The following is a 72,089-nucleotide window of genomic DNA, read 5'->3' on the forward strand; positions in this document are numbered from 1 at the left end:
ATTTTGAAAAGAATGATTAGCCACTACATGTAGACATATGAGAAGAAGGGGCTAAATTTTCTCTTAAATTATTTAATCTTTGATGTAGTAATTGTTTAGTATTAAAAAAGTAGGGTTTGTTTTACTATACCCATGCATTCGAAAAAGTTGTCAAAAAGAAATATATAACAAATAAATGTTATCAAAGACAAGGTAAGTTATTTTTCTACCTAACTGGATAAGTTTTTAATGTTTTTATTTAATGTAAAATGTTTATTCGATTCGAAAATCATACAGTGTTTATCGATATATTTGAAAAAGAAAAATTGCGTCAAGGTCTCCGTTGAATGTTAAGTTTGGGAAAATGAGCTCAAACTAAAAAATTATACAAAATACTGTTAGAAACCCACCCAATATATGTTAACGTGACATAGACTGACATATATTGAGTATTTTGTATAATTTTTTAGTTTGAATTCATTTTCCCAAACTTAACGTATTCAGCAGAGACCTTGCCGCCATTTGTCCTTTTCAAATATACCAAAAAACACTGTATGATTTTCGAACCGAATAAACATTTTACATTAAATAACACTAAAAACTTATCCAGTTAGGTAGAAAAGTAACTAATCTTGCCTTTGATAAAATGTATTTGTTAGATATTTGTTTTTTTTGACAACTTTTTCAAATCTATGTTTATAGTAAAACAAACCCCAAAAGTATACTGCTGGTTTTGTTGACATATCTGCATTGCTTGGCTTTGTATGCGAATATGTAAAATAAAAAAGATGTTTTCACGATTAAAATAATAAACAAACTTTAGTCTTCACACGTAAATGAGAACACAATATTTATTTACTTTTACCGAAGGAACAACAGAACTCTTCTTCTTCTTAAATTAATTTTTGTGTTTCTTTTTTAAATAAACATTGAATAAATTTTAGTTTCAGTATAAATGTTTGAAAGTTTTCTAATGCTTTTTATTTTTAAAGCTCTCATTCATTACCGACAGTCTATTCGACAGATCTGGTTTACCTTACCACGTGCATGACGTCATTTGTCAGTGCATAGGCCTGTTTTACGGAGGTCGTGAGTAAGCGATTAAATAGGATCTTGTAAATGTAAATCATGAATTAAAAAAAAAAATAATTGCATTTGCGCTTTTTTATTTATTCATTTTTTTAAATATTAATAAAATTTAATTTAATGAATAAATTATTTCATTTTTTCTTGTTTGTATGTTTAATATACCGGCGGAAGTTTACGTTGACTGTGGTCCTGATATCGCCACAATTTTCAAACTAAACCGGGATATCGAAAATGGCAGATGACCCAGAACAGGTGAGATTTATGCTCTTTTCACAATAAAAACTCGTATTTTAACATGATTTACAGCATTTAAAACTACTTTATAACATAGTTTATTGTTATACTATGAGCAATTGTCTTTAGTTTTTGTTAAATACGGTGTAAAAGTTGACTTTAAAATGGTCTTTACTACGGAGAAGAAAGCTAGCCAGAACACGTGTTTTACATAAGCTTTGCCGCTTTTTTGTTGTTTTCGTTTAAAAACTATTAAAATCTCTGATTTTTCAAATTAACGTTTATTCATTTCTCGATTTACGAAATTGTTTATATTTTCCGCTTGATATTTTTTCCTTCGTAAAGCTATCATTTTTTCCCGGTCTACTTCTTTGTTATTAGATTTTTGGGGTTTGTATTACTGTACACATAGATTCGAAAACGTTGTCATAAACAAATATATAACAAATAAATGTTATCAAAGGCAAGATAAGTTGCTTTTTTTTTTTTTTTTTTTACCTAACTGGATATGTTTTTAGTGTTTTTATTTAATGTAACATGTTTATTCAGCTCGAAAAACCGTATTTATCGATGTATTGGAAAATTTTAAATGGCGCCCGACTCTCTCTTTGACACAGTAAGTTTGGGAAAACGAGTTATAAATAAATAAATAATAATAATAATAATAATAATAATAATAAAAAACTAGACAAAATACGATTAGAAACTCGCTCAATATATGTTACCGTGACATAGGTTGACATATATTCGGTGGTTTTTTAACAGTATTTTGCATATTTTTTTTTATTTCTAACTCCTTTTCCCAAACTTACCGTGTCAAAGAGAGAGTCGGCCGCAATTTTAAATTTTCCAATACATCGGTAAACGCTATGTTTTTCGAGCTGAATAAACATGTTACATTAAATAAAAACACTAAAAACATATCCAGTTAGGTAGAAAAGTAACTTATCTTGCCTTTGATAACATTTATTTGTTTTTTGACAACTTTTTTGAATCTGTGTACAGTAATACAAACCCGGTTTTTAATATCTGTATTTTTTTTCACTAATTAGATATTTTCTCTAAATGAATTAGAAACTAAAGTCTAAGATTGATGTCAACAACCACAGCAAAGAACATTAAATCGTTCTTGAATACAACAGAGGCACATTACATAATGTTTTTCGATCATCTTTAACAAAGCAAAAAGGGGTGAAAAAAAATATAACAAGCAAATGTTTGAAAAAGTTGTCAAAAAACAAATATATAACAAATAAATGTTATCAAAGACAAGTTACTTTTCTACCTAACTGGATACTTTTTTAGTGTTTTTAATGTAACATGTTTATTCAGTTCGAAAAACATAGTGTTTACTGATGTATCGGAAAATTTAAAATGGCACCCAACTCTCTGTTGAACACGGTAAGTTTGGGAAATGAGTTAAAAATAAAAACTATACACAATACGGTAAAGTTTTAGTTTACCGACCCCTTGGCATTCACCTTTAATTTGTTGACTTTTGCAGATTTTCGGGTATGCTGAGAACGAATATCGCATTTATTTTTTGCACAAACCTGCAGTTATCTGTATTTGAAACATTCAGTATTTAACGTAATCCCTATCATTTTTAATGGCATCCATCTTGTTTTCCAATAACGAAAAAACGGCAAAAAACGCTAAATATACCACATGTAACTGAAATCCACCACCACCGGCATTGGCACAAAAGGGGTAAATTCCAAGAAATCTTGAGCGAAAGGAAAGGCCGTAAGGACAAGAAAAATTAAAAATAGTATTTAGAGTAATAGTGTTTGTATTACTGTACACAAGTTCGAAAAAGTTGTCCAAAAAAAAAAAAACCCCAAAAAAACAACAAACAAACAAATATATAACAAATGTTATCAAAGATAAGTTACTTTTCTACCTAACTGGATACGTTTTTAGTGTTTTTATTTAATGTAACATGTTTATTCAGCTCGAAAAACGTACAGTGTTTACCGATACATTGGAGAATTTAAAATGGCACCCGACTCTCTCTTTGACATGGTATGAGAAATTCCATTTACATTCGCCATCTTTTTTGTTTAGGCCACCCACGCAGTTTGGTGGTCGGCCGTGATTGGTTAATTTTGAATGAGTCAAGTGAATTGCTTGGCGCCTTTTTGTATCATGCTTTTATTTTTCAGTCCAAGCAGGAACTCGGCAAGGGATGGACTCCAATTCAGCAGCTCCCACACGTAAAGGGAGCTATGTCAATTTCTTCAAGTTGTATCACCAAACTGTTGGTGAACAAAGGATCACATCTCTACAAGCAGAAACAATTTTATATTGTTGAAAATATCCTAATTACAGAATAACGTTCATGAACATTTTTTCATGTTTTATTTGCCAAATATTGGATCTTATCTCAATTCAACTAGAGTCCCAAGTGACTCACATTATGCCTAATTATTAGCGCCAACATTCCCACCGAGTCCACCATGAATATACATGGATCCTTTCGAGGAACAAAGAACTAACACTCCGACAATAGGAGTTCATACTACTGGCTCCATGCTATAGAGACAAAACTGGCCACTGTTTTTCAAAAGGACTATATCAGAACCAATAAACTTTCATTGCTGTTACTTGTGAATAAATTTTGAGTTTGGAATGTATGGCTTTTGTATTTGTGGATTCTTTTGCCTCTGCAGGGAGTAAATTGGGATGCAAGAAATAACTCCTTACAACGGTAAGTTTTGGAAAAGGAGTTAAAAATAATAAAAAAAAACAGACAAAATACTGTTAGAAACTCGCTCAATATGTGTTACCATGACATAGGCTGACATATATTCGGTGGGTTTTTAACAGTATTTTGTATATTTTTTTAATTTTTAACTCTTTTTCCCAAACCTACTGTGTCAAATAGAGAGTTGGCCGCAATTTTTTATTTTCTAATATCTCGGTAAACACTGTATGTTTTTCGAGCTGAATAAACATGTTACATTAAATAAAAACACTAGAAACATATCCAGTTAGGTAGAGAAGTAACTTATTTTGCCTTTGATAACATTTATTTATGTGTTTTTTGACAACTTCTTCGAATCTGTGTACAGTAATACAAACCCGAGTAATATTTATTAAAATAAATTCAAAGACACATCCTCCCCTGCCCCTCTACCGCGTTTCGTTTTGGCCCTTTTGGCTCTGTTTAGCTCTTTTTGCCGTTTTTTTCCTAAATGGGAAATAATAGTGATTACGTTGGATACTGAATGTCTTCAAGTACAGATAACTGCAGGTTTGCGTAAAAAATAAATGCGATATTCGTTCTCAGTGTACTCGAAAACCTTTAAAAGTCAACAAATTAAAGGTGAATTCCGAGGGGTCAGTAAACTAAAAAAAATACCGAAAAAACTGTTAGAAACTCGCTCAATATATGTTACCGTGACATAGGCTGACATGTATTCGGTGAGTTTCTAACAGTATTTTATAGAGTTTTTATTTTTAATTCGAGCATGGACGAATGATGTCTTTGTAGAGATATAGGATACACTATATAGTGTGAGTAATTTTCTAGCATGGTAAAGAGAGCCCACCTTTGCAGCAGCCTTGTCAATGTCCTCAATGTATTTGTTCCAATTTATGTTGGCTTTGAATGTTAGGTTGAGGTGTTTGAACGATGAGACCTTGGGTAAGGGTGTTATTAGTCATGACAATCAGTGGTTAAGAAGGTTTTTTTGTTTTTTTTTTGTAGTTAGTGGCAAGAAGCTTAATCTTAGTAGCTTAATCTTAGTTACCATCCATTTGCGGTTCCATTTCACTACAGACTGAAGACCAACAATTTTTTACTACAACTGATTTAGAGTATTTTTGCACTGCTTAATTAGGAAATGGCATCTGTTTCTTTCCATCAGGTCAGTTTTTTTGTGCTTTGTTGATTTGAAAAAAAAAAATCAGATCTTGTGACAAAATTGATTACATTTTTGTGGCATTATCAGCTGAGTTTTGTCAACAAATATAATTCAAAATATGTTTTTAAAAGAAAAAAATGTTTTGTCAACAACATATATAGATTGCCCAATAGAAACATCGATTATTGTAAACTGAATGGTGGGCTTTGATAAAGTTAAGTACATGTAAATTGCATGTTGCTTCACCGTTTTTCAAACTTCAGGGGTTGAACTTCCATTTCTTTGAATCTTGGAATGCTTAGCGGCAGTAGTCGACCATCATTCATGACTGTGTCCCAGCGGTCCTGATACCTGCTCCCCATCTCTTTCAGATCCTGATGAAATAAATTTCTTTCCCTGCTCGTCACTCATCGAATCCACGTTCTCATGAAACCAGTCCATACGTGAAAATAGGTTGTGCATCTAGACGCTCATGTTGCAGCCCAGATTTCTGAAAGCAGTTCTGTGTTGTTTCTGACCTTATTGTTGCCAAGAAAGTTATTCACTGTCAAAACAAATGCCTTCCACGCTTCCAGTTCCACTTTTCAAACTCTGTATCTCTGATGAGCTGCCGGATCTGAGGACTGTCAAAGATGCCAGCTTTCAACTTCTCCATGGTCAATCCTGGAAAAGTCTGGTACTAGTAAGTGAAGCAGTTACCATCCTTGTCCAGAGCCTTGGTGAGCTGCTTGATGTGCAGCAGTGGGAAGAGTATTCTGTCTCTATTCACCAGAGAGTCATCGATGATGACCCTTTCTTTGAAAGGCATAAATTCCTCCTGCACAGGCCAGCCCTTCTTTGTGTATGCTGAGCACCAATTTCTGGAGGATTTCGAGGTTTTATGACTTCAAACTGATCCCTTTTTGACATAGTCACCTAGAACTATCGGACCTGAATACTTCTTGTCATGAAAATAATCATTTCCAATCAAAACAATTATTCAACATGGCATTTTACCCCCACCAACTTCTAAAATGCTTCACACATGTGTACATGTGAACAAAAACATGTGGCTATAGCTCAAAAATTTGACCTGATTGAGCAAAACCAATGTGATTTTTGGATTCAGTGCATCAGATTCGTCCTAAATCGGCTGAAAAAAACGCAGACAACAAATTTGTAATCAATCATCATCTCAAAAATTCAGAACCAAAAAATATAGATATGTATATATATATTAATTTTTGATATTGGTTTTTATTTTGTATTGATAGCCGCCTACACAGACGGTTGAGGAACCTTTAGATTTAATACGACTCAGTTTAGATGAACGGATTTATGTCAAAATGAGAAACGACAGAGAACTTCGTGGACGTCTGCATGTAAGTACTGTCTAATTTGTATAGTTTTGTAGATAAACCTCAGTTTAGCAGTCTGAAAAGAATGCAGTTAAAACTTGTGTGCAGATGATAAAAATAGTCTTTTTTTTTTTTTTTTTTTTTAAGATTATGGCATGAACAATTTTGGAGTTATGAAATCTGAAAAAAAAAAAAGGTTTTTAAATGAGTAAATTTATTAGTACAAGTGTCATTCTAAAAGTAAAGCCTCCTACTTTTTAACTCAAAAAGTTAAAGAGCTACAAAGATGGGAGTGATCCCATTAAAACCTTTTGTGTTCCAGAATTTATTTTTTCTACATAGTCACCACCATTCTCAATGCACCTTTGCCAGTGATAAACGATGGCTGTGCGTGGGCACCAGGAGTGCATTTTGTCATACAAGGTTTGTTCCAAAAGTAAATCCTCCTATTTTTTCCTAACTCAAAAAAGTTGAAGAACTACAAAGACAGGAGTAGTACCATTAAAACAAGCAACCTTTTGTGTTCAAGAATTTATTTTATTATATAATCACCATCATTCTCAGTGCACGTTTACCAGGAATTCAATGACACATCTCTGCTTCTGACGTACGTCTATGACAGGGCTTGCTTTCTTAGAGTATCACACTATTAATATCTGCAATGGAAGAATGCATAAGTTCAGTCATCATAACAATGCAATTTTATATAATATCTGCAGCTCATGAATGCATAAGTTCAGTCATCATAACAATGCAATTTTAAACCCTCTTTGATACATTTGAGCAAAATAAAAAAAAAAATAGGAAGCATTACTTTTAAAACGCCCTTTGTATAATCGATAGATTTCCAAGATGGATGATATGCCGCCATCTTGAAAATCCTAACATAGTTACTCATTTAAAAAGAGTTTTAACTCCAAAATGTTTGTCATAATCTTAAAAAAAAAATTTAACTATTTTATCACCTGTATGCAAATTTTCATTGTAATCTGTTCAAGCCACTAAACTGCAGTTTTACCAATTTTGTGATGCTGTCACTATTATTCTAGTTTATTTGTTTCGGTAATGGTGTAGATTGGCCTTCCTTTGTTTACAAAGCCATTTGACGGAAGTGACGTCAGACATATTTTTATCTACGGATGGCCAAAACCGTATAGAATGAACTGTTTTTTTTTTTTTTTTATAAGTTTTATTCAAACAGTCTTTATTTGAACTTAATGGACTGGTTTTTTTTTTTTTTTTTTTGTATTTATTAACTGTTTTATTCTTTTTATCAAACAAAAATAGAACTTTTATAATGAAATATATATTATGGACTGTTTTTCAAACATCAAAATTTTAAAATTAAAGTTTTATTTAAAAAAAAAAAAAGACGAGGTGTTTTTTCTTTTCGAGATTTTTTTTTTTTCACCATTTATCACTTTGAAATTTTATTCAACAATGAAATGATAAAAAAAACAACTTTTCGTTAAATATATTTTTTAAAAAATTATAAAACATCTATAAAAGTCTATTTTTTGTTTGTAAAAGTTTGTTGAAAAGTTCAAATAAAGTTTATAATTTAACTGAAAAAAAAACCTCGTCTTTTTTTTTTTTTTTTTTTTTTTTTTTTTTTTTTTTTTTAAATAAAACTAACTTTAATTAAAAAATTTCCATGTTTGAAAAACAGTCCATAATATATATGTCATTATAAAAGTTCTATTTTTGGTTGATAAAAAGAATAAAACAGTTAATAAATACAAAACAAAACAAAAAACCAGTCCATTAAGTTCAAATAAAGACTGTTTGAATAAAACTTATAAAAAAAAAAGGTTCATTCTATACGGTTTTGGTCATCCGTAGATAAAAATATGTCGGATGTCAATTCCGTCAAATGACTTTGTAAACAAAGGAAGGCCAATCTACACCATTGCCTTTGTTTCAATATACGTCACTGATATTCTTTTTCCATGGTTTCAATTTTTTTTTAGTAATTGTCTTTTCACATATTCATCTTTTATTTATCTCTAAGCTTACTTAAAAGATTTCTTTTTTTTTTTTTTTCTTTTTAATATTTTAGATTGTTATAATGTTAGATAATTATGTCTAAAATTTTTTGCATATTCTAAAATTTTTTCATTTTAAAAAATTCATATTTGTTACAAACTCAATTCTTATGATTATTTTTTGTTGTAATAGAAAAACAGTTTAGTTGATGACGGTTTCCAGTTTGGAAATTGGAAATAGGTGGTGTTTATAAAGAAAAACAATTACCTATTATATTTTTGGCTGGCTGTTTTTTTTTTGGGGGGGGGGTATAATTAATAATTTATATTCATCATTTTTTAAAATTAACACATAAGGAAATACAAATTAGTTTTATAAAAGGAAATTTTAAATTTTTTTATTGCAATTAAATCAAATTTTTGGAGAGGTTTGAAAATATTTTTTAAAGTAGTTTGTCTATTTTTATAATAGGAATTTTTTTTGTTTGAAAGTACTTTTTAAATTTGTGTATTGAAAATATTTTTACATACTTTATTTTTTTAATGTTTGAATATGTTTTTGTAACTAAAAATTTAACAAAATTTAAATATCTTGAAAATCAAAGTAATAATATTCCTGAAGAAAGTGTCTTTTATTCAATAGCACCAGAGAAATTCTTGTAGATGACTGGAATTTTTCTGGGCGAAAATGAACAATTTTTTTATAAATAGCACTTATCTATATCCAATTATAAAGTCGGAAGCCATTACCAAGTAGACTGTTTCTCTTTTACCTATTTTTTTTTTAAAACTCATTTTGTTTTTGTTTTTTTATTTATTTATTTATTTTTTTTAAACTTACTGATTACAATAACAGACTGAGGAAAGCCGAAGTGCACAATGACCAAAATGTGTATACAGGATATTTGAAATTGATGGCGTAACTTCAGGAAAATGTTAAAAAAAAAACTCTTTTTGTGAGAGTTGCTTTTGTGATAGCATTTGGATTCTTAGTCTAATTTCTTTTGTGGTCCATTTCTTCCTCTGCACAGTCATTGGTTTGTATTGATCATAATCATTTATGTAGCGAAAATTGAAATGATTGTGAAAATGACGTCAGAAGCATGCACAACTCTGTGCGTTTTGTATAGTCCAGTTACATAGCAATAAAAAAAAAATGGCGATATGCAGCTGATTTTATGCTCAATGGTCATACAAAAGTAACATGAATTCTTGCCGTTTGTATGCAAAAATGTAATATAGGACGGAATTGGTAATTGAATTGGAATCAGGGGAGGAGTAGGTATCCCAAACTAGCCTAGTTTAGGATGCGAAAACTGGTAAATAAAGTTAAATTTCCTTTAACTTCAACTTGCGATATCTCGTTTATTTTTTGGGTTATTTTGATAAAGTTTTGATTTAAATAAAAGTTAATCTTTTGCATTATAGACATATAATTCTTTTTCTTGTGTCTTTAATAGTTTTTTTTCCAGGTTACTTCAAGTTATGTCACTAATTTTGGTGAATGCCGCTTTATTTTTTACACAAAAGTGTTAGTGTTTTTCAAATTTGGTGCGTGCGATATTGTGAGTCTCTAGGTATAAAAAAATAGTACCATTTTAAAGAAAAAAAGTCACTTATCAATATGGTGAGCTTAAAAAAGGGGTTAAGTTGTTTTTCACGAAAAAAAATCCAACTTGAAAACTTCAGTGAAAGAAATATGAAAGAAATTCAATTGAAAAAGTTCCGAAAATGGCACCTTTTTTGTAGAGAAATATCTTCTCTTTAATAATCTGTTGGTGTCATATTACTACGCTCATAAAATCAAGGAGTGCCACTAATAAAAGTGACTGTACCTACACATCGAAATTTACAACTTAATCCCAAGTGACTGAAGTACAAGTATCATCATGAAAATCAACTGTCAGTATGAACGACCCACACGACCCAAATGAAAATGTAAACAAACAACTTGTTTCACTATAGTTCTTAGGTGAGTTTGTTTTTGTTCATTTAAAAGTTATAGAAAATTATTGTTTAAAATAATATTTTTAGTGCAACAAGCGCATCAAAAAAGAAATGAAAATTTACAATTTAAAAAATGTCAGTTGTTTATTTGCTATATCTTCAAACCCGCTGGGTAGGCCACGTGTATCGGATGACAGACTCGCGCATACCAAAACAACTGCTCTATGGTGAACTCCGGGGCGGAATGAGACGAGCTGGTGGACAGCGCAAACGGTTCAAAGACACTCTGATGTCCTATATGAAAGACTTCAACATTGACGTGAACTCATGAGAAAGCAGTGCTTCCGACAGGCCAACCTGGCGCCGCTTGGTACATGAGGGCTCTCTGCTCGCGGAGGCAAGACGAACTGAATCTGCAAAAGAGAAGCGTGCTACGTGAAAAGCCCGAGATGCTGAAGTGGCCATCTTCAGCCATTGGTGTCCAACATGTGGCAGGGGCTTCCGCACCCGGATTGGACTGATCAGCCACCTGCGGACACACAACTAGTTGTCTATGGTCATAATCGACTCCGATTGACGAACACATATCTTCTTTCAAACTTTCATGTGTTCTTTGCTTTATCTTCTTTCGATTGGATAAATTTCAGAATTGTTAAATTATCTTTTAAAAATTAAACTGGGTACTTTTTTGATAAATTTGAAGATTTTAAATTATTTTTTAATTACACTGTACATTACTTAAAAAAATAAGAACTGAAAATATAATTATGTGCACGCGGCGCGTAAATGAAAAAATTAATTTCACTGTAAAAATCATTTTCTTCTTTTCTTTTTTTTTTTTTTTTATTTAATAATTCCCGAGATGGTACTTCTGCAGTTTATCACCGAAAATGGAGACACCATATTTTTTTTTTTCCCCCGCACCTGTCGTTAAAATCCGAGCGAGAAATCAGTATTTTAAACTATGACCGAAGTTAGAAATAAATAACAAAAGAATTAAATTAGATATTAATTACTTCCGGAAAGAACTATGAAAATAAAGTAAATAAAGTGAAAGAGAACAATATATCCGTAATTAATTGAAAATGTTTTGATTTAATTAATGAAAGCGGGAATGTTTTTCATGAAACATATATATATTTTTATTATTAAAAACAGAAAATAAAAAAAATGATTAAAAACAGAAAATGAAAAGGACATATTCATAATTGTCTAAACTGGGTGACCGCCATTAGAAAACCAAAACATTTACTGTATAAAAATTTATCAAAATATAATTGTAAAAACATTTATTGAAAAGTTTGCGTAAGAAAATATAATTTTAATAAAACAATTTTGTAATGAAAGCAACATTGGATTTTTATAAAATAGTTTTTTTTTTTTCGTTTTTTTTTTTTACAAATTAATAATTTTAATGAAATATTTTTTGAATTAAAGCAACTTTAAAGGGTCAACAATAAATTAATTTAAATGAAACCAAAAAATCATTATCTAGTTCAATTTTTTTGTTATTTATTTCATGTTTCGGTCATAGTTTAAAATATTTCTTCCTCAGATTTTAACAAGAAGTGAATGAAAAGAATGGCATCTCCATTTTTGGCGATAAACTGTAGAAGTACCCCCAAGACCTATATGTTCGATCAGGTGTTTTTGATAAACTTGAACAGAGATATCTGAAGGTTGTGTTGGGTGTCAAAATCAACACCAGTGGAAATAAAGTTCAACTGCAAGCTGCTTTCTCTGACTACTTGAAGAAATTCATTTCCACCTCCAAAGCAACAAAAAAAGTCCCTTAGTGAATCTGCTGAATATTCAGATAACTCCTACAGTTGTGATGAAGAACCATCTCAGGATATCTTCAGTTATGAGCATCAAGGACAATAGATTGCTGTCTACTATGACACCAACTTTTACATTGGCCAAGTCATTGAGGTTATATCTGCATCCAGTGCTGTAATAAAATTTTTTATTGGAAACCAAAGGTAGGAAAGATTTTTTTCGATGGCCTTTGTCAGATGACATTACAAGGTAGAGTCAACATTTATATAAAATAAAATGCGTATTATATACGTTTGAAGCCAAAACAACGCATGATTACAAAATAAACAGACATTTATTTTGTTTGAAATTTATATTTCAATATGAATTTCAAACAAAATAAATGTCTGTTTATTTTTTAATAATGCGTTGTTTTGGCTTCAAACCTATATAATATGTATTTTATTTTATTCAAACTCAACCAGCGCCTCTAAGGAACAAAAATCTTAATGAGAGTTAGCATTTGTTTACAGATGGGATTTTGAGGTAATGCCAGTTTCAAGTGATGGTAGGATTTGGAGCGTTCTTGATATATCTACCATAACAGAAGCTTATGAAAGAATTCTGAGAGAAAATCAATAAGGAAAGGAATTGTAGCAAAACCTCTGCCTATAAAATATCTTGTTTACTTGTCTTTTAAGTTGAAAGCTTTCCAATGCTTGAAAAAAATGACTTGTGACTTTTTGTATAACAAATTTCTAAATCTTATTGTTGTCGGTCTTTTTTGGCAAGTTTAAATTCACCAAAGTAAAAATATTTCTGTGGCAAAAAGTTTTGTTATTAGAAACAAGGCAAACATTTTTTTTAATTCCTCACCCAAAAATTAAAGTTGCAAAGTTTCAAGCTTCTACTTCCAATGGTTACATTTTTACAGCAATTTCAGTAACGTATATACTCAGTAACGTATATACTCATTTTTTAAACCCTTTTTTGCCCTTATTACCAAATTGTCTGTTTGACTGCTTTTACATGATCCACAATTGAGTGGTTTTATCAATTTATAATTAAAAGAAAAAATTATCTTGATCTCTAATGTGTTATGAATCATACTAAGAAGATTCAATACATTAGCTATTGAAATGAAATTGGTATGAACAGTCAAAGTTGCATTTCCGTGTCATATTTGCACTTTTTTCCCCCGTTGGTAGTGAGATTTTGCCTAGTGTTTAGGTTGGTTTCATCTAATAATTATTGCTTCCATTAGTATTAATTTTCATTTACCACAAGATGACATTACATTTATAAGGATTTTTCACTTGTTAGTAGCTTACATTTTTAGTTATATACTATGAAATTTGTCTTCTGAACCATAATAGCAAATTTTCAACTTTCAGACAAACTTTGAACAATCATAACTTGATGACTAATTGAGCTACCGAAATTGGTACTTTTGTTTATGGTTTACAAAAATCTATATGACCACATTAATTTTTTTTTTTTTTTTTTTTTTTAGATATAATGAAAATAAAATTTTGGTTTGGGAGACCTAGGGGGAGGGGATATTGTAACTATCACAACACTAGTCAACGTTCACATGATGCTGACCGGGTCCATTATGTTGGCTATCATGACACTTAGATCATTCTTTTGAGCTTCCCAGTTTTTGTATTTGTTCTGTCATTTTTTCATTTTATTAGTGAATGTAGCAACACCAGACCCAGGCTTATTTTATCTGTGATTCTGTCAAAGGAATGTTTATCTGTCCCATATGTAGAAATAACAGTGCACTATCACATGTACATGTTTACAATAAAAAATGTTGATTAGTATTTTTTTTTTTTTTTTCAAACTCATAAACTAAGCATTTTCAGATCTATGTTGTTTATGGGAACTTATTTTTATTATTACTAGTGTGAGGACGATTATTTGGAATCGGGAATCGAAAAAATTGTAAGTTATTGGGGTATCAGATTCAGAAAAATTTTCATCCAATTTTGGATTCTAAAAACAATTACTCTAATTTGTTTAAAACTTAACATTTGATTGCTAATGACAAGATGGTAAATATTTACTTATCTTAAACTACCAGTAAAACTAACATTTATATATTATAATAATGAATTAAAAAAAAAAAATGACGCGAGTGAAAAATCTCATTGAAATCTCACAATGAATTTAAAAAAAAACTTGAATACAAAACGGAAAAAACATTTGTAACGAAGCCACAGACATGTATGTGGCCACAGCAGCATCTCGTGTATGCAAATGACCAAGCAGTGGTGTGAGGTAATGTCACAGCAGAGGAGGAAAAGAAGAGTGGAGAGGAAAAAAAGCATATGGTGATAACAATAACTTTGTGTCAACACAGAAGAGGGACTTTTAACCACATGGTGGCATAGCAGGATTTTTGAGCATGTGTCGGTACAACAGGAACTTTTAAAATGATATTGCAATCCGGAACTTTTAACAAAATTGTCGGGCAATCGTGTATCATGGGGTAAGCTGCAGATATAGTAGCTGGTTGTAACTGGAAAACTTAATTGACCCTGAGAGGAAAAGCAGAAATATGACCATATTGTTGCTGGCTTGGAAAATATATGTTGGTGGTTTGGTGATGAAACGACCATTAATAAATGCTTTTTCTTTCAACTGGAAAAACACTTGAATTGAATTTCTTCTCTTTATTCCTTGGTGAGACTTTTATACACAAAGTCGGTTTGGTGTTAAAATGTAACAATGACATTACACATTGACGTTGATGTTTGTTAAATTAAAAAGGAAATTGTATTGACATTTAAGAGTAGATGAGTTCTCCATTACCCCCCTCCCCATTTAATTCTACATTTTTGATGATATCAGAACTGGTAATTTTATCTGAATTATTATTATTTGTATCTTGTTTATCTTTTTACTGTAAAAATAACTTAATCTAATAACCGGTACTTATAAAGTTTAATGACATTAAAAAATGAAAATATTGAAAAAAAAAATTACATTGTACGTACCTATTATGGAATGAAGTTCTCCAAAAAAAAATTTCATTTAATTCAATCAAGTAATTTTTTTTTTTTTTTTACAGAGGAAAATCAAATTTTAATGAGATTGATCATATCCCACCATCTTATTTATTTCCTGCACCAGGGGGATCGTAAGAAAGATTGACAGTTCCTGGCTGCTGTTCCCGACTGGTAGTACAGGAGCCTTAACTCTTTGGTAGCGCTTAGAGCGGCTGCTCCATCAACAGTTGAATAATATCGGGTTGTTTGCAGTGCCATGACGCGCATGGAAAGGGACCCTGCACTCATCCCAGGTGGGCTTTCCTGAGGCCACAATCCTAATTGGAGAAAGGTCAGCTGATGGTCTACTTGTGATGCATGTCTGAAGCTCCGCATAACCTCTTGTTTAGCTCCCCCTTACCGAAACTCTTAAAAAAAAATATGACGACAGTACAATCTAAAAATAAGCTTAAACCAGGATTAGGGACAAACAAATTCAACTTGCCTCCTCCCTTGAGGCTCTCATTCACAAATATCCGTGAGAACTAACTTAGCTGATGTTGAAGCATTTCTCTTAACAAATACCCCGGATATCTTAGCACTAAGTGAGACTAACCTACACTCCTCCATTCCCTCTAACCACTTTAACATGCCTGGATATCTCCCACTCTGCCGTAAGGACTCTGACAGACATATGCACGGACTTGGAGTTTACATTCATAATACCCTTCCCTTGACTAGAGAAACAAACCTAGAAACAGATGATCAAGCCTTTATGTGCTTTAGACTAAACGTGCAACACAGTATTAGTTACTATTATTTTCTCGACCGCTCTCCCTCGACTCAGGACTGCTCCATAATAAACAAAGTATCTGACAGCATAGACACGGCACTGTCCCTCGACACTAGCGCACAAATACATGTGTTTGGTGACTTTAATGTCCACCACAAAAACTGGCTTGGATTCTCTACTCGCACAGATGCAGCGGGCAGCACAACCCATAGCTTCGCTATATCTCACTCCCTATCACAAATTGTTACGTTTCCAACCCGTTTCCCTGAACAGGAAGAACAACACGCATCACTTCTAGATCTGTTTTTGACCACAGTTCCCGATGACTGCATAACGAAGGCCCACAGCCCACTCGGGAACGCTGATCATGCAGTGATAATGGTTGAAATCGCCCTAAACTCTAGACCCAAAACTGAAGAGCCAGTGCTCAAAACAACGAGATATTATAATAAGGCTGACTGGGAAGCCATCAGGGAACTAATTAGAGATGCTCCATGGAAAAATATTTTCTCTCTCCCTGCTGAACAATGTGCAAACGAGACCACTGACTGGTTCAAAACTGCAATCGAAGCGCATGTTCCCATGCGGAAATTTTATAGTAAGCCCCACTCTCCCCAATGGTTTACGTCGACTTGTGCAACTGCCATTACTCAAAAGCAGCATGCATACTGTAGGTTTAACCGACATAAGTCTAGTTCAAACAGACTGAAGTATATAGAAGCTAGAAATAACGTTAAGAAAGAAATAGCGACAGCTAAGAGAGAATTTACGGAAACCACTAAAAAGCGCATCGAAGCACAAAAACTAGGAACTCGAGACTTCTGGAAAATCTACAACAGTGTAGTAAATAATGGGCAATCAACAATTCCCCCACTAACCAACAATCACGAGGTTGTCTCCTTAGCAACCGACAAGGCTAACCTGCTTGCCAGTCGGTTTGCCTCAAATTCCACACTGGACCCTTCCAACCACCCCCTACCTGACTTTCCTATGCGGACAGATGCCACACTAGACGATCTGAAAACCACCCCTGCTCAGGTGCATGCTATCATAAAAAACCTTGACACCTCAAAAGCATGTGGACCCGATCTTATCCCAGCTGTGCTATTAAAAAAGTGCTCAGCCGAAGTAGCTCCAGTTCTCTCCAAACTCTACAACAAATGTCTTAATGAAGCTTGCTTTCCGGGCTGTTGGAAAACTGCTTCTGTTGTACCAGTATTCAAGAATTCTGGCGAAAGGACAGACCCATCAAATTATCGCCCCATTAGCCTCCTCCCACTTTTTGCCAAAATATTTGAGACCATAATTAACCATGCTCTAGTCCATCATCTTACAGATGCTAAACTACTAACTGACAAACAATATGGATTTAGACAAGCCCGTTCCACAGCAGACATCCTCACTGTGATCTCTGAACGTATATACCATTCACTGGACAAAGCGGGGGAAGGCAGAGCGGTAGCTCTAGATATATCTAAGGCTTTTGACAGGGTATGGCATGAGGGTCTCCTCAGTAAAATCAGATCATACGGTATTACTGGTAGAATACTTAACATAATTAAATCCTTCTTAGATAAGAGAAAAATCCAGGTAGTCCTCGACAGTCGCACATCTAAACAATATGATATAAATGCGGGAGTGCCCCAGGGTTCTATCCTTGGACCTCTATTGTTCCTGATATTCATAAATGACCTCCCCGACAACATTGCCTCTGAGATGGGTATATATGCTGATGACACTACACTCTATGGCAGACACGACAGGAAGACGAATGAACACATTTCTAAAGAAATGGCAGAAACACTAGAGGAAGACCTCCAATCTGTAGTGGAATGGGGACAAAAGTGGTTGGTCGCGTTCAATGCTGCCAAGACTAAACTAGTTTCATTCAATAATTACAAGAAACCCTCTCTACCACCCATAGCAATGGCCAACGACTCTTTATCTGAGAGTCCATCTTTCAAACTCCTTGGCCTAACGTTCACAGGAAACATGAGTTGGAACAATTACATTGAAGGCATTGCCAGGGCCGCTGCAAGAAAGGTAGGCTCTCTCTACCGTGCTAGAAAACTACTAACACCCGAAAGTATCCTGTACCTCTATAAGGCCACCATTCGCCCATGTATGGAGTATTGCTGCCACATCTGGGCTGGTGCATCTGCTACTAGTCTCTCGCTCCTTGACAAGGTTCAAAAGAGAGTCGCAAACCTGATAACCTGATAGGCCCTGAACTGGCATCTAAGCTTCAGCCTCTGTCCCATCGACGAAATGTTGCATCCCTCTGCCTTTTCTACAAGTATTTTAGTGGTGAATGCTCTGACGAACTGCAATCACTTGTGCCCCCACGACGCGAGCACCCTCGACAAACCCGACAGGCTACTAGATCCCACCCCCACACTGTAGAGGTCCCTAGATGTAAAAGATGTTTTTACTCCAATAGTTTCTTCCCCAGAACCGCAAGACTCTGGAATTCCATTCCAGGTCCCTGCTTCCCCAACAGTACTGACGTGCAGAAGTTCAAGTGTAACGTGAACCGACACCTTGCTGCCCAAATCCCTACATAGTACCCCAGTAGTTGTTGCCCCTGATAGTAGCCCCCTACACCAAAGTGGCAATTTGCCTTGTTTGGGGTGAAAATGTAATAAAAAAAAAAAAAAAAAAAAAAAAAAAAAATTCCATCACCACTTGCCAAAATTTGACGAGATTATCTTGAAACATGGGCAGAAAAAATACCTAGATAAATATTTGTTTCTTCTCTTATTTTACAGAGTTTCTGTATCCTTTTTTGATCCCTTTTTTGTTTAAAGGCACACCCTCCTCGTCCTCGTGAAGAGGGAAAAGTGGCATGATATGATCAATCTCATTAAAATTTGATTTTCTTCTGTAAAAAAAAAACTACTTGATAAATTAAGTGAAATTTCTTTTATGAGAACTTAATTTCATAACTGGTACATTCAATACAACTTTTTTTTTTTTTTTCAATATTTTAATTGTTTAATGTCTTGATTAAACTATACAAGTACCTCATAATGAACTAAATTTATATAATTAAATTTAAGATAAAAAATATGAACATTCTTTGATAGAGGGGAGGAACAGAATAGTTTACAAATCCCCATCCTCCTCATGTTAAGATAGTTTTCTAAATAGTAACATTATTATTTAGAAACTCGTCCTTAACATATTTTACGTTGTATGTGCATATGAATATGTTCTATAATAACGTACATGTTGAATAATCGGCGACATAGACGAAAAAGTCAAATCGTCTTTCGTCTCAAGTTTTGCCGACGACACCAGGATTGGCAGGAAAATAAAAGATTCTTCTGATGTACAAGCTCTCCAAGATGATCTAGACGCTATCTACCAATGGGCGGATGACAACAATATGTAGTTTAACTCCGGGAAATTCGAGTGTATCAAATACGGTAGAAGGAAGGACCTGAGAGAAGCATCTAAGTACTCGACCCAAGACGGGAAGCTAATTAAAACCAAAGATACTGTGCGCGATCTGGGAGTAACGTTGGATTCTGATGGTACATTCACCTCCCAGATCGACAAAATTTGTTCAACTGCACGGAGCATTTCCAGTTGGATTCTACACACTTTCAAAACGAGACAAAAAACCTAATGCTGACACTCTGGAAGTCGCTGGTGTTGCCGCACATTGATTACTGTTGTCAGCTGTGGACTCCGGACAGAAAAGGTCATATTCAAGCATTAGAGGCCATCCAGAAGTCGTTTCTAAGAAAGATAACTGGTTATAGTCAATTGAATTATTGGCAACTGCTGGATACGTTGAATATCAAATCGATTCAGCGCAGGCAAGAAAGATATTCAATCATCTATACCTGGCGTATGATGGAGAACCAGGTGCCCAACGCTGGTATACAGCACCATATCTCAAAACGTGGCAGAAGGTGTGTGGTACCACCCCTAACCAGTGCCAGGGACAACTGGATCCGACGGCTCAGGGAATCAAGTTTAAATTCCTGGGGTCCTACGCTCTTCAATTGCCTACCAGGTAACATCAGAGAGATCACGAACTGCAAAACAGAATCGTTCAAGTCGGCGCTGGATACCTGGCTGAAGTCTGTACCAGACGAACCTCAGATCCCCGGTTATACCGCTATGAGACGCAGTGAATCCAATAGCTTACGCCACATGCTTGTCTGTGTAAAGAGGGACAGCGAAACGGTGCAGCGGTCTATTGATTCAACGCCGCCTATACCGTCCCAACTGGAGGCCGCTTGCCGCAGTGACCTTGGAGGGCTCTGACCGCCGAAAGACATCACACAACTCACACAACAACTATATTTGATCTGTATATTCGTGTGCGTGTAAATGTGTGTATGTATATACGGCGTATCATTTAGTTGATCATCTAATATGTATATTTTAACATTTATGCAACAGTTCTAACTGGAAACGATTGGCGTGGACATATCGAAACAGTTGTAGACAAACAGTTCTTTTTAACAGATGTAAATAACAACAATACCTGAATTATTTACGAACATTTATTTTCATGATTTCAGCTGACATCTTCAAATATTACAATGTCTTTACATCTTGGCTGCCTGAGGAAACGCTGCTCTCCCTTTGAGTCGTCCATTTTCTCTGATGTCTAGCTAACGACTGACAAGAATCTCCCCAAATCTACATCTCCTTATGTGTGTCAGATCAACAGCTGATCTAACCTCAATCTAGTTATTGTTTAAGCAAACCAAAAATCATGTTTACATCTATTTTCACATTCCTTTCTAGCGATATTATTATTATTTCCTGTCAATCACTTTTTCCCAATCTAATTGTTTATTTTTCTAATCATAATAATTGATCCAGTGACCCTGCTGTTGCTTAAATTAATTAATAATAATAAGAGTAATAGTAATGTTTTGACCTTTGTCTCTGCTTGCCACAGTTAACACATAGACTATACTATGATCACAGCCAAAGGGGCACAACATTACACATGGAAGGAGGGCTTTGTTAACTATTCTGTTCTTACACTGTCTTTTTATTTTGCATACCAATCGTCAACTGCTTTGAATGTTTATGAAAAAATTCAAATCTCATTTGTCGACTAACACCAAACTAATACAAATTGGCTTTGTTTTAAAATCAAAATAAATTTTTATCTCACAATTTTTAATCGATTACAATGCAGGCTTGAGCCCGTACAGCGAAGGAGGAAAAGAATGTGAAAAAAAAAAAAAACATGACGTGTTTTTTGTTGCACTCATCGCCAAAGCGTAGGTTTAAATTAAGGATAGACAATCGAAAAGAAGCGATGACTTTCGTAAAATATCAATGAAAAAAACAACTCCCTGTAGAAAAGTACCCAGTTGAGGGTGAAGGAATAATGTTTTTGGCCAAGTTTTCGATATTTGTCCGCCGAAGGGTTGAGCTTCAAAATAATACCAATCTCGTGAAAATCCGTTGCCTCTGTTGAAAGTTTTAGGCAGATGTACAATGTACATCTGCCTAAAACTTTCAACAGAGGCAACGGATTTTCACGAGATTGGTATTATTCAAATCTCATTTGTCAACTAATGCCAAACTAATACAAATTGGCTTTGTTTTAAAATCAAAATAAAGTAAATATGTATGTACATTGTACATACATACATACATTTAAACAGACAGGTGAGATATATATTATAGATGGTCATTACACTGGGGGTGGGGGTTACAGTAATTTGAAAATTAGAAAAAAAAAAGAAGCAAGAAAATTTTAATTGAATATTTACAAATTTTGAAAGAATCAGAATTGGTAATTGTATCAGAATTCAGAAAAATATTGGAATCATCCCATCATTATTACATGCACATGTAGAACATAATTCTGAAGTTATGCTGTTAATTTTCAAAACACCATGTATAAAAACACTAGCAAAAATATCTTTGTCGCCATTGTTGTTATATGCATAGTTCAGCTGTTTCATTGTGTGGATTTCTTCAAATGGGTTTTTTTTTTTTTTTTTTTTTTAATCTTTTCATAACTTTCTCCAAGAATATTTAAAATAATGTAAGTAAATTAAAAGTTAATTTTACTAATGACTATGAATAATAGAACACAACAGAAATTTTTTTTCTTTTTTTAGGCTTATGATCAACATTTGAACATGATTTTAGGTGATGTGGAAGAGACTGTAACTACTGTAGAAATTGATGAAGAAACATATGAAGAAATTTACAAAGTGAGTAGTGAAACCGTATTTTGAACTTTGGTTATATATTAAGGTGGCCTTGAAGGACAAGGATAAGAAATGGGTTATCCACAGAGAGTGTCATAAGTTCAAATTTGAGATACATGGAACAAAAGTAGACACTACATGAAAAATGGAAGTTTGAGATTACATGACCTATATAAGCAGAAGGGAGAATTTGTTTGGAGGTAAGGTGAACACAGATGTTGGCATGTAAGAAAAAAAAACTAGCAGAGCTACCTGACTTTTGCCAGGGACAAAAGTGTAACATATTTCTGTTAAAAATTTTATCTTTCTACTTCTCTTTATCTGTCTCTTTGGTGCTTCTATGTTACTTTTCTACCTTATCGTTTTCCATGATTTTTGGATATGTTACTATTTGCAACATGACAATTACGTAGATACTATTTGTTTTACTTGAAATTTTTTTCCTTATTATGATATAGAGGCACCCTCTTTCTCTGTACCCCAGTTTTTCCTATCACTCTTCCCAACCCAGTACTCTGGATATACATGCACGCATACATACAGACAATAATAATAATGTAATAAATTCCTTGTGTGAATGAGTTGACGTTTTCTTTACAAATTAACGCATAAAATGTACGAAAACCAACTCTCTGACAAAATCTGACACAATTGACCCCAGAGTATTTTCTTAGAAAAAAATTTATATAATAATTCGTCCAGGGCAGTGTTTATTAAGAATATATCAACTTTGTGGGTGTTTATTTTGTAATTTTCTACTTTTAGCTGGATACTGCCCTTCATACAGGGTGTTCCAAAAGTCTTGGGCACTTTTTTACATTGAATATCTCGAAAACTATTAAGGATAAGGATCTGAAAAGAAAAAAAAAAAAAAAAATCGGGTTTGTATTACTGTACCATAGATTCGAAAAAGTTGTCAAAAAACAAATATATAACAAATGTTATCAAAGGGAAGATAAGAGTCTTTCACATGGTAAGTTTGGGAATAGGAGTTATGAATAAAAAACTAGACAAAATACGGTTAAAAACTCGCTCAATGTATGTTACCATGACATAGGCTGACATATATTCGGTGGGGTTTTAGCAGTATTTTACATATTTTTTTATTTTTAACTCCTTTTCCCAAACTTACTATGTCAAAGAGAGAGTCTGCCGCCATTTTAAATTTTCCAATACATCGGTAAACACTGTATGTTTTTCGAGCCGAATAAACATGTTACATTAAATAAAAACACTAAAAACATATCCAGTTAGGTAGAAAAATAACTTATCTTACCTTTGATAACATTTATTTGTTATATATTTGTTTTTTGACAAATTTTTGAATCTGTGTACAGTAATCCAAACCCCAAAAAATCAATAGCCTTATATAAAAAAAATGTCACGGGTTTAGCTTTAAAGTGGCACCACTTTCATTTTATTATCATTAATAGTTAAACAGATATGAGGACTTGAAATGTGCCCAAGATTTTTTGAAACACCCTGTATAATAGATAACACTGACCCCCCCCTCTTTTTCTCATTTCTCTTCTTTCCTTTTTTCTTTCTCTCTCTCTCTCTCTCTCTCTCTCTCTGCCTGCCTGAAACATTTACCTAAAATAAAGAGCTACATGGTTTTGGTATAAATGCCTCTATGTTAGTTGATAGTAATTAATGACATACCAACCATAGATGCTCGGCAAAAACATATCCAACCTAGCAAATCAATTCTAGCAAACTGGGTCTTCAGGTTTATATTTCTTAATCTCTTTAGCTCATGAAATCCGCATCATCATCATCACATATATTGACATGAAACTAACTAGACGATCGGTTATATACAACATGTATATATCATTTTTGTTTTGTCTTCTTTTTTTTTTTATCATTTTTTTTTCTTTCTCTTCAGATTAAAAGAATATTTTTATTTATTTTTTTTTTATCAGTAATTTTTATAGACTGACAATAATATCCAAATCGAATAATATAGAAATAAAAAAAAATCTATACTAATCTCTTATCCTCATTTCTTTGGAGAGAAGGAGTGGCCAACTCTTACAGATATGAGAATTGTTTATTCATTTTATTTTAATTTTTTGTTTTCTTGTTTCGTGCTGAGGTTCGATGATCTGCAAATGACTTTGAGCTTCTATTGTTAATTCGCTTGTGCTGTGCGCTAGGATCAGGTCATCATCATCAACTGATCACTAAAGAGCCTACTGCGTAGCTTGGACCATTAATAAAAATGTGAGACATACTTTGGAGCATGACTAACGGCACATAACAGTTTATATATCTATAGGTTTTGGAAATTAATTTCTAGTTGAATCAATCTTAAGTATCTGAATTTGCTCATATATAGTCATCCACATACAGTACTGTTTTGCTGTATGACAGTTCATCAGTGTGGCTAGACCAGCACCTTTCTCTAGCCAAGGATTGAACCTACAATAATCTAGTTGATAGTCGGCAGTTCTTACTTCAAGGAATCGGTGCCTGCAAACGACCTCATCAAATGTCCATTTAAATAGACACTCGCCCACCGCTTTGACAGTGCTTGAGATGCTTGTTTATTTATAAACAAACAAACAAACAGTGAACCTTGCTTATAGCCAAATAAGCAGCGGGTGAGATACATTTATGACAGTGCTCTACCCAAGGAGGCGGGACTTAATATATATTAGTGGCCTGGCAAAACCACAGGAAAGACAACCGAAGCAGCAAAACCAACAAATGTAAGGGAGACAACCGAAAGAGCAAAACCGAAGCTAGCTGCCTGCCAGACACTATATATATATATATATATATATATATATATATAATATAAATAGACAAATTTAGGCATATTTTATTGGTTTAAAAATATAGGTTCTTGTTTACCAATTGTCGTAAAATTTTAACCATAGAATAGTATTACAATCTTCAAAAAGCTTGCAAATTTTCATGTAACGTCGTCTCATAGAACCAAAGATATATTCAATTTGGCTACGAGTGTATATATATCTATATATATATATATAGAGAGAGAGAGAGAGAGTAAATGACAAAAAGTTATATTCCAACATTCATGATGTTGACCACCTTATAATTTATTCTTTTAATTCAGTTGACTTATACAATTCTTGACAGTATGTTTCAAAGCGCAAAATCAATCACTTAATTATTATATCAATCAGTGAATCTATTATGACCTTAACTCATCAGAAAAAATAACAACAATCAATCCGTCAAAAGGAATTGAAATGTGATTTGACATGGTAAAAAAACAGAAAATTGGAAGAAAAGCTGCAGATACCTTTATATTTTTCCATTTTTTTTTTTTTTTTTAATTTTTTTTTTTTATTACATTTTCACCCCAAACAAGGCAAATTGCCACTTTGGTGTAGGGGGCTACTATCAGGGGCAACACTACTGGGGTACTATGTAGGGATTTGGGCAGCAAGGTGTCGGTTCACGTTACACTTGAACTTCTGCACGTCAGTACTGTTGGGGAAGCAGGGACCTGGAATGGAATTCCAGAGTCTAGCGGTTCTGGGGAAGAAACTATTGGAGTAAAAAGATCTTTTACATCTAGGGATCTCTACAGTGTGGGGGTGGGATTTAGCAGCCTGTCGGGTTTGTCGAGGGTGCTCACGTCGTGGGGGCACAAGTGATTGCAGTTCTTCAGAGCATTCACCACTAAAATACTTGTAGAAAAGGCAGAGGGATGCAACATTTCTGTCGATGGGACAGAGGCTGAAGCTTAGATGCCAGTTCAGGGCCTATCAGGTTTGCGACTCTCTTTTGAACCTTGTCAAGGAGCGAGAGACTAGTAGCAGATGCACCAGCCCAGATGTGGCAGCAATACTCCATACATGGGCGAATGGTGGCCTTATAGAGGTACAGGATTTTTATCAAAGTCATTAAACCCAACTATTCGTACTAACAATTTTAATTAATTTATGAATCTTCTACCAAAATGTTCTAGTTAATAATTAGCAAATTTATTAATTCTAAGTTGTGTATACATACTTAAGCAAATAATATCAACAAATTATAAACTATTATACATCTTTGTATATACGAAACTAAACTAAGCTAAAAAAATGATTGATTATTTCAGTCAGTTATCATAACTAAACAATTGATCCGAATTGAAAACTATGCATAATTCAAATCTATTAGCTATTACAATCAAACACATCAATCCTTACAATTATAATTTTTAAAAACATACAATTCAAAATCTATATTTACGTTTTGTTAAGTTTAAAAATAATCTGAAAACTTTTATATCGTAATTGTCAATAATTAAATTTACCTAATAAAGTGAGGCAGAGTTACCTCCCTTGGAACAAATCTAACGAAATTAACTTTACTTATATTTATTAATTTTTTTATTTACGCAACGTATAGACATCCATATTCAACTAATAAATAATTTTAATATAGTTTTAATGTCTTTCACCTAATATTATTTTAAAAAAATTAAATCAATTCATATTATAAATTAATTCACTAATTTTTCAATACATAATATTACTATTACAGATTATTTCAATCAATAATCATAAGTTATTAAGTTATACTTAATATCTGCTAATGTTGAATTGTAAATTAATAAGTTACTTCCGTTTTAATTTTTTATTTATTTATTTATATATTTATTCATATTATTATCAATATCAGCACCATCATTATTATTTATATTGAAAGTAATATTTTTAATTTCTACACTTCACAAACTTAACTCAATTCTACATACAACAATCTAGTTTTAATAAACATTTTACGAACTTGTTCCTTATTTAATCATAATTTTTGTTATCATTGTATATATCCTAATTCTCTAATAAGTATGCTTCAGAGTTTCTTCCTCTGATAACATGTTATTTTAATTATAATTAAATAAATGTATATTTAAGTTAAAACTAATTCTAATTTAAGTTAATAAGATTTATAAATATTGTTTAGGCCTAAAAATTATAGACCATATCCAACCTAGGTTTTCCTCATACTTTAAACCCCCTCTTCTATGTACTTTAATTAAATTTTATTTTTTATTTATTTATTTTTTATTATTTAACTAATAATTCCGAAATGAATTTATAGACGTTAATTTAATGACTATATATATTTAAAAAATATATAGTATGTCTTAGTAGATTTACAATAGATATATCTTATTATAACTATAACATTGATTTTTACATTCATTCTAACAATTAAACCATTTGGCTCATACATTTGGAACCACTTATCAATCAATTAATAATCACTTGTTGCATCATATACATTTTATTTTTAGATCAATATTTGGAGTGATACAAAAGAGCGTACAATTAGGAGTGGCGGAAGAATCAAATATTAAATTAGTATAGGGAATAGAAATGGATCATAATATTATTACTTAGTTTAATAGTAAGTAATGGTAAAGTTGAGTTTAAGTAAAGTAATTTAAGAATTAGAAAAAAAAAATGGTAATAATCATAATATTAAAAATGTATTTATAGTAATCAGACCCCAAATATTAATCTAAAAATAAAATGTATATGACGCAACAAGTGATTATTAATTGATTGATAAGTGGTTTCAAATGTATGAGCCAAATGGTTTAATTGTTAGAATGAATGTAGAAATCAATGTTATATTTATAAGATATATCTATTTTAAATCTACTAAGATAAACTATATATTTTTTTAATATAGATACTAATTAATTTAATGTCTATAAATTCATTTTGGAATTATTAGTTAAATTTAATAAAAAAATAAATAAAAAATAAAATTTAATTAAAGTACATAGGAGAGGAGGTTTAAAGTATAAGGAAAACCTGGGTTGGATATAGTCTATAATCTTTAGGTCTAAACAATATTTATAAATCTTATTAACTTGAATTAGAATTAGTTTTAACTTAAATATACATTTATTTAATTATAATTAAAATAACATGCTATCAGAGGAAGAAACTCTGAAACATACTTATTAGAGAATTAGGATATATACAATAAGCTTAAAATTTTTTCCATCTTGTGTACTGCAGCTAGGATTGTTACTGTTTTGACGTTTTGTCATCGACTGTATCTCACAGTGGGACAAGAATACAGGTCGGACAAGTCTGTTGCATGCTGCCAATCTTGCATAGGATGAAAACCCTGCATTTTGTAAAATTGTTGACAGCTTCTTAAGATCTTTCAACATTAAAGATATGACAATCAAGTGTGTTGCCGAGGTATCACCGCTTGACCTTGACCACTGTACACACTCTATAACCCTTGTCCTCGAGTGGCCTCTGGACCTTGATAAGTGTTGATTCTCTTGTAAAACAAACAAAAAAAGAAAATTGTTTTTTCTTTGGTGTTTGGTTTTTAACCATTTCAAAATTTTCAAAATATTGTTTCTTTCTAACTATAGTGACAATATATTACTTATTCATACCAATGCATATTCAGATATTAAAAAAAACAGCTTCTTTGACAACATCGGTCTCATGCTAGCAGATCCGGCTTCCTAACTTTAAATGCACCAAACATTGATGTTATTGTTTTTTTTTCTTCCCTTTGCAAAACTCAATCATGTTCGCCAAAAACAAAAACAATTTTCTTCTACTAAACTAACTACTTGAAGATATAAAAAACTTGAAGCATAAAAACTTTTTCCAAAATTGTGATTTTTGCATTAAATAACCTGTAAAGGATTGATACGCCGTAACACAAAACAAGCAAATCGACAACATCAGGAGATCTTGACCAAGTGACAGCATGCCATGTAAAAGAAAAAAGGGTACTTGTACAGTTTAGTCAAGACATTAAAAAATGAAAATATTGAAAAAAAAGTTTTAAATTGTACGTATCCGTTATGGAATGAAGTTCTCCGAAAAAGAAAATTGCTCTTAATTTCATCAAGTAGTTTTTATTTTATAGCGAAAAAACCTGTTATGATAACGAGCAAAAGGTTGGATTTTTAGGAAGAAAATCTTGTATTAAAGATGGGGAGGGAGTGTCGTCGGTTTACATAGTTATCTCCCCATGGCGTTTATAAAATTCAAACAAAATTTAAAAAAATATCCAAGATGTCTGCCTCCAACGCGCTCTCATAAAAACGTGTTTTTCCACTGTAAAAAAAAAAAAACTACTCGATCAAATTAAGTGGAATTTTTTTTTTTCGGAGATGTTCAGTTCAAAACGGATGCGTACAATTTAAACTTTTTTTCTCGATATTTTCATTTTTTAATGTCTTGGTTAAATTGTACAAGTACCGAAAAAAGAAATGTCTCTATTTTCCACCAATGAAGACTTTTGAAGTCGAAAATTTGGATTGAAATAAATCATACATATATTTAAAAAAAACAAAACAAAAAAAAACAAGCAAATTGCATTGTGTTTGGTTTCTAAATGCTTTTAAATTTTCAAAATATTGATGCTTTTATTTGTTTGAGGTCTTCCAATGCTGTAAAAGAAGTTTTAAAATTTCCAAAAGTAACATCTTATTGAGTTTTTACTATTTATCAGTAGCACATCATTTAAATTGTTTTTTGTTGTTTTTTGTGCTGTCTTCTTTCTACTCTCATACGACCCCCCCCCCTCCATTTCATCTTTTTTTGCCATTGGTTACCCACATCTCTCTAGCAGTCACCAATGATTTTGTTTTGTTTTTTTTGTTTTCCAGTCTACAAAGAGAAACATCCCAATGTTATTTGTACGAGGTGATGGAGTCATCCTTGTATCCCCGCCCATGAGGACCGGGACCTGAAAAAAATATGATGAACCATTGAGACCATTTTTGTTTATTTTTATTTTTTTAAAGTACAGAATTTACTTGTTTTATTTTTTTAATATTCATTTTGGAAGAAGAAGAAAAGTCCAAAGTATGAGTTGAAATCATGATTTTTTTTTTTTCAATAAAATTTAAAAAAAAAAAAAATCATTTTTTTTTTATATAAACATGAAAAAAATGTTTCTTCTGAAGGAACTCAAACATATTCATTTTTTTTTTTTTTTTTTTTTTTTGGGAAATGTTAAAAACTGCATCAAATAAAACTATTTGATCATTTTCTTAGGCTTTTATTTTCACTTAAAGTTGAATTACATCAATGCACAAAAATAAATTTTGAATCTGTTTATTTTTTTAAAAAATTGATGCTTAAACAGTTGGGAGCACAGTTCCAAATAAATTAACAGGAAAACTCTTTAATATATACTTAGGTATCAGGCAAAAATAGGTGTTTTTTGCCAAAAATTATCAAGTAGAATTCTAATAAAAAATAAAAATCAGTTTTATCATTTTTGTGGATCCATCATTGGTTAAGAGCAAAAATCCCATTAGCAGGGGGAAATAATTCAGTCTGTCGTTTAACCACGCAATAATGAATGGCAAAATATGAAAACTGATTTTTTGCTTTAATCAAAATTTTATTTTCTAATTTTTGACGATGATACTTATTTTTGTTATTTTTGCATGATACATAAGGATATCAAAGAGATTTCACTTGGAACACAATTTTCACGTGTTATACTACATAAGCAGCCCAAAATTTGCTTTTACTAATGAGGCACTATTTATCAAAGCCAGAAACCACTTGAGGATTAGGGTTAATGAGATGGATGGATTGTTAGTTCAGTGATGAAGAATATTATGAGAAGTTTGAAAATGATGAATGGAAACAACAAAAAATGAATTTGTATGGTAAGTACTTGCTGTTATTAGGTTTGAAGACCAAGTTGTGTGAATGGAAGCAGCCCAATTGTAATGTGTTCCACAGATGTGAATTTCTTGGCACGCGGAGATAGAAAGGAAAGTATTTTGTCAGTGGTGATAGAAAGACAAGTTATTGTTATCAATGTTGCAGCAATCTTTTTTTTTTTTTTACTTGGGAGTCACCATTTATCAAGGCCTGAAAGTCACTTAAGGATAAGGGTCAATGAATGTAAGGTGGTTGTGTAGTAATTGGTAATGTTGTAGATTGGGTAGAATTTAGATTATTTATGGGGACGGCTCAACAAGAATTTGTTTACATTGAATTTGAAGGCTACCATGTTGTATCCGACCAGGAAAAAGGACGGTAGAACAGTGTTCCACAGGCTGGCAGGTCTGGGAAAGAAGCTTTGTTTATGGAATCTACGTTTAGATTTAGACACACATGAGAATGGGGCAAATCGTTTATAGTGATTGTAGCGAGCTGATTGTTTTTTTTGTGGAAGTTTGGCAACAGGGAACCATAGATTGGAGTTCAGTTGAGCACTTGCCATGAAAATGACGATAGAGCAGAAACAGGCTCACAATGTCTCTTCTGTGAGAAGAGAAGGTTGTAGAGAAGAGAAAAAGGCATCACCTACTAGGTTTTGAAGCCTATTTTAAACTCTATCAAGGCTGGATAGGGCGCACAAAGCAGGTCCTGCCCAGATGTGACAACAGTACTCTATTCTGGGGTGTACCTGGCTCTTATACAGATAAAGGATTGCATCGGTAGTGCGATGCCTACTGGAGTGGTAGAGTGATCCAACCATTTTTCCAGCGATTTTGGCAACAAATGTACGTCTTCCATTTTAAATCTGGAATGAACTCTAAACTTATCGAAAGAAGGAGCTTCTGCAAGGAGAGTGCCATTCATTTCAACTGAAACAAACCAAGTATGAGGGGCATTGCAAAAGTAATGCCTCCTATTTTTTATTCCACTGAATGGATCAAAGGAAATTGCAAATTGTGTCGTTATGATGACTGAACTTATGCATTCATGACCTGGAGGTTTCATCTCTCTGTTGCAGATATTTAAGGTGTGATAATTAGAAAGCAAACCGTCATGGATATACATCAGAAGCAGACATACGTCATTGAATTACTGGTAAAAGTGCATTGAGAATGATGGTGACTATGCAAAAAAATAAATTCTGGCGCACAAAAGATTGCTTGTTTTAATGGTACCACTCCCATCTTTGTAGCTCTTAAACTTTTTGAGTTAAGAAAAAATAGGAGGCTTTACTTTTGGAACAAACCTCATGATAATTTACACTCCTGGTGCCCATGCACAGCCATTGGTCACCTCTGGCAAAAGTGCATTGAGAATGGTGGTGACTATGTAGGAAAAAAAAAAAAAAAAGGTTGCTTGTTTTAATGGCATCAGTTCCGTCTTTGTAGTTCTTCAACTTTATGAATAGCAAAAAAAAATTGGAGGCTTTACTTTCGGAATGACCCTCGTATATGAGCATTGATGGTGAAAGAAGAAAATTCTTGGTTTTAAAGGTGTTAAAAGTAACAAGTGTGGTTGTAGATTAGGTAACCTTTGCTTTAATGTAAACTCTTTATCGCACAGTAGTTACCTTTTATTTATTTCATCTTTCCATTTTGACACGTATCTAACTATTATACTTGTAGAAGAATGAATCAGGAGCAAACATTCACATGCAACATCTCAAATGCTCATTTTAAAGCCGTCAACTACTAGCCATTAGAAAAAAACTCCATAGTAAAGGCAAGTAAATACACCAAGACTAACACAATTGCCTGATGATGATTTTTAATGTATGTGTGAAAACCATTGTTTCTAACATAAAAAGGCTGGAAATGGTGTTTCAAAATAAAATCCTGTCAGACTTTTATGCCTGGTCTGGTGCAGCATTCACCCTGGGTTAGTTGAACAGACTTCTGAAAGAGGAAGTTTCATGTGAATATTAAATTCATGAGTAGTGTCTAGCCACTAATATGCAAACTTTAATACTTTCGAATAGCTCAAATGACCTATAAATTTTCTTCATCTCTCCTGAGCACTTTCCCAGTCGAATAATATATTAACCTGAACAGTAACAAATGAAAGTATTGGTATGAAATATGAAATATAGATTTAAATAAGTCGTACTAAAATATGTTAGATAAAAAAGAAAGGGTTCCGTTCAAAATTCCATGCAGATTCCTGAGTTCAAGATACACCTGAAGTATGTCAGAGGTTACATCGACCAAAACGTGAAAATGACACTCCAGATGACAACAGTAGTCGGAAGAATGCAAATAATACGGATAATTTATTTTTCGTCTTTTAAAACAATGAGTTTGTGCTTTTGTGAATAATACACGCGTATGTGAGAAATAAAATGACAATAGTGTAGAAACAGTTGGATTTGCATACATTAACATTTATTCATGGATAAACAGTTGAAGATAAACGTAAAAGGGAGATACGAACTATACAAGGTCGTACATGGTTGTTCATCGTTATCCAATGATGACGATCTTGTAAGTCTGCTGATGTTTAAATAATCCAATCCTGGATCCACAGGCACGGTCACAAATTGGGCATGTGAAGGAGGTGCCGAGTGGAGCAGGGATGGCTTGGCGAGCATTTCATCTTTGCACATTTCGCCGTATGGTCCTGTATTTACTGCTCCTCAATGCAGCCTACTCTGTGAGCAGAGGGAACACCGGAGATCTTGGCAGGAAGCAAGTTCCTCTAGTGAAGAAGAGCTCTATTCGACACCTCTTCAGAGATCTCCTGTCGACCTTGGAGTTATTGACCATAGAGTATTCTACGAGGTAGTCTGTGGCTAGGCATTTGAATGATGTGTCCAGGCCACCTGAGTTGACATAGGATCATGATGGATTCCATACTGCAGCTGCCCCCCCCTCCCATTTTTCCATCGATCTTGGCAACAGATCTAAGTCTTCCATTTTAAATCTGGAATGAACTCCGAACTTATCGAAACAAGGAGATTCCGCAAGGAGAGTGCCATTCATTTCAACTAAAGCAAATAATTGTACAAGGGGCATTGCAAAAGTAATGCCTCCTATTTTTCATTCCATTCAATGACTCAGAGGAAATTGCAAATTGCATGGTTATGATGACTGAACTTATGCATTCATGACCTGGAAGCTTCATCTCTCTGCTGCAGATATTGACAGTGTGATACTAAGAAAGCAACCCCCTTCCAGGGATGTGCATCAGAGGCAGAAACGTATGCGGCACTCTGTCCCTCCATGTGATGGCAAAGATCTTCTGGAGAAAAACAATAAAAACCAAAACGTAGATTCCATGAACAAAGCTTCTTTCTTAGAAGTGCGCGTCGGTGGAACTCTCTTCCGTGTGCCTGTTTCCCACCTGACTACAACTTGGATGTCTTCAAGCCCAACATAAACAAATTCCTGATGAACCGCCCCCTTAAGTAAGACACTTTATCAAATCTGCATTACTAACGATTACTACAATACTATCCCATTGATTACTGTACACGCAATAACCCTTATCCCCGAGTGTCTTCTGGGCCTTGATAAGTGGTGACTTCTATGTAAAAAAAAAAAAAAAAATGTACAAAGAGGGGAACAGTACACACAAGTATTGTAGAAGTGATACATGTCTGTTTCAAATGCAATAAGAAAGAACACATATTTCCGGGGTCAAAGATAGATGCGTAAGCAATGTATAAGTAGATTGTGGATAAAAGAAACACAAAGAAGCTCAATAGTAAAGAAACAACTGGATATATACATTACATTATACATACATTTGTTAACAGATAAACAGTTTGTTCAATCGTGTTTTCACTTTAGATGGCCTGTTGTATTTGTTGACCGCTAGGATTTGCATTAAGTCATCTCTGAACTCACATTTAATGAAATTCGTGCATGGGGGATGCCTACTATATGACCCGACACAATGAGGTGTTTAAATATCCCCACTGGACGATCTGTAAAAAGTTGAATATCGAATGCAGCAACAAATCCTGGAAACATTTACCAGAAAGAACAGTTGGGAATAAGTCATACACCGTCCGTTATGATTATGCAATTCCTACAGCTATGTACTTAGAAAACGGAGCCATAAAACCAGACATAGTGATATGGGACAGACAAGAGGAAGAAGCAACCTTAGTAGAAGTTAGTGTTTCCAATAATGCTGAGTTAAACAGTGTTGAAAGGAAAAAGATAATTAAATACCAAGGTCTTATGTATGACATGAAAAGAAATTGGAATCTTAGGAAGATCGCTATTATTCCAGTTATTATTGGAGCAACTGGACTCATGACAAAGAATTTCAAAAACTACCTCGCAAATACACCTGGTGAACCAAGTGCAAGAGAAATTGAAATAATTGCACTTAAAAGGACAGTCAGAATCTTAAAAAAGATCTCTCGGTTGGAATATCTGAGTTAGCAGGTGAATGTTTGACATCAGGTAGAATGCTCCATCCCCAGCTTAAACAAATTAATGAGAAAAAAAAAAAGTAATGATTGCTTTACTCATCCATATAATATTCTGCTTGTTCCTTTCTTAGTTCGTACGTTACGCTTTGAAAAAGGCCAAATACAATTTTTGAAGGCTAAACTGCTTCAGAAAAGGACAAATTTGTGAAATTTAGCCTTAAAACGGGCAATCTGACAACTCTGGAGAGTGGCATCTCTGATGTAGCTTCGTTTTTGAATATCGTTATAATAATATATGATCATTGTTGTAATCATGTAACTCAGTCGGGTAGATCAGTCAGTCAGTCTGTCTGTCTGTCTGTCTGTCTGTCTCCATATTTTCAAACTCTATCTCTTCTGAAACTAAAAGTTGCAGAGCAGTGCTAGTCTCAAATTCGATTTTTTATGGGCTGTTCTTTTATGGGTCTTTAGCCGGTTAAAATAGTTTTTAAGGGGTCAAAAATGAGTTAAAATTTCAAAAATCGTTATACATTTTGTACATTCGTCTTAGTTTATTTTTAATCAGTTCATATGTGTGTCACATGGTACAGTGGTAACGTCACCAGCTTTGAATGCTACAGTTTTGTTTTTGGTTTTGATTCTAGCTGATGGCACCCAGAACATTTTTTTTTTTACTTTTGAAATCACAACGACTTTATAATAATGTATACAAAATCTGGACAAATTAAAATATCATATTTAAACATATTTTACTATCGGATAAAGCCGGGTGCCACCTCCCCCCGCTAGTTTCTGATATGCAGAATTTTGAAACATCTGGGATTCTTAAACCACGTGTCAAACATCCTGACTGCCGAATGTTGCCCGGGACAAACAGTTTGAGAAAGAAACTTGTAATAATTTCAACGTGCACTGTAGAAAGAAGTCAGCGAAATGTTACGTAAAAAAAGGGAACATTCGAAATAAACAGGGCAAAAAAAAAGAACAGTTTTTATTTATCAAATAAAACACTGTAATATTTATTCCCTTAGGATCACCAGGGGCCAAATTAGTTCAGGGAAGAGGGATCAAATTACTTTTCTTTCGTTCTTATTGGTAGTAAAAAAACACAACAACACAGAAATGAGGTCAAATAGTCAGGCAGGTTTCACTTTTTTTTCTGTCAGAAGCAGCTGGAAAGAGGTGTAGAGTTAGAGAGAAAGATAAAGGAAAGTAGAGAAAAAAAGAGAGCGGATGAAAGGGAAGGTAAAGGAAAGATGTTACGCAAACGTTTTTGGGATATTATTTGGATTATTTGGACTACTCTTCTCATTTTGAGTGTTATTCTCCAACCTCCAACCTTCTTCAGGTGTATCTTGTCAAACTCAGGAATCTTTCTGTTGAACTTATGAATGTGTCGAACTTATGAATGCGTAGGGAATTTCAAACGGAACCCTTTATTTAATCAACGGGAGTAGCATGCTCTCCTTCCGTCAGCCATGACCAAGTAGAAGTTTTAAGCAATTCTCAATTGTATTTTTTGCATCGCCCGCATGAGGATTAAACATTCAGTCTCTATAAGAATATCATTTACAACTGAATTTTACTTAGTAGATTACTTTATCCGTTATGCCATGAGTCCTTGCATACAGATTACTGAGTTCGACATAAACATTCATAAGTTCGTCAAGATACACCTTAGGAAGGTCGGAGGTTAAATCGACCGAAACGTTGTGAGAATAACATTTAAATAAGAGTAGTCTGAATAACCCAAATAATCAATCCTCAAAACTTTATTTCACTCTTTTATTTTGTAATTAATTCTTCCAGTTTCTTCCGGGCAACGTTTGGTAGCCGTTTTAACTGTCTAAATAAATGTCTCTATTGATTGCACGCAAAAAAAAAAAAAAAAAAAAAAAAAAAATGACGATGAAAAAATATAAAAATAAAACATCTTCGAAAAAACCATGCCTTCTTTTTAGTCATGATACACTTCGCGGACCAGTTAAAAGCTTACTACATTTAAGAAGTGACAGGTCTGTGGTAATAAGAAAACAAACAAACAAGCACACAAAGAAAAAACAAAAACATAAACAGATCGTCTTAGATAAGCCTCGATGCAAACGGGCACTGCTTGCAGGGAGAACGTAATGAAAGCCTTGATTGATAGGCAATTCAAAATGTCCGTTCATTTCGTATTAAAACCGACACACCAAGAGGCTTAACATAGAAAACGAGAAAAATTTCTTCTTTCCTCCTTAGTAGTATTACCTTCTTTCGATCGACCCAAATGCACTCGCTCATACGCAAATCGATATTCTACTGCTCCTTGCACACTTGGTATCTATCTATCTATCTATCTATCTATCTATCTATCTATATCTATCTATCTATCTATCTATCTATCTATCTATCTATCTATCTATCTATCTATCTACCTACCTACCTACCTATCTATGATGGGGCGATTTCCATATATTTTTCCAATTCCGATGCAATTGCCGATTCTGTTCTTTTTTTTAATGGACATCGCTCGAAACAAGGCATGAAGATAACAAAAAACGGAAGATGATCATTGCAAAGACAGGAGATGCCTATTAACCTTACTATTGAAAGGACCGAAGATGTGGGTAGAAGGAAAACGGCGAGCAGGAAGAGAGTTCCACAACCTTTCAGTCCTTGGAAAGAAGCTACTGGAATAAAAAGCTGAATTGCAATGAGGTATTAAAACAGCAAATTGATGGAGACTTCTAGACCAACAAGTCAAACGAGCTGGAACAAAGGAAGCAGGGAATAGATGAGACATTTCAGAAGAACGCATGCCATAATATAATTTGTAGAAATGACTGAGACTAACAACATCACGTCTGTGAGAGAGAGAGAGAGAGAGAGAGAGAGAGAGAGAGAGAGAGAGAGAGAGGTTGCAGCGGAGAAGAAAGTGAAGGGGGGGGGCAATCAAATTGCAGATACGTTTCTGCAATTTATCAAGAACCTTCAAATGTTTTTTACGACAAGCAGAAAAAGCAATTGATTTAATATATGGATCCTAAGAAAGATTTAATGAGAAAGAAAGACGAAAAAGTTTTAGAGTCGATTTCTCATCGAGAGCAGTCATAATAATTAAAAATGATTAAAAGAAACAAACCATTTCTTACTCCAATCCATAACCGAACATAAATCAACTTGTAGATCAGCTGCATATTTCAACTGATTAGAGGAAGATGGATGAAAAGCAATATCAGAATAGAGGGTGGTGTCATCAGCATAAATGTTAATCTTTTAAATAATATTCTCTGGAAGAGTATCTATATAGAGAAGCAATAGTGTTGGACCTAGAATACAGCCCTGAAGAACACCGACTTTGATATGAAAAGAAAATGAAGATAGTCTATCAAGAATTACTCGCAAGCTTCTATATTCCCGATTCCGATACAATTACCGATACGTGTTTATTCACAGCTGAACATTTTTGCTATCTGCATTTCATTTCCTCTGAGCCAGTAATGCAAATCCATGGATTAAGGAAATTAACATAGCTCCCCTCTATATATTCCTTGTGTCAAACAATAAATTCTTAACTCGAATATATGTGTTTATATTTTGATGTTGTCAAGGTAAATATTTATTATATAAAATGATAACTCAAATAAAATATACGATCAAACCAGACGCACACTTAAACAAAACCAATTCGCATCCTTCCTTGAGGCTCGCATTCACAATTATCTGTGGACTTAGAACTAACTTAAACGATGTAAAATCATTTCTAGCAAATTCGGGTATCTTAACGCTAAGTGAAACTAACTTACACTTCTCTATCCCTTATAACCACTTTAACATGTCTTACTATTTCCCGCTTTATCGTAAGAACTCTAACAGACACATCCACGGACTTGGACTCTTTATTCGTAACACTCTCTCCTTGATTAGAGAATCAAATCTAGATTCAGACGACCAGGCGTTCATGTGCTAAGACTAAACTTGCAACGTAGCATTAGTTACTTATATTTTCTTTACCGGTCTCCTTCGATTTATGATTCTATCCTAATCAACAATTCTTTGATACCATAGACGCAGCACTCTCCTTAGATACTAACGCCCAAGTACATGCGTTGTATCGTGGGTTAGTGTATAACGAGTGTATATATACGTGTGTTCATGAACGTCTAGTCTCTATAAATATACGTGTGTATGAAACCGATGCTTGTGTATCGTCTAGTAGTACATAAATGTTCGTTGTGTGCACGCGCTCGCGCGCACGTGTGTGTTTACACATATTAAAACAGAGTTCACGTAACATGGACAAAGTAACAGTCATTGGTTCAGGACGGGTTCAACAAACATGGCACATAAGCACACAATGGCCGTATCATAACGGACTACTAACCTTAGGTTGTGGGTCCCTTCATATACACACGAAACTCAACAAAATACATTCAACGTCAAACAGGCACAATAGAACTCTTATATTGTATTTCTGGTAAAATTATATGCTCGTAGTTACATGGAGCTTGAATGAGATGTAACGATGTTGTATTATCAGGGTTGTTTATAACGAGTGTGTAAACGTGCTTTCATGCGCGTCTAGTTTATATAAATATACGTGTGTATGAAACCGATGCTCGTGCATCGTCTAGTGTTTATAAATATTCATTGTGTGTGTGTGTGTGTGTGTGTGTGTGCGTTCGTGCGTGCGTGTTTACACATATTCAAACAAAGTTCACGCAACATGGACAAGATAACAGTCATTAGTTGGGAACGGGTTCAACAACATGACATACAAGCACACAATAGCCGTTTCATAACGAACTATTAACCTTAGGTTGTGGCCCCCTTCGTCTCTCGGACGCTACAAGAAAACATTTCACTGTGAAGCAGTAACAACAGAACTTGTTTTTGTTTTTCCTCGTTAAATCTCATTTTCACAGTTAGGTGTTTCCCTGAGGGATTTACAAAGCTTTCTCTTTCTTTACTCTTTACATCCTCTCTTAGTAGCTCAGTCGAATGCTTCCACGACTGACAAAGCTAACCTCCTATTTGAATTTTTTACAAGGTTAAAAATATTCTTTCGTTTATTGGATTCTCTGTTATTCTTCAATCTACCTGGATAAGTTTTTTTGTGTGTTTTATTGAATTTACTTTGAAAAAGCAGTGTCAAGTCTGTTGAGTTAAAACGAAAAAATGACGGTATGTTATAACCATTTGAACTCTCTATAATCGCTCAAAAATCCAAAAATCAAACAAAATATTTGTACGAGCGAGGACATTTATTGGATAGGTATTGGACCAGTATTCTGTTTAATTTTCGATTGTTGAACAATTATCAATATTTTGTTTAAGAGCAGACAATCTTGACTATAATCAATAAACACGTTTATTAATTTTATTTTTTATTTTTTATTTTATATTTTTTATTTTATATTTTTTATTTTATATTTTGTATTTTGTATTTTATATTTTTTATTTTATATTGTACTAGCGGGGGTACCCGGCGATGCCCGGGTGTTTCGAGGTGTGGTTTTGGGTAAATAAAAACAAAAGAATAAGCGAAGATTTCTTGCCCGGGTGTTTGTGTCGAGAGGGGTATTTCGAGGTGTGCTTTAGGGTAAATCAAGACAAAAGACGTCGCCTGGGTGTTTGTGTTGGGGGGGGGGTTTAAAAAGTTTTGGTTGGTAAATAGGAAGGATTGAACCCGAAGCCTTGAGGCGAGTTGGAAAATAAAGTGTGAGAAAAAAAAAAAAAAAAAAAAAAAAAAAACCCGCGACGCTAACCACTAGAACTAGTAGAGGAAACATGTTTGAATTTATTTAAGTATTAAGAATTAGTAGGTGCCCGTACTTGACGACTTAATGAGGTCAACTTTGATTGCGGGGCAGTTGTTTTTTTTTTTTTTTTTTTTTATTATACGAAAACGCTGAATCCAGACGCGGCGATCGAAAAATGTTGAATATTTAGCTTTTCAAAGTCGGGCAAATTGAATACACACGCGTCCCCGCCCCCCCCCCGTTGTTATCTCGTAGATATTATCATTTAGACGTGATATAAAAAGTTTTAAGAAGGAGCGACCCCCGCGAGAAGGCCGAGGAGAAAACCCTTTTACGAACATATACGAAAACACACACACACACACACACACACACACACACACACACACACACACACACACACACACACACACACACACATTTTCGCTTTTATATATATAGAAGAAGATAGAAGAAGATAATTTATATTTTATATTTTGTATTTTATATTTTGTATTTTAAATTTTACATTCAACTTTTTAAACTTTTCAAATTTTTAATACACAAATAGGTCACAAACGAATAGGCACAGCCAAGTACATTGTCTGCATTTCCTTTAAAATAATTTATGTCGATAAAAGTAATCGTTAGCGAATTTAGGTTGTTCTCACCGCGAGTAAAGCTGAGGAATTTTCGTTCTAATTTCCAATCGATTTATCTTTTCGTATTAGCATTTCTCTCTCTTTGCTTTAATTCTCCCGCCTTTTTCTATACTCGCATCTTAATGACAAGTTCACGCATACCTCTTCAGACCGGAAGCAGCGTTGAATACGAAGGTAACATTTTAAATGGCTACTGGAGGAAAAGTTACTTGCCGGCGGCTACAGTTAACACCCTCGCCAGTTCTATTACTAATCCGGTTTAGAAAATAAATAAATAAATAAAAAAAAATAAAATACTAATAATAAATAAAAAAATAATTCCGTTGAATATGCCAACGTTATTTTTTGACACATGAAAAAGTTTCGCCCTAGTTTCTTTTAACGAGATCTTCTTGTGTGAAGAAAGATACATTCCCTGTTGTTTTAATATTGAAAAAAAAAGTATTTAAAAACAACGTAGAAACGAAACTGTTACCACTTGAAAAAATGAAACACACACACACACACACACACACACACACACACACACACACACACACACACACACACACACACTCTCTCTCTCTCTCTCTCTCTCTCTCTTTCTCTCTCTCTCTCTCTCTCTCTCTCACGCGCGTACGAACAGAATTCAAGATTTCTTATCTGGAAGCGCAAAAAAGATTTAAAAAAAAACGGGCATTTTTTTTTTTGAAAAGGGTGTTTTCTCCCAAAATATCAATATTTTCCTCCATTCTGAATTTTATTAACAGTAAGTGAAAAAAAACAAAAAAACTGAGACAATGTTAAAAATAAAAAGATAAGTTTTTCTGAAGAAAAATATCGCATTTATTGTCTTCAATTATTTGTTTTTGTTCATCCTCTCTTTTACCGTTCAAATTTGTTCCGCTACAACAACTAAATTTCTCAGAAGTCCACACAAATGATTTCTTTCATAGTGGTGAAGGCCTTGTACAGAACCAAACACATTTTTGGTACAACTGCTATTCTTTGTCGTGCAATGGCTGCCAAAAAGACAAAGCATACAGTAGACCTCAGGTTTTATATAAAAGATTTTCCTTCTCCTAGATGCATGTCTTAACGAATACTTGGTCTCTCCCAGTGAATTAAACACGACCTCAGATACCAACCTGGACATTTCTAAGATTCGATGCGGTACATGCAACACCTAGCCTTTCCAAATGATCACCCATCTGGTATTGACTAGGCTCATCCTTGCTTAACTTTAAGGCAAAAAGAAAGTCCACACAATGGAAAATTGGTATTTAAATGTACCTTTAGGACATTTATGCAACACAAATACAACAGGAACACAATGAATTAGTTAATGTTTTGTAGCATAGTCCTTCTGCAATTTGACAGCCTGCAATCTTTTTGGAATTCCTTGAATTAGACTGCAGCAATACTCCAGGGAAAGGGTATCCCACTTTTCTTTAATTTTTGCCTAAAGTTCTTCCAAATTTGAAATTTTATCATTGCATAGCTTGACGTATTATAACAGTAAGAGTATACATCATACGTTTTCAATAAGATTGAGGTCCAGAGACTGTGCAGGCCAATCCAAACACGTAATATCACGCACTTCCAGGAAACTCTTAACATTGCCAGCTGTGTGAATGGGAACATTATCCTGCATGAAGATGGGATTATCATCCAAATTCCGACCAAAGTAGGGTAGAAAATGCTCAGTCAACATATTAATGTACTTGTCGAATTTATTCAACCTTGCAAGCGAACTATACTGAATCTCCACCACCTTGCAGCGTTGAAACTGAGCACCTAGGATTAAATTCTTCGTCTTTCCTTTGACTGACGCACTGCCTACTATCACTGCCTAGCCTATTGAACTTGCTTTCGTCGCTAAAAATCACTTTTGACCAATATGAAGAGTCATGATCTTCATTGCATCTGATGAAGTCCAAACAGCGCTTTCTGTTCTTTACAGAAATCATTGGCCTGCGTCTTGCAACATATCCTCGCAAATTAAATTCCTTTAATCTGTTCTGGACAGTAGAAAGAGAGCCCTTTTTAACGAGATTGCACTGTTGTTGGATTTGGGGAGCCGTTTCAAATCTGTTTCTTAGGCGGCGGATCTTGATAGCATTGTCTTCCCTGTTAGAAGCAACTCTATACGACTAGATTTAGGAGCATCACGAACACTGCCGGTGTTTTGGTGCTTTTGTCCAGTCTTTCGTACCGTTTTCTCATCACATTTCAATCTGCAGCTGATTTCTCGATTGGATAAACCAAAAAGGTGGAGATTAACAAGCTCCTGACGATCACTAAGAGAAAGTCGTGGCATACGGACTAAATGTTACGTTGTATAACCTGAAACAACAATTACGATTAAAGATGCTTTGTTGCCTGTTGGGGGATACTCGTATTTTAAACTGATTTAGGGGCGAGAATTTAAGCTGGTTTTAAGCGAATTTGTTGCTGCGGATTTTCCTTTTGCTTCCTCAATTTGAAGTTATTTTTTTAAAATTGGCGTGAACACTAGAATATTTTCATTAAATGACAAATATGAACAGATAAAATTATAGAGGAATAAAAGACGAATCAAATGAGGTATAGTTTGTTTAACCAGTTACATTAAATTTAGCTTAAATTTGCAGTTTTTGAACAAATTACAAGTGCGGGCTTTCTTTTTGCCGGCACTGTACGTATTTATCAACAATGCTTCAATTAAACTACTAAGAACTGATTGTTCCCTTCGACCTTTCCACGATGGTAATTGTAAAATCATAGAAGATCAATGGCCACAGTACACCATATGCTGAAAGATCTATGCCTTAAAATGCTCTAGCAATCCCGATTTATCTATTTTCATCAGCTACTCATCAAGATCCTTAATAGTTTGCTGTTATACTGAAGACTACTGATGAAGGTTTTACCCAAACTTCTCACTTAGGGTCGGTATTGTTGCTCCTGCGATCGAAAATTGGATTTTCTTCATGACATTACCTGACTTTAATACCCATAACCTCGACTAGAAATTCACAAACATATTTCCTCTATTGAAAAAAATACAAAAATAAATAAATAAGTAAATAAACTTCAATTTATCATTCATTATAACAAATTACCAAATACCTAGCTTTATTAACACGTAATAACACGACGTCTGATAACAGTTGACTAAAAACGAATAATGCCATATACAACTTCAAATGTCCAATACATACTAGACTAACACAAACAATACATACTAGACTAACACAAACAATACATACTAGACTAACACAAACAATACATACCAGACTAGAACAAGTATGTCTCGCCGGTTTACATGCCACACCCTCCTTCATTTAATAACATTTAATAGCACATGACACCACCCAAAATATTTCAGAAACATTAATAAAAAAAACTTTCATCATTGATATCTCAAATTACAACCTGCACTTCTCCATCATCAAAAGCTCATTCGAACACACAACCACACCACCAACTAAGCTCGATATGAGAGTGAGAGGGGAGGTAAATATACTAAACTTTAAAAACGGTTTTAATCAACTTTCTCAAAAAATTTACCAATTTTAATTTTGTAACTCATCATCTGCCTGACGAAGACCCGTGAGAGTCGAAAATGTTTGCAAATATGGCAAGTTCATGTTAAAACCGACCATGAACCCGCCATTTCGAAAAGATGAGGTAAAAAAAGAGACACACAGGAATTGTCACTGTTTAATCAAACAGGTATCCAAGAAAATACACACACACACACACACACACACACACACACACACACACACAAATCCTTGAAACAATGTTTCATGGTAAACAACTGATGATCCCTGAAAATTTAAGACTATTGTGAAAGCGAGAAAGCAAGTTGATCCAGCGATTGCAGGAGATTACTTAACTTACTGACAAATTAATTTTCCAACGAAGGACTAAAAATTAAAAAGAAAATATTTTTATTTTATTTTTATACAGTTTTCAAGGTTAAAAACATCTAACATATATATATATATATATATATATATATATATATATATATATATATATATATGTTTTATTTTTTTACCGTATCTTTCTGTTAAGTTACATTATTGTTTCAGCTACCCGGCCGTTTTCTTAGCCCTCTGTAGCTTCCTCAGACTTTTACAGAAATGTTCGTTATGATTTCATCCCATCATAACGAACATTTCTGTAAAAGTCTGAGGAAGCTACAGACGGCCAAAAAAAAAAAAAAAAAAAAAAAAAAACGACCGGGTAGCTAAAACAATAATGTAACTTAACAGAAAGATACGGGAATAAAAAATAAAACGCATATTTGCTCTACAACAGTATTGAGCACTTTCTTCAGTTTTTATTAATTACCATTTTTACTAAACTATATATATATGTATATATATATATATACATATATATATATATATTATCGTATAATAATTAATAATAGTCATGAGTAAGTTGCTAGAATCTGTGTTAAATAGAGAAGTAATCAACCATCTCAGCAAAAATAACCTTCTTAGTGACACACAATATGGTTTCCGTTCTGCTAGATCTACAGCAGATGTGCTTACAGTTATATCTCATAGGATTAGCGAATCTCTCGACAGAGGCAACCTCTCTAGGGCAATTGCTCCTGACATATCAAAGGCCTTTGATAGGGTATGGCATAAAGGTTTACTTCACAAGATCTCCAGCTATGGTATTGCTGGAAATGTCTTCTCAATTATTAAATCATTTCTCTCTGATAGGTTTATAAGAGTAGTAGTTGATGGGCAAAAATCAGAAGCTCACAGTATAAATGCTGGAGTCCCTCAGGGGTCGATCCTGGGCCCAACTCTTTTCCTGATCTACATTAATGATCGTCCAAATCACATCCTTACATCATTCGTAGACATTTTTGCTGATGACACTACCATCTATGGTAGCACATCTAAGACAGTAAACGACCAAGTTCTCTCCGATTCTCTCTCCTCTGATCTTGATCACGTTGTACAATGGGGAGTGGCTGGTTACTTTTAATGCATCTAAAACCAAGCTTCTATCTTTACATCATCAACGTTCTGATCCCCATCTGGCATCAATTAAAATGAATGGCTCTCGTCTTGGGGAGGCCTCAAGTTTTGACAGGCTTCTGGGGTTCACCTTTACTCCTGATCTTAAATGGAATACGTACATCAAATCTGTTACCAAGGCCGCTGGAAAAATGGTCGGATCCTTCTATCGATCCAGTAGATATCTCACTGCTGATGCAATTCTCTATCTATATAAGAGCCAGATACGTCCAAGGATGGAGTACTGTTGCCACATATGGGCAGGGGCTGCTAGAAAAACTTGTCCTGCCTTGATAGGGTTCAAAATAGACTTCGTGGCCTGGTGGGAGATGTCCTTTTCTCTTCGCTGCAACCTCTGTCTCACAGAAGAGATGTTGCGAGTTTGTCTCTGCTTTATCGTTATTTTCATGGAAAGTGTTCAACTGAGCTTCAATCTATGGTTCCCCCTCGCCAAACTTTCACAAGAAACACTAGGCTAGCTGAAAACATTATCAATAATTTTCCCCACTCTTTATCTGTACCTAAACCTAAACATAGATTCCATGATCAAAGCTTCTTTCTTAGAACTGCACGCCTGTGGAATTGTCTTCCGTTTTCCTGCTTTCCAGCTTTCTATAATATGGTTGTCTTCAAGTCCAACGTGAACAAATTTCTGATGAGCCGTTCCACTTAAGTTAACAAATTTACCGAAATTCCATTACTATCGATTACTATATTGTCCTTTTGACTACTCTACACTCTTTAACCCTTATCCTTGAGTGGCCTATCGGCCTTGATAAGTGGTGACGTTTATGTAAAAAAAAAAATAAAATAAAATAATTTCGTTTAATAATTTTACTTCTGTTGTAATAAAAAAAAAGCTTATTTAATTAGAACATCTATGATTATACACAAATAAGAATTTTTTTAATTATTCTCTGAAGATTTTTCAAGAAATACGATGAGTAAAGCGGGAGGGCTAAAACTGTCTGCGTTTTTTAAATATTTTTTTTTTTGTGAATTCGTAGGTAAACAAATCGTTGCCTCAATTTTCCGTATTTTTTAAAATTAATTTTTTGTGAGTTCATTTTTTTTGCAAAGTTATAAAAAAGATTTCTTACACTGATGTTTACACGTCCATGCGCGATAGGGAAGTATTGAAATATTACATTTATAATTAACGCTAAAAATGTTACCTCATTAAAAACATGAAATTCTTTTGGCAATTATATTTTTTTGGTAAAAATATTTAATAAACAATGCTGAATTCGATGGTAATATCAGTCCGAGAAAATTAAGTTTTCTTAAGTTATAACGGCATTATTAATACAGACTTTAGGGGCGTTTTTTGTAATGTTCCTGAAAAATTAAATAATTTCTAGAAAATTGATACAATTTACAATGCTTTATTTTCATAAAAAAGGCAAAATTAAATTCTTGCATTATTTTCGTATTTAAAACTATAATTTTATTAAAGGTGTTTTTTGTTTACACAAAATAATAGATTTCTAGTAAGATTAAAAAAAAAAATGGATTACTAAATAAATACTGAACATTTTATTAAAATTAATCGATTCCCTCAATACTGGTGAATATCAGAATATCAAATGAAGTGAGCGGTCCAAATGCTGATACATTTTGGACATTAGCCATTCATTTTTGCACGTACCTAACAGTACGATATCACTATATATATATATATATATATATATATATATATATATATATATATATATATATATATATATATATGTGTACTAGGAAAAGTACCCGTCGTTGACTGGGTTCAAAAATAGCCTACAGAAAATGGACTCTGATTTATGAAAGTATGATAGGTTATGAAAAGGGAGGGTTGTAAAGAGATAGCTTCGAATTTGGGGGTATCAAAACCAAAGCAAAATATGATGAAAGTAAAAATAAAATAGATAAACCCCATAATTTATTATACCATACCTATTCACACTGAAGCACTTATCACAATATTCTGTGGATCTATATTAAAAAACCTTGTTAAACTTTGTGACATATTTCCATTCTATGGAGGTCATGCGCGAACGAACACCCCATAATTTTATTATACCATATTTCTTCAAACTGAAGCATAATTATCAAAATATACTTACGCAGATAGATATGAAAAGTCTTTATTAAAGTGTGTGCCTATTTCCATTCTATGGAGGCCAGGCGCGAAAGCAGACCCCACAATTTTATTATACCATCCCTATTTAAGTTAAAACATACTTATCAAAGTATTATTATGTATATCTATATCAAAAACACTTGTAAACGTTTTTTGTTTTAATTTTTAAATTTTTTATTTCCATACTTTGTGGACCCGGCGCGTACGCAGACCCCACAATTTTAATGAATCATCATATATATATATATATATATATATATATATATATAACTACTTCATTTACTCACATAAACCTAATATACGAAAGTATAGATTTATGCGTAAACTTTAAGTATTTACTTCAAAAGTGCTCAATACGTAGGTAGAGCTAGTTAGTAATTTATAATATATATATATATATATATATATATTATAAATTACTATATATATATATATATATATATATATATATATATATATATATATAGAGTGATATCGTAATGTTAAGTACGTGCAAAATGAAATCTAATTATTTTGAAATTATTATTAATAATTATTATTATGAAATGTATTATTTTGTGTAAAACACACACACACACACACACACACACACACACACACACACACACACACACACACATATATATATATAATGAATAGGGTAGTTTAAGATCAATTCTTTAAGAGGAGACTTATCGGGATAATACAAAGCTCAACAAATTATTTTGAGCTTATCAAAATCAATAAAGGAAAAAATGACGATATATAACTATATACTAATATATTTAGATTTATTCATTTATTCAATAAAGGTATACACCAATTAGCGTTATCAAGTAAATGAGATCTCTTTCTACCATAGTATTTCGAACCCTTATGCTTTTCGTCAGAAGAGTAGAGAAGATGCTAGGTAACATGATAGAGATGCGACGTCTAGCGATAGTTACATTAGGAGCGAAATAGAATATTTAGGCTGTTTGGGGGAACTATATTGATCTCTGTGATATAGGAGGAGTATAGTTTTTATTATATAATGCAGGTACGCATATAGCAAATCTGTCATAGTGGGTTTAATGTATGTGTACAATATGTGTGATTAAACTCTCGGTGGAAATATAGGGTAAGTTACTTGAAAGGAGGTGCTTATTTAATCGTCTATGTAGCTATGGAAGGGGTTTACATGAAATAAAGGGGTTTATGCTATGTAGGTATATTTTAGAAGTATCTGAAATTATAACAGTATTTAAGAAATATATAAATTATTAGGAATAAAAGTAAAATAATTAATGTAAGGGGATAAATTATACGGGGTGCAGTATTGTGAAGGGGTTCAAGACATAGGTCACCAAATGTGACATTTCCGGGTCACCGGTAACCAGTGGTTAACCCTCAGCGATCCCTAAATAGGGATCCCTTGTCACATACGCGTTGTGATCGTCCTTCACAGGAATTCTCCGCAAGTTCTCTCGTCGCAGCAGGATCTTGTTGATCGGGTTGGTCAGTGTCGATTTCACCTTCGGGTTGATATGCCTTGTCACGCTGGAATTGAATAGATTTTCATGCACGCAAAAGAAAGACAGACTCAGATATCTCTATTCTATTTTGTTAATTCAAGTTAGATTATACAAAAATATGATACACTCTTATATACAATTGTTCAGTGGTTGATTTTCAAGAAATACTATTGAGTCCCCATTAGATTTAATTACTGTCAGTTTTGGTGGTAGCGATGGACGGGTAGAGAAGGGGTGTGGCGACGACTCTTCGATTAGGCTTAGATCCGCTCAAAACTCAGCTCCAACTCTCTCCAACTGACTGATTTTGGCGCGGGAATTCGATTATATAGTAAGGCAATGGGTTAGGTAGGGCTGCCGCCTAGACCAATCACCGCTAGTTACGTCATCGTAGGGGAATTCCCGATTCCCTGTGTGTGTGTGCTTGCGGTTCTGCGAACGCTTGCAGTTTCGGTTCTCACGATCAGGGAGGTTAATCCCTGACCCCTCTGGCCCCAGAAGCGAAATTATATTCGTTATGTTCTACAAAACGGCATCAAATTGTCACTTTTCGACCAAACAATGAAATGTATATGTCAGTTTCACACAAAAATAATAAAAATCCCGAACTTAACTCTTCCGTCCAGCAAGGTCGGCCGCCGCTGCCCGAGCATGCAATAATGCTTAACAATTAACAAAAGCATAGTTGCTCGGCATTCTTCAGTATTTCGGAAGTCTTAATCTCCTCCCAATGGGGAGCCCTGCTGCTCCCGGCGGCAGTCACGCCACAGTACATGAAGAATTTTTCTTTTCTTTATCTTTTTCTTTACCTCTTATATTTGACTCTCCCACCACAATCTTTTTAAATTTTAGAATAAGATTTCAATTGGATACCTTTTTCACTTGTGCTAATTTATAAGTATAATGCATAAACGATTTTTTTTTTATTTTATTTTTTTTTTTCATTTTATTTCATTTTCTTTTGTCTGTCTCCAAAAACTGTCTTTATTCACAAATTTAAATTTATTTGGAGTGGACTTTGAAACTCATATTATAATTTAAAAATATTAAATAAATATATAAAAAATATATGTTTATTAAAAAAACAACTTCACTGGACTTATATAATAATATATTTCCCGGACTCATCATCTAAACAAAGGATAAATGAAGGAATTATATCTACTTCGGATTGTTACCTTGTGCCGTGGAAGATTCAAAATACGTGTTGGATCCCTTTACCTCACTGCTACCAAAGACTTTCACTTCGGAATTTACCATACAATTTGGATATGAAATTCAATATCCTTTTCATTTTGAACCAATATATGATTCCCCTTATTCTGTGATGTAAAACTTATGATTTTCTATGTTTATTGTATTTAGAAAATTAGGTATAAACTATTTTAATATTTGCTAATATTTTCTCCTCTGAGGAGTTGGTAGACATGGAAAACCTAGGTTAAGGAGATATACTTATTGAAATGTATTCTTTGTCTTGCATATAACAAAAATTCTAGATTTGAAATTTAACCATTTCACATCATAAAATTTAAATGATTAAATTATGATTTATTTGCTATATCTCGTATATTGAGCAATTTATATTTGGCTGGGATTCTCTCTTTATAAAATATTACAGCCAATAATATTTTGTAAGATGAATAATCACTGTATTTCCATACCAGTAGATCTATTGCATTACATTATTCTAATATTATATATATATATATATATATATATATATATATATATATATATGTGTGTGTGTGTGTGTGTGTGTGTGTGTGTGTTAGTTCCGTTGTTTATAAGACTTGAAAATTTACATCTTTCTTTTCTTTTTTTTTGCATTACGTGGTTTGAAGGTTAAAACCCTACAAGTAATGCTTTTTTTCGTTAATTGGAAAGAAGTTTATATAAAGTAATTTATATAAAAAAACTCAGCAGGCTCTCTAGAGTGCAATGTAGAATAACATATTTTAGACTAAGTTACTGCGTGGAGGCATGTGAAACCTTCATCCCAAGCGATTTCACGGATTTTGATGACAATAAAAATATAGGAGTGTGAAATATTCGTTGATCATCGTTCAATTCCGGACAACGTCGGGTCTCCCTGCTATATATATATAGTCATCCACGTACAGTACTGTTTCGCAGCTCATTAGTGCGGCTAGACAGGCAACTGCCTTAAGCCAGGCTCGAAACGATATATATATATATATATATATATATATATATATATATATATATAGTCCTGGTCAAAATCATAAGACCACTTAAGAAAGTAAGCGTTTTCGCATATTATCGAATTTTTAATCAAACAAATGGTTGAAACCATTGCCAAAAGGCAAAATATGATGGGGGAAAAAAATGAAATCGGCTTCATTCGAAACCTTAACCCTGATCTAATAATTATTTAGGAAAAAACAAACATTTTCACCTGGTCAAAATGATAAGACCACTGATAATTTATCTAACAAAAGGCAATTATAAATTACTAAAAAGGGTATTTAGTATAGCCTCCATTATTACGAATTACTTCAAAAATCCCCTTCGGCATGCTTGCGACTAAGTTTTTTTATCAGTTGCGAAGGAATTTTATCCCATGTACTGAAAACTGAATCAGAAAGTTCCTTTATCGAATCATACTGGGTTCCATCCTTGAACACTTCTTTTGCCATCCATCCCCAAAGATTTACAATGGGATTGAGGTCCGGAGAACATGCTGGATGATCTAACAATTCTATATTATTTGAAGAAAAGTATTCTCGTGCTTTCGAGAAGTGTGTATCGCAGCGTTGTCTTGCTGAAAAATCCAATTTCTTCCACACAGATGTGGACCTTCAGTCCTGATAGAAGCATTTTCAAGCATTGAAATGTACTTCAATGATGTTTGCCTGCCTTTCACTAATTGCAACTTTAGGGTCCCAGCTGACGAGAAAGTACCCCAGATCATTAAAGACCCTCATCCACTATGCCGAGTTGAAAAAGTCTCTTTGGGCAAATTTTTATCATGCCAATAGTGGTGAAATCCATCGGAACCATATAGATTAAACTTTTTCTGATCGGAGAAAATTACATTTTTCCACTTCTCTTCATCCCAAGTCTGGTATTTGGCGGCATATTTAAGTCGGTTAGTTTTGTGCTGTTCAAGAAGACGTGGTTTCTGCAGTCGCTTTAAATGATGTAAACCCTTCATTTTCAGATGCCTTCTGATGGTTTTAGGTTCTGTTGCTGTTTGGCTTTTCAATCGACTTGAGCTCATACTGGAGTTTTTTTTTTTTTTTTTTTTTTTTTAACTTCTTCTGATACGGCGATCCAGAGATGGGGTTATTTTTTTTGGTCGACCTGGACTCTTTTTGTGCCCATATTGATCTGGATTTCTTAAAAAAATTGTGATGACCGTTTTGCTACGATTCACTTCGTTTGCAATGGATCTATGGGAGAGTCCACCCCTATTAAGCTCAAAGATCCTTCCTCTCTCAAACTCTGATAATGGTTCCCCTTTTGCCATTTATAATTTAGTAAGATCTTTTTATCCACTAGCAAGTTGCTTTTAGTAACAGAAAGCTTTTCGTATTCATTTTTTTAAAACTAGCCGATTTTATTAAAGTGGTCTTATCATTTTGACCAGGTGAAAATGTTTTAAAAAAATGATTATTAGATCAGGGTTAAGGTTTCGAATAAAGCAGATTTCATTTTTTTCCATCATATTTTCCCTTTTGGCAATGGTTTCAATCATTTGTTTGATTAAAAATTCGATATTATATGTAAACGCTTACTTTCTTAAGTGGTCTTATGATTTTCACCAGGACTGATATATATATATATATATATATATATATATATATAAAGTGAGAACGTGTGTGTGTGTGTGTGTGAGGATACTTCTCAACCAATATACTCAACGAATTTTTGATCTACAGACTTGTAATGTGGTATTCACACATGTCGGAAACTTTTAATTGATTTTCATCCGGAAAAGGGGCTGTTAAGGAATCAAAATTGAAATAATAGTACTTAGCGGTCATCGGATCTTTATCTGTTTGCCAACTGTTTCACGAATGCACATGCGTAAATCCTTCTCATGACAGATTGCGTATGTTAATGATTAGTAGATTTGAAAACACTTTACAAATAGCATGTCTAGCTGGCCTATCGTATTTGACTCATTGTCTTTAGATTTTGGTTTCAATCTCAGCTCGAGTATTTTTCTTTACTTACAAGAAGAGAACTGTTTAAAAAAAACGTAATACTTGCATGCACATATGTCTCAGTTTCTTCCCGTTTTCTATTTTTTTTTTTTTTTTAGGAATTTAATGTTACGTTTAATACCTACGGTATTTGTGTTTATAATAATTAAGAATTCTGCATTAATTAAAATATAATATTTATGCGTATTTTATGACTGGGAACGCTGGGCGGCCTGCTAGTACGTACGTACGTACACACACACACACACACACACACACACACACACCACGGGGTTGCTTTTCAATATGGCTACAACATGGTCATCTTCAATTTTTTTCATGGAACTCTACTCCTACCTCAGTAATCTTTCTATATTTTACTAAAGAAACAAAAACAACCCCCCCAAAAAAAAACAAACAAAAAAAACTAATCTTTTAAAGATGCATCCATTACATCTGTGCGATTAGTGATGAAAATAATATTTCGAGCTTAAGCGTAACAGACCAACGAAAAGCTATTTTAAACGTAAACGTGACAGACCAACAGATGGATATTCAATCTGCGCATTTCTAACGACATACAAAGTTTCGCATATCGCTACTTAGACACGTCTAAAATGTGTGTTTTACCCCCACCCCGTTCAAACTTTGAGAGAGAAGTCTAACTTTCTGTCCTCAGTGACCAATTGTTTTTTAGTTGTGTATTTATTTTTCGTTCGTTTTTCTCTAAATAATAAGAATGAATGGTTTGAACATGCGGCAGGCCATAATTAAAACAATTAGGACTTTAAAAAAATTTTTTTTTTTTTTTTTTGACCCCCCCCCCCACACAAAATGAAACAAAAAAAACAAAAACAGGGTGACCTGTCACTGACTGGGTTAAAGGTAAACACAAAAATAGACAATGGAAGTGAAGGAGGCAAGGAGGATGGGAGGGGGGGGGGAGAGAAACACGTCATCAATCTGCGAATTACAAGCTTACTTAAGATTACAGCCGAGAAAAAAGTCAACTTTTCTTTTTTATTTTTACCACTTATCAAGGCCCGGAGGCCACTCGAAGATAAGGGTTAATGAGTGTACGGTCTTTAATTTTTTTAAAATCATATAATTTGTTATTATATCATAGTACACGGCCGTGACTCTTGGTATCTTGTTCCGCATGCGAGATGTTCTATAGAAGAAAATCCGTTGATGGAAACTTCGATTTTTTTTTGTGGTAGGGAGAGAGAAAGGTAAATTCCTTGCTGTAGCTATCGCTAGACGAATACTTGTTAAGAAAGTTTTACAGAACGTGGAGAGTGTACCAGGTGTTATAGTTCAGCCGAGCACCCACTATGAACATAACGATACACAAGAAAAAATTTAGCAACATTTATTTTATGCGAAACAGTCCTAAAGAACGAGAATAGAATTTCCCCACTAGATTGTAATGTCGATTTTATACACTGCCAAGATAAGAAGGAGTGCTCCAAGCGACGCCTCCCCAGATTTGACAGCAAACGTCTATATTTGGAGTTGAGTTATTTTCTAGCACAGTAGAATGGTCCAACCATTTTCCTAATCTTAGCTACAAATTTGATGTAAGTTCCAATTCAGATCTTGTTTGAAAGTCAGTCGTAGAAGCTCGTCCATACATATACATATGCAGAGAGAGAGAGAGAGAGAGAGAGAGAGAGAGAGAGAGAGAGAGAGAGAGAGAGAGAGACCCACAAAATTTATCCATACAAAATAATTAACATTTATTGACATTTTTTTAAAGAAAGAGAGTCTGAGAAAAATGAGAGTTCAAAGATTTCAAGAAACGTTTCTAAGCAAAAGGGTATTATTATACAAACACCGTGACAGCGTTAGGGTTAGGGTTAATTCGCTGTCACGGTGTTTGTATAATAATACCAGCAAAAGAGTTGTTTTTCATGCAAGGAGAAATAAAGTACATGTTTATTTCGGATGGAGCCATGTGCATCTATGTGTCTGCAACTGTAATAGTCATGGCGACATATGTGTGGTTAAAAAATAAATGGTTAACTATTCTGTATTTTCACCGAACAATTTTTGTGTTGTTAAAGTCGTCACACTGCAGTCCAAACTCACGACTCTAAATTTGTCACCTTCTTTGAAAACATGCTTTTTATCCAAGCCGGCACCATCTCATTTGCATATAAGTAACATTTCACGTTATTTCAAGACCAACCAGCATATAATCAGAAACGGTAGCCATCGTTTTTCCTGCGATGTGTGTGTAATCGGACTTCCCATGCTACACAAGAGGTTTGTAGCAATTTTTAACTATTATTATTATTACTACCTATAAATGGGGACCAGGCATTTTATCGCAGTATATACGTATATGATGTGCCTGTTTTGTTAGTGCGAGACTATGCGCGAACTGTGTGTATGTGTTTGGTGCGCGTGTCTGCTTAGTTTCGTGCACAGAAGTCAGTGTAAATCTCTCATTGTGTTTGTCGATAGCCTTCTGTCTGTTTATCGAGAGCCTTCTGTGCGCGCGTATTGTCTATGAAAGAAGATAATAGACAAAGAAAGTTGTGCGCTTGGGGTTTTATAGTACGCGAGAGTTTTCGGTTCTGAATATTTCTTGCAGTCTAATTAGTTGAAAGAAACTGCTGATATGAGTTTTTTCTAACTGAGAGTTGGTATGCAATACCAACATTCGCTGCCGCTGCCATTACCAATTCTAACACATACGCTGTCTTTATGAAATAAAGATTCCTGGGCAATATATATCTATACGCAGCGTTGTACAGGAATCAATTTTTACTTACATTAATAATTTACGTAATTGAAATAATTTTTTTTCCGGATGCAAAAAAAAAAAAAAAAAAAAGAATAAAAGAAAAGTAAAATGTTATTTGGGTTAGGAAAAATGTAAACACACACACACACACACACACACACACACACACACACACACACAGATCCTGTGTCCTCGCAATTATTCTTTACTGCGACTTAAAAATAAAAATAAATGTAAAAAGATATTTTGCGCTTCCTTAAGATTACATGTGCCTGTTTTGTTAGTGCGATACTATGCACGCACTGTGTATGGCGATGATTTATTTTTACCGCAATTTCGAAAGAATTGAAAAACGTTTAACAAATTAATAAACTTCTGACAACTATGTTACAAAGCAATGAAAAGTTTTTAGAAAAAAAATGAACCGGAAGAACTGAAGGAGATTATTTACTTGTTGCAGCTGCGTGACAAATTTATTTCTAACAATATGTACGCGTCATATTTTGTATAATAATAAGTTGTGACGTGGTCGGTGTAAACGGGAGCAAACAGACGATTAGCACATCACATCACTTACATGTGCACTCGTAACCTGCTGATTTCCACCCAGCAATTTTCCGGGACGTAGACAGACGGTCATTTTCTCTCTTCCCTCACCATGATTATGGTGCCCAGCGGTGGGAATAAACCCGATTGGAATTATATTATACTAGTCTGAGTGCCCAGCGTTGCCCAGCGTTGCCGGGTGTTTGGAGGTAAAAAAAAAAAAAAAATTGTAGAAGGCAGGCAGGCAGGCAGGCAGGCCCGAACCCGTGACGCGAAGGCAGAAAAGAAAGTGGTGGTGGTGTGTAAGGATGTTGGTTGAGCAAAAAATAACCCCCCCCCCCAAAAAAAACACAACAAAACAAAACGACTAAAAGAAGGAAAATTGCGAGCGCAAAAAAACAAGACAAAACAAAACAAGGCGAAAAAAAAAAAGCAAAAAAACTGTCATCGATGTGCCTACCGTGGTTGTGACGTCACAGGCGATCGAAATAACGCCTTTTAAGCGACGTCATGAACGCGAGGCTGGATGACTTGCAAAAAATGTCAGCGAAAAAGTCAATCCTCCCCGTAGAAAACTGTTCAGTTGAGGGTGAAAAAATTAATGTTTTGGGCCAATTTTTCGATATTTGTCGTCCGAAAGGTCGAACTTCAAAATGATATCGATATCGTGAAAATCCGTCGCCTCTGTCGAAAATTTTAGGCATACATACATACATACATACATACATACATTTAAGCAGACAGGTGAGATTTATATTATAGATTCCTATTATGATACCTATCAACCTAGCAACTCAACCTACACGTTCCAGTTAAATAAAGATATGTTTATATGATTGTAGAAAAGACGTTGGTGTTTTCTTTAGAACTCTAATGATCCTTTTTCTTACTTAAATCAGATACGAGGTGTCTTCAATAAGTTTCCAGACTTTTTTGTACAGGCATTTAAAATCGTCGTATACTCTTAAAAATTCAGTATGTAAATTTTATGAGATAACTTACCAATTTTTATGATTTCATGGTCAAATGAAGAGCTACAGTAGGAATTGGAATACACCCTACTAAAGCCTGATTAATTTCAGCTGGTAAATTTAAAAAATGCAATCTGGATGTGAGGACACTTTAGTAGAAAATTCTGTTTTAAACTTGAAAATAAAAAAAAACAACAACAAAAAAAACAGGCCACAAAAACGAATGGAATGCTTCAGACTGCTTTTGAGCCATCTTGCACGAATCGAGAATTAACTTTTGAGTGGCATAAGAAATTCAAGGAAGGCAGGGAGTCTATGAGGGATGATGAGAAGTGTGGGAGGAGTAAGGAAGTCAGAGTTGATTGGCTAAATAAAGAATTTCATGAATAAGAACCATCGTGTGTCTATAGAGACAGTAAGTGCACATTTTGATGTCAGTATGGGAACTGTACACACAATTATTCACGAGGAACTGAAGATGTGGAAGATTTGTGAAGTTTGTTTCAAAAGTGCTCTATCCTTATCACAAACTATTTGACCAAAATAGGCATCAAGACAGTTCTTCATCCTTCCTATAGTCCAGATGTTGCTCTCTATGAATTTTTGGCTATTCTCCTAGCGCAAGGAAAATCTTAGAGACTGTCGTTATGAGACAATTGAGGAGATGAGAGAGGCTGTGACAAGGGCCATTGACATGCTCACACAAGAATACTTCCATGAGGGCTTCCAGAAATTGTTGGAACGGTACAACAAGTGCATTGCAGCCGGAAGAGATAACTTCAAAGGAGACTGGAGTTTCGCGTGTGTACTATAAAAAAATGCCCATATAAAAAAGTGTGGCAACTTCATCGTACTTACAAACGCGTCGAACTTAGTAAAAATGCGTATCTCTCGTATCAACAGTCTCAACAAAAACCGTCTATCTACAAAATGATTAAACGCTTAATTGGCGTCCCAAAATGGGTGTCATTTTCAATTTTGTACCCTCCACTAAAAGCTAACAAAAAAGATGTTCATCACGTTCATATTAGAAACTATTTTATGTCGAGAAATTTTATGTTGATACATTTTTTATGTTGAGAAGACATTATGTAGAGAATTTTTATGTAGAGAAATTTTTTGTTGAGAAATTTTTTGTTGAGAAATTTTTTGTTGAGAAATTTTTTGTTGAGAAATTTTCTGTTGAGAAATTTTCTGTTGATACATTTTATGCTGAGATATTCTATGTAGCCAAATTTTGTTGGAACATTTTATATTAAGACATTTTATGTAAAGAAATTTTCTGTTGAGACATTTTATGTTGATACATTTTTATGTTGAGAGGACATATAATGTAGAGAAATTATATGTATCCTAGCCTGTTTTGTTTTAAATTTTATATTGAGAAATTTTATGTTGCGACATTTCATGTTGAGACATATTATGTTGAGAAATTTTTTTATTATAAAATGAATAAATATTTATTATTTTATTATCACTACAAGCTGTGGAAGATTTTGTTTAAACAAAATCAAATAATAATAACAAAAAGACACTTAAAGGAATCGTTTTTGGTATCGGAAAATAGACACAAATTTTTACGATTTTGATACCAATTCCGATGCCCCATGAAGTTTCGATTTTTTTCGATTCCCGATTCCGATTAATTGTCCCAACACTAGTGAGAAGGCGTTTTCCTGATTAGCTTGCTCACACTTTTTAGTTATTTGCATTAGCTGACATTGTGTTTAAGACATTGTAACTTTTATCTGATTTGACATACCATTGTTTTCGTGGGGATAGACTTGAAAGTAAATTGCGCTTTTATTTCCGGATTAAAATTAAAGACAAACAATCAATTTTATCCAAACTGCGCGCGAACTGTCAATTTTTGTAGCATAGTGCAGACGGCTATATGCAAATGCATGCGAAATGACGTCACAGGTAACGAAAAAAAAACTATAAAAAGGAAAAAGAGAGCGATCACGTTAGAGACGTGAATAACATTCGAGATCACGTTAGAGACGTGGATGACGTTCGAGATCACGTTAGAGACGTGGATGACGTGTGAGATCATGTTAGAGACGTGGATGACGTTCGAGATCACGTTAGAGACGTGGATGACGTTCGAGATCAGGTTAGCGACGTCAATAACGATCGAGATCACGTTAGAGACGTGGATGACGTTCGAGAGCACGTGAAAGAGACGATTGTAAGAGACAAGTGGTACCGAGAGAATGAGAAAATAAATGTCGTTGTACAATAATAAAAAAAAAGCGAGTTGAAGTTCTTTTCTATTTTTGTTTTCCTTTGCGATTAAGACTACATCGTCTTGGTTCTCGGACAACATTACATTTTGAAACATACGAAGGTCGTTACAAAAGTAAAGTCTCCTATTTTTTTTTAACTGAAACCGTTAAAAGAACTACGAAAGCAGGAATGGGACCATTAAAACGAACGACCTTTTGTATTTTTTTTTCTACATAGTTACCACCATTCTCAATGCACTTTGCCAGGAATTCAATGACGCATTTCTGCACAAGGGTTGCTTTCTTAGAGTCTCAGACGATCAATATCTATAACAGAGAGATGAAAATTTCATGTCATGAATGCATAAGTTCAGTCTTCATAACAATTGAATTTGCAATCCATTTTGATCCATTTGGGTGGAATAAAAGTAGTAGGAACTCTTCTGGTAGTTTCTTCCAAAAAAAAAAAAAGACGACCATAATGCACGAATGAGCATCTACAAAACGCAGCCATGTTGAAAAATAGCCTCTTGCGATAAGTTAATCAACAATAGTAATGTTATTTTATTAAATGTACTTGAACAGTTTTCTGATGGAGTGAGACTTTGTTTTCAATGAGGCGACCTGAATCTGTCGGTCTCAGGTCAGGGCAGATGTCTGAGCTGATATGCTTAGAAAGTAGCCGAAATTGGTGATTAATGTAGTGTATCAGTTTCCCTGATGCACCTAGTAAAATTTAACTTTTATTATTACACGGATTTTTTTTTTTTTTGTAAAAAGCATTAAATATAATATTTTATATAATAATAAAGTGTTTGGAAATAGTGCTGAATAATATATATTTTAGTATTTTCCGAATTAATATTAACCAAGAAAATGTGTGAAAGTTTAGTGTGAGTCGGGTTCCAGTTGGTTTGGTTTAATTGATACTATTTAATTATTTTGCATTTTTCATCATTTCCCCATTTTCTTGTCAGAGAAAAATAATTCAAATAAAAAAAGTAGTCCATTAAATAAACTCCTATTATATGTATTCATACGCTGTCATGAGATGTCATCGCTCCGTTGATGATCAGTAATGGTGAAACTTGGGTAGGATTTAATTATATAAGAGGATGGTGGTATTATTTAATTCTTTGTATCTTTCTTCATTTCCCCATTTTCTTGTCAGATAAGAACAATTCAAATAAAAAATGTAGTCCGTTAAATAAACTCCTATTATATGTATTCATACGCTATCATGAGATACTTCTTCACTCTGTTGATGATCAGTAAAGGTGGAACTTGGGTAGGGTTTAATTGTATAAGAAGACGGTGGTATTATTTAATTCTTTTGTGTATTTCGTAATTTCCTCATTTTTTTTTTGTCAGATAAGAATAATTCAAATAAAAAAAGTAGTCCGTTACATAATTCCCCACCCTATGTATTCATACGCTGCGATGAGATATTCTCCTCTCTGTTGTACTTTAAAGGACGTCACGTAGACCATTCTGATGTAACACCGGAAAAAAATATCAGCAGTGACAATCCCATTTTATTCGCTGGCATGAACACATTATTATTGTACTCAATTTGGCAGCACGTATACTAAAATCTACACATTATGACTGAAAATGAATTACCTATTCATAAACAACTAGCAGTTCGTACCCGGCGTTGCCCGGAAGTCTTTTTTACTTTAATTTTTATCTAGCTTTGTCCATAACGTATTTCTTTTTTTTTTTTTTTTACCAAATAAAACCGCCAGAAAACTGTTCAAGTACATTTAATAAGAGAGGCTATCTTTCAACATGGGTGTGTTTTGTAGATACTCATTGGTGCATTATGGTCGATTTAAAAAAATAGGATTTTGAAAGTTAAATTTAATAATTATGATATTTGGTCACTACATTATTACTCGAACCTAACTATTATAAGAATATAACTAATGTTGTTTAAATATCTATTATGATAAAAAATTAATCACTCGTATGGATACCATATAAAGCAAGTACCCGGTGTTGCTCGGGAATCTTTTTAGTTTCATTTTTGTTTAACTTTGTTTATGACGATTTTTTTTTTTACCAAATTATTTTTAAATAGGATTTTGAAAATTAAATTTAGTCATTACATTATTACTCGAACTAAACTGTTATAAAACTATAATTAATATTTATCAATGTAATGTTTTAATTTCTATTTATGAAACTAGGATTATGGAGACTACGGAGCCAAATTCTGGTATATATTAAATATTTAATTGTTTTAACGTAAATACGTAGTTAAAGCAAAACAAAGTGTTTTGGTCTATTAATAAAAATACGTATCCGCTTGTGCTATTTTTACCTATGCGATTTATACCTGTGCCATTTTTATCGTGACATTTCTCAGGACCGACGAAAGTATAACAGGAGCTAACCCTTAATTTTATGTATCTCTCGGCAAACCAGGCCACATACACCGTGCATTAATGTCGACAGTATTGCTATCCTCAGGCCTTCTTCAAATCCAATAACGAAAACTAATTTTAAAACCTTTTCTGAGATGATCCTTATAATTTTAAAAAATCACCTGGAATCGGATCCAAAATTGTAACATTGTAAACGGGACTTACAATAAATCCTGGTCGAAAACAATTCAAAACATTCCTAGAGATGGATTTAACCTTTAGGAAAATTTCAGTCGGGAATCAACCCTACAATGACGAAATTTAGTTTCGCTCACACATATCTACCGGCAGCATCGTTGGAAGTGCAACAGAGACATATACTAGCATTTGTATGCAGCATCATGAAGAGGAAGCCAACACACTTGCTCTCTGGATACTTTCAGACGTCATTGGCAACCAAGTACAGGACACAGGATTGGAGAGCGTGCAGGGGTAACAGACATTTATGCTGGAAGAGTCATGTAGATTCTGCAGTGAAGCATCCTCAAAGACAGCGATGATAATGATAATGATAACATTCTTTCTCTTAGCGTGCCTGTCTGCTTATGTATATGTAAAGGTTTCTTGGCTTTCAAGCCGGGATCAAAGTGTAGTATCTGTTCCGGCAGATACTGCAAGCTATGACTAGCGAAGACCAGATGTGGGGGCAACCCCACATGTCTGACCTTTAACCAGCTCCCATTTCCCACCTCTCGGGAGCTGGTCCCCTTTTCCCCTTCCCCCCTCCCTTCACTCCTCACATTAAAAATCGGCCTTGTGCCTAATTTGCTCGGTGGGGGAGCAAATAAATACCATCTGTTCCGGCAGATACTGCAAGCTATGACTAGCTATGACTAGCAAAGACCAGATGTGGGGGCAACCCCACATGCCTGACCATTAACCAGCTCCCATTTCCCACCTCTCGGGAGCTGGTCCCCTTTTTCCCTTCCCCCTCCCTTCACTCCTCACATTAAAAATTGGCCTTGTGCCTAATTTGCTCGGTGGGGGAGCAAATAAATACCATCTGTTCCGGCAGATACTGCAAGCTATGACTAGCTATGACTAGCAAAGACCAGATGTGGGGGCAACCCCACATGCCTGACCTTTAACCAGCTCCCATTTCCCACCTCTCGGGAGCTGGTCCCCTTTTTCCCTTCCCCCTCCCTTCACTCCTCACATTAAAAATCGGCCTTGTGCCTAATTTGCTCGGTGGGGGAGCAAATAAATACCATCTGTTCCGGCAGATACTGCAAGCAAAGACCATATGTGGGGGTAACCCCACATATCAGACCTTGGTCAATGTAGGGGAAACCCTTCATACCAATTGTCACTATCCAGCTCCCCTACTCCCCGGGGAGTTGGTCCCCATTTCCCCTTCACGCCTCACATTAAAAATCGGCCTTGTGCCTAATTTGCTCGGTGGGGGAGCAAATAAATACCATCTGTTCCGGCAGATGCTGCACTTGGGATGGTTTGTGCCAGTCAATGGAGGGGGAGCCCTCTATACTGGGACAATTATTATTTTTGGTAACCAGAGTGCCCCCTTTTTGCCTACTTTTAGGGGAGCTGGTTTTTACCTCACATTAAAAACGGCCTTGTGCCTAATTTGCTCAGTGGGGGAGCAAATAAATACCATCTGTTCCGGCAGATGCTGCAGGCTATGACTAGCTATGACTAGCAAAGACCAGATGTGGGGGCAACCCCACATGCCTGACCATTAACCAGCTCCCATTTCCCACCTCTCGGGAGCTGGTCCCCTTTTTCCCTTCCCCCTCCCTTCACTCCTCACATTAAAAATCGGCCTTGTGCCTAATTTCCTCGGTGGGGGAGCAAATAAATACCATCTGTTCCGGCAGATACTGCACTTAAGATAATTTGTACCAGTCAATGGAGGGGAAACCCTCTATACTGAGAACCGCCTGGGTAATACCTAGGAGGTCCACCCTCCCAGGCCTTGCCACCGGGCTTTCCGGTGGGGCAAGTTTATTGCTTGCTGCCTGAGGCGCCCCGACCGGGGAATGCCGACGGGGTTACTCAGGCAATTTTTAAAATTGCAGGAGTGCCCCTCCTTTAGGGGAGCCTGCGGGGTTCCCACTTTCCGGCCTTGTGCCACATAATGCTGATGTGGGCAGCATTTAAATAAAAACCCTCTATACTGGGACAATTATTATTTTTGGTAACCAGAGTGACCCCTTTTAGGGGAGCTGGTTTTTACCTCACATTAAAAACGGCCTTGTGCCTAATTTGCTCAGTGTCAGTGGGGGAGCAAATAAATACCATCTGTTCCGGCAGATGCTGCACTTAAGATAATTTGTACCAGTCAATGGAGGGGAAGCCCTCTATACTGGGACAATTATTATTTTTGGTAACCAGAGTGCCCCCTTTTTGCCTACTTTTAGGGGAGCTGGTTTTTACCTCACATTAAAAACGGCCTTGTGCCTAATTTGCTCAGTGGGGGAGCAAATAAATACAATCTGTTCCGGCAGATGCAGCAAGCTATGACTAGCTATGACTAGCAAAGACCAGATGTGGGGGCAACCCCACATGCCTGACCATTAACCAGCTCCCATTTCCCACCTCTCGGGAGCTGGTCCCCTTTTTCCCTTCCCCCTCCCTTCACTCCTCACATTAAAAATCGGCCTTGTGCCTAATTTGCTCGGTGAGGGAGCAAATAAATACCATCTGTTCCGGCAGATACCGCAAGCAAAGACCATATGTGTGGGCAACCCCACATATAAGACCTTGGTCAATGTAGGGGCAACCCTTCATACCAATTGTCACTATCCAGCTCCCCTACTCCCCGGGGAGTTGGTCCCCATTTCCCCATCACTCCTCACATTAAAAATCGGCCTTGTGCCTAATTTGCTCGGTGGGGGAGCAAATAAATACCATCTGTTCCGGCAGATGCTGCAAGCTATGACTAGCTATGACTAGCAAAGACCAGATGTGGGGACAACCCCACATGCCTGACATTTAACCAGCTCCCATTTCCCACCTCTCGGGAGCTGGTCCCCTTTTTCCCTTCCCCCTCCCTTCACTCCTCACATTAAAAATCGGCCTTGTGCCTAATTTGCTCGGTGGGGGAGCAAATAAATACCATCTGTTCCGGCAGATGCTGCAAGCTATGACTAGCTATGACTAGCTATGACTAGCAAAGACCAGATGTGGGGGACAACCCCACATGCTTGACCTTTAACCAGCTCCCATTTCCCTCCTCTCGGGAGCTGGTCCCCTTTTTCCCTTCCCCCTCCCTTCACTCCTCACATTAAAAATCGGCCTTGTGCTTAATTTGCTCGGTGGGGGAGCAAATAAATACCATCTGTTCTGATGATGCACTTCACTTTTTTCACTTCACTATTTTGGTCTCGGTTAGTGGAGGGCTAAAAAGCGCCAGCAAGCGCTTTTTAGCCCTCGTATTCACACATCTATCTTGCCCGGTTAAAATTATCTTCTCTTGTTCGGCCACATGCTGTTTTATTTTTTCTTTTCTTGTGATGCAAGCTCCCGCACACTTGCTAATTTGCATACGTGCTTTCACGTGCTGCTAATATTTTCTGACGCGCCCATATGCGCTCTGTTACACAAGTCATATGTATAAAATATTAATTCAGAAAGTTTAAGATTTCTACTTCTTATTACTATGTCAGCAGGCGAAGTGGGTGCGGGAAGTAAAAAAAAAAAAAAAAAAAAAAAAAGAATCAATATAGTGTTATGTGCATAGTGAAAAATAACATAATGTTCCCAATTAAATCCCGAGTAACGTCGGGGGTTTCAAGTTAAACAACGATACGCCGCTCCAATTTAGTAAACAATAATTATGTACCCAAAATAATTAGATCGAATAAATACCGCAAATGAGAGATTCCACGACCAATATTCAAATCTAATTATCCCGAGAAGTGAATAATAAAGCACTTGAAAAGAATTCCGTCGTGGTCATGTGACAAGAATTAACCTACAAATTTCTATGATTATACAAGAAAAAGAATAAAAGAGATGCCAACATTTTCCCTATTCTGATCTCAAAACACAGCAAGCCTTTTGTATAAGTCGTTGCAGTAATCAGTGGAGTGTCGTAAACAACAAAATGACAGGCCATCACGTGACACTTAATATGCTTCCGTGAAGCTTACGCATGAAAATGAATACATGCTAGCTCTTCCTACCCGGCGCTGCCAGGGAATATTTTTACTTTTATTTATTTATTTTTTTTTTCAAGCCATGCTGTTTTTACCAAATTATTATTAATGGGTGTTTAAATTAGTTACACTTTTTAAACTTTTTGAATCAATGAATAATTTAATGGCCAAATGATGCCGTACTAATTGAATTTAACCTTAAAATTCTAAAATGATAAGGGCATATATTAGTATACACAACAAATCGAAAAAACCAGTAAAGAAACAAATATATAACGAATAAATATTACCAAAGACAAGATAAGGCACTCTTCTACCTACCTGGATAATTATTTTGTGTTTTAACTTATTTTAAGGCGTTTTTTTTTAATTTTGAAACACAAGTAATGTCGAATTGCTAAGTTACAACGAGAACGACATGGCTGACATAAGACCTTCATCTTGAGAGACTCTACAATCACTTAAAACTTGAATATGAGACGAAATACTGAGAGAAAGCCACTCAATAAAGGTGACGGTTACAGTTATTGGATGGGTTTCTATCAGTATTTTGTTTCATTTTCGAGTTTTTCAGCGATTATCAAAACTCCAAAGAGGATCGTCAAGTCAATTATTTTGTTCTTGTTGCCACTTCTTATGTTTCAAACTAAAAAAAAAAAAAATAAATAAAATAAATAAATAAACGCTTTAAAATAAGCCAAAACACAAAAGACTTATCCAGGTATGTAGAAAAGTAACTTATCTTGGTTTTGGTAAAATTTATTTATTTCTTTACCATTTTGAGTTTGTTGTCTATAATAAAAAATACCCTCATTATTTGAAATAGGATTTTTAAAGTTAAATTTAATTAGTACAGCATCGTTTAGCCATTAACTTATTAATTAGTTCAGATTTTTATAAAATTATAACTAATATTATTTAAGTAATGTTTTGATTTTTATTTAAAAAATATTGGATGCAAATAGCTTCCAAAGTTTTTCTTATTTACAGGAGAAATTGCAAAGAAATTTCATACGACAATTTATATGCTTGCAAATTATTAAAAAATTTCTAAGGTTCACAAAATATTTTTACAACTATTAGCATAATATTAAAATAACTGACTTGTTAACGAAAAAAAAATAACAACAACAAAAATAAAACAAATTGCATTCTATTCGATTTAAATTCGTGTTGTATAGGGGTTATATATTTAAAGATGACGGGAGTTAATATTGGAGACATGTATAACGGGAATTCATATTGGGGGCACATATATAATGGATGGTGAAGACAATTCTGATGGGAAGACATTTATATATATATTAAATCATGACGACGACGACTGTGAAGATTCTTTGGAACTTCATATTAATACGGACTAGAAGATATGATGTAAGTTCTTAACACAGAGGAGGGGAGGAGATACATTATTGTTGATGGTGGAGTTATACAAAGTTCGCTACAAGATGATGATAAAACACATCTACCTTTCACGTTGGTGGAAACACGACACGAAGACCACAGTTACAAAATATTAGATGATATCTTTATTATTCAACCGGTGAATGATGATGTCAGGAATTGAGCTTGTATGGCTACATGGTCTACTTTCCTCCCTTCGCTTCTAAGGGGATCTCCTCTCGATCTCTCCTGATTCTCACTGACTCTCACTGACTCTCTAACCTCGAACCCTCGATCCCTATATTGAGAAACCTTCTTTGTTTATGACGTCAGAAGTGTGTTCCCCAACGTGACTAATTTTCACGTGGATTTGCATATGTTTGTCCAACACACTTTTGGCAAACAAAGAATCCTCACTTCTAATTGTTTAATATATGACCTATTTTTAAATACTTTTTTTCAAAACTCGCATTGTGCATTCTTTTAACTGACATATTTAATATCCAGATTTCTAATTCCGACATAATTAATATTTATCTATTCTAATAGAATTAACAACGGACTGCAATCCTAAGATTCCAATTTCCATTATCTTTAACACTTGCCTACAGGGTTCGATTCTAGCCCTTTCCTAACATAATTTTCACTTATCTAGTATGTCTTCTTACTTACATGAGAAGGGGACAGCCCTTTCATGTAGCATTCGTAATTAATTTTAAACGATCTTTGTTTCTTAAATATCACCATTTAAAAAAAAAATTCTTGTCTTTATTCTTTTTCAAAGAAATAAAAATATGTTTGTCGTTTAGCGACGGACTCCAAGCAAACGCCTGTCTTCGAAAGGTTGTCGAAGAAGGTCGGAGGTTATATCAGCCGAAACGTTGTACGAATAACACTCAAGATGGAAACAGTAGTCCGAATAGTAAAAAAAAAAAAAAAAAAGAATGTTTGGAATATATGGTTAATACATGAACTGTGGAATATAGAAATATATATTTTAACACTTGTATCAATCTGTTGAAGGTTTCGATTGGTTCACATTTCAGACAATTTACCTCTATTGCATAATTCTTTCGCCAAACGAAAATACATTTAATCACAGACCAAGTACAGCAAAATGCAGCTAATCACACTTACATCATGTCTATTTATTCGTTAAAAGGAAAACAAAACGTGAGTGTCGACATGCCTTGACGTTCTCACAGACGAATGATGACCTCTATTACCTCAAGTCTTGTCTCGTATGATATTATATCGGGTTTTAGTTGAGATGGGGGAGCGTAGTGTGTGGAATGACAAAATTGACAAGCTCGGTCTGAAGAAGGACGACCTTCGTGTATTTTGGCTTTGCACAATTGGGTTGAAATGTCTGGATAATGATGATACACCACCAACTTAACTGATGATTCGAAAGATTTCAGAACCGGTGGCCAATGTAATTGCATCTCATTGCATGCGTTGCGGTGATTGGCTGCAACCACTTAGCCACGCCTTCTTTTACTGTTGTATCGTTGAGTGAGTTTTCGGGCTAAGATCCAAGTGCAGTAGCCGTTAAAAAATGTTTATTATTTGGATTCTTCGGACTACTGTCATCTTCTTAAGTTTTATTCCAACAACGTTTCGATTGATATAACCTTCAATCTTCTTCAGGTGTATCTTGTCGAACTCGGGAATCTTTCTATCGAACTTGAAAATCTGCACGGAATTTCGAACGGTACTCTTTATTTAATCCACGATTAAAGAGGTAGCATGAGTTAAGTTAAACTGTCCTTAGTCAATGGAGGGAACACCTTTCTATGCTAAGGCAATTTTTATTTTTGCCTACTTCCAGCGTGCCCCTTTTTGAGGAGCTGGTCTTTCTTAACATTAAAAAAGATCTTGTGTCACATTTTGCTTTAGTAGGGAAGCAAATAAGTACCAATAGTTTAAACTTCTTTTTTTCTATTAGTCTTTTTTTGTATGCATCTCATTTCAAAAAGTTTTGATTGCGCATCTGGGGGGGGGGGTTCAAACGAAATAATGTGCCAATGTTACTCACAGGCTGGCCGAAAATACAAGAGGCATTCACAAAGTAATGTCTTCTATATTTTATATTCTGTTCGAATGGATAAGACGCCAAGTGATATTTCGAATTGCAGTCTTATGATGACAAAAGTCATGCATTCAAGACCTGAAAGTTTCATCTCTTCGTTGCCAAAGTGCCTCTTTTTGGGAAACTGGGTTCTCCCGCATTAAAAAAACCTCGTGTCACATATTGCTCTCGTAGAGAGGTAATAAAATACCATTAGTTAAAGGTTATATGGTTCGCACATTTGACGGAGTATTCTTTATCCTTGTGTGTGGCAATTGGGCAGTGTTTTACTTTTTTCGTTCCCTATATAAAAATATTACGAATATACACAATTTTTCGTGTATATAGACATTTTTAATAGTTTCTGAACTATTATGATAAGGATTGAACGTTTTTATTATTTGGATTATTCGGACTAACGTTCTCAACTTAAATTTTACTCATTATTTATTGGGGACTATTATCCTCATATTTTTTTTTGCTGTTGTTTCATGACGTTTCGGCCAACTATTCCTCTGGGGTTCGTCACGTGATAACCGCAACAGGATATGAACTCAGAATCTTCTAAATGCATTCTCAACAATTACTGCCTTCCATAGTTGTTTTTCGTCTCATTGCGGTTTTGGCCAACTGAGCTTCGGGTTTTGGTGCAGTGGATAGAGACGTTGAATCTCTACAGTTCCAGGTGAGCATTGTCTGAAGATAGCGGTTTCAATCGTATTCAAAGCCGGCCAGAAGTTTAGTTGACCAAAACGTCGCGGAAAAAAAAAAGACGAGGATGATAGTCCGCAATAAATAAATGAATAAAGATATGGTCCTAAAGAGCAACCTCTTATGTCTAAGTCGCAATATGCATTGCTCAGCGTGGATAAGAGTAAAACATAATAATCTAAAAATGAGAATGAAGTTGAAAAATGCGAAACCCTCTCCGTTAAAAGTTGACAAAAGGTGAGTGAAAGTTGCGCGATTGTATTATACCTGGTATGTGATGTGACGTTCACCTTGATCGGGTTGTGCTGGCTTCTCAGGGAATTAAATCCACACACGCCCTCTAGTTTCATGTATATTCCATCATTCAGGGGAGATAACACACTTCATTTTTTACTTGTTCACGTTGCATTTAAATTTCTTCATGTTGGT

General features: G+C 34.5%; 1 protein-coding gene across 1 annotated transcript; it reads left to right on the top strand.

The window, feature by feature from the left end:
- The first annotated feature begins 1,171 nt into the window (after positions 1 to 1,171).
- LOC145277935 (U6 snRNA-associated Sm-like protein LSm3) lies at positions 1,172 to 30,199 on the top strand. Its single transcript, XM_080130012.1, has 4 exons — positions 1,172 to 1,320; positions 6,425 to 6,532; positions 22,095 to 22,190; positions 29,815 to 30,199. Exons 1-4 carry the CDS (start codon positions 1,300 to 1,302, stop codon positions 29,896 to 29,898), a joined length of 309 nt encoding a protein of 102 aa, XP_079986138.1. The 5' UTR covers positions 1,172 to 1,299; the 3' UTR covers positions 29,899 to 30,199.
- The last annotated feature ends 41,890 nt before the right edge of the window (positions 30,200 to 72,089 follow it).

The sequence above is a fragment of the Euprymna scolopes genome, chromosome 6 (assembly GCF_053919585.1).
Source record: "Euprymna scolopes isolate OS-2025 chromosome 6, ASM5391958v1, whole genome shotgun sequence".
NCBI classification, from domain to species: domain Eukaryota; kingdom Metazoa; phylum Mollusca; class Cephalopoda; order Sepiida; family Sepiolidae; genus Euprymna; species Euprymna scolopes.

Excerpts from the sequence above, each read along its gene's own strand:
- LOC145277935 (XM_080130012.1), top strand. The coding sequence starts at position 1,300 with ATGGCAGATGACCCAGAACAG. Across the intron at positions 6,533-22,094 it reads AACTTCGTGGACGTCTGCAT|GCTTATGATCAACATTTGAA; the intron begins GTAAGTACTGTC and ends TTCTTTTTTTAG. Across the intron at positions 22,191-29,814 it reads CATATGAAGAAATTTACAAA|TCTACAAAGAGAAACATCCC; the intron begins GTGAGTAGTGAA and ends TTTGTTTTCCAG.